Raw genomic sequence first — 65775 nt, forward strand, 5'->3', positions numbered from 1 at the left:
TGTGATTTATTGGACCGGTTAGAAAAAGTTTAATTGCTACAGGATTAAAAGAAAACTTTATTATGTTTATTTTGCTATTGTTCTAAAAATTTATCTGTTAGGTCATCCTGGTATTAACAAAGACCTTAATGCATAATGGTATGAAAACCTTCTGTATTTTATAATTGTCAACACAAAATACCAAAAAACGGAATTAGGTAATAAAACAATTATCTATTGCCTGAACAGTCAATAGACCCAATTTTTTTCCCTTGGTGCAGGGAACAGCTCAGTATGATATACGTTGGCCTCGGGCAAGAGATCGTACTGAGACTGAGCTGTTCCCTGCACCTCGGGAAAAATATTCGGGTCCATCGACCGCTCCAGCATAAAATAATTGTATCATATTCATTCCTAAAGCAAATCATGGTTTTCCAAAATGATCTGAAGAAAACTCTGGAACAATTATTTTCAAATCCATCATATTTAATCACTTGCCAGTAATTTTAAGTTATCTCACAAAGAAATCTGTTCCTAAATGAACTCCAATCAATTTGATTCATTACTGTATGGGAATTGCAAAAAACAAAATCCATAAACAAATCTTTGGAACCAAAACAATAACTACATCTGTAAAACATTTTACTGACTGAAGATGACAATGTTAAAAAGTGTTTTCTGCATGGCTGGGTAAAATTTCTTGCTATTGTTCTGTTGCTTTAATATTGCCACCTTTTGCCTCAGTTTTGAAAAAAAAAAATGATTAATTTAATATACAGAATGAGATAAAATTACACGTACGCGCAAATTCATCGTCAAATAGACTCAGCAAGCCGCTGTTTTAGTGTAAAATTGTTGAATCTTATGGGTTGATGAAAATACAAAATTTAATACATGAGAACTTGTAAATTTTTAATTACGCCTTACAAGTAAATTCAAAATTAACCTCATTACAATAAGGTCTGACGGAGTATGTAAATGTAACAGTATACTAGTACCTGCATAATTGGTTGGCCAAGACCCCCCCCCCCCCACCACACACACAAAACCCCGAAACAAAAACATAAACAAGCCTAATTTTATTTAAAGTTTTACAGGCATGTTAATGATATATCAATAAACATATAAAGTAAAATCCGATTAGTAAAAAAAACCATTCACATAGTCCAACATCTTCTATTTTGTTCTTTATTTTTGACATCGCGTGTAGAAACATCATATGGGCCTTAGAGAAGAACGAACATTTGAGCCTCCGAGCAATTGACTCCCTCCGAGGACCCATCATCTAGTTATGGTTTTCTGTTTCTAACTAATATGATTTGACACAAAAATAAATTTTTATTGAAATATATGCTTTGACCGAGGGATGACTTCCATACAGAGACTGGGGATAGCGAGATCAAGGATAAAGAAAGAAAATAGCCGAGACCAGTGAGGCCGTGGAGGAAAAATCCAGAGACCAGACAAACTGTCGTTGTCATTCATCAACAGAATTAGTCCCTTACTAAATGTCAGATTCTGTCGGATAGTGTATAACGCGCCACGCATCAGATCCCCGGTAGTCTATCTCTAACACAACTGCAAGCAGTAGTTGTCCACTCTCTATATAAAGATACATAATGAAAGAAGATTACCAATGCTTTAGGATGGAATATTCATGGGTTATATATTTCATAAAAAAGTTCTTTTGCACTTTTGGATAAAAGTGGAGAACATTATATCTTAATGTTTTAGCTTAGGTATCTTATCAAGGAGATAAGATGAAATGGGAACTACTTTTCTCTTTTAACATTTCTTATCAAAATACCATAGAATGATCACTATGTTTTAACCAGCGATCATACAGACCAGCGTCGTCGAGTCATTAGGATACCCTTTGTATCCACGAATGTGAACTAAGAACCCACCTCCCACGGCACGAAACAAAGAGTTCTGTCTACCAAGATAAATCTTTTTTTGAGTGCAAGTTAATTTTATTGCAGCTTTTTTCTCCGTTAGACATAGACAAGATTATCAACACTTGTCTGAGCAGGTGTTCAAAGTATCAACTTATAAGGAAACTGGACAGTGTCGATCTCACACGAAGATCAACAGATGACGGATGGTCAAAGCAATGCACGGATGTTAAAACAATTATGTCTAGATTCTGAAGCTAAATATTTGCCTTGTTTATGACGCCATCTTCCGGATAACCAGCCACGGGGAACCAGGTTACTTTATCAATGTGTGAAGATTGATACAGATCCGAAGCGACTTGGTAAAAAAGACGTTTTATCGGCGAGCTCGCGGGGTTTCTCGTTAAATGATCTTGTTTTATCTACTGAGAACAAATATTTCACACCTTTACCATAAAGCAGATCAAGAACTCTTTTTGTGTATTGCTGCCACACGGTAAGGTTGTGTTTTAAGATGTTGTAGTGATGTAAGAGCCGTGCTGACAGGTTAGCGAGAAGCTTGAAAGACCTGGAGGAGGAAACAGTTAACTTAATGTACATAGAACATCATTAAGTGCGGAATTGCATGAAGGAGCTTGTATTTCAGGGGTCCAAAGACAGATGGCGAATGAATCTCAGTAAGGATGAGGAAATTAAGATTAGGAATCAAAATGTTTACTGTAAATCAAAACTCTGATTTCTGTCAATAGGGGTGTAAACAACATCTTTGAAGATGTTACATGCAGAATAAATCTAATGTTTTTATCTACGGGAAAAATGTACTTAACATAAGGAAAACAAGAACATTCTTTGATTTACATATCGTTATAAATATTCAGAGAGATATATATATATATATATAGAGAGAGAGAGAGAGAGAGAGAGAGAGAGAGAGAGAGTGAGAGAGAGAGAGAGATGTGCGATTGTAAGTACATTTATACAATTCTGTAGATGCCTAATCACCAGCGAGGAATTAATATCCGCGTAAAATCGCGAGAAACACATCTCGCGAATTTTAAAATTTCGCTTTTGTTTTTCGGAAATATGTAAAATACATGAAACTTTGATTAAAATTCGGCATTCGCGATTTTATGTTCTCGCGATTTAGTGGAAAACGGATGAATCGCGGAATTAGGTACTCGCATAGAATAATTTACAGTACATTACAATAATGCAAGACAATAATTTAGTGTATGAAGAATACTATTCATGTCTCTTACACTTTCCCTTTCATTTTTAATGCTCATTACTAAATATATAAATTTTATTTTAATTTTAATATGTTTGTTAAACTGCTGTAAATATTATGTTGAATTTCTATCTGGACTGTAAGAATTAAAATGGCAAATGTTACTGCTACAAAAAGCACAACTGCAAAATTAAATCACCAAACAACGTTATACCAGAAGCTTCCTTGTACAAAAAAATACACAGAAAGCAATACTTGATTGGGATGTTTGCTCGAGAAAAATATATAATAAGAAAGATAAACATCTTCTCTGTTTACTTATCCATTATAAACAACATTATTGCATATTTTGAACACATACACTATACTTATGAATTAAATATTGATGAAACTTCTATCAGTTGTGTTTGCGTTTCATCGAATAACAAAGGGATGACGTTTTGGGAGTGTTCATTGCGTAATCAGCGCTATGACAGTAGGTACGATGCAAAATTTGCCAGACGCAGAAAAAGTTCTTCACAGATATTGCTATCATTTTAAGTAAGAGGCGACTTAATACTATTGGGGTAATTTTAAGTTCATATATGATACTTTTATAACATATCACAAAATATGTTGTGATCTTATACTTAAGGATTTTCTAAATGTTATTAAGCCCTTACGTGTCATATGACATTGTTACTTAGGTCATTAAAAATTATAAAAGACACACCTTATAGGTATATATGTACTTACAATCCGTGCACCACTTCGCATTTGCGTTGTATAAAAATTCACAATTGTTCCTAAAATATTGTTTTCATTTGTAATTATTAGATCAAAATATCTTGGATGTCAGTTACCACAAAGTGGTAAGGGAATTACTGAAGGACCCTCATTTATAATAAGTTTTTCCAAAATAACAATAATTCCAACCTAACTGAATTTTAGATTGTTGTTCGGTTCATAGTTGATGGGGTCCTCTAGTCTGTGCAGCAAGTAATGACGGTTTTTTTTTTAATTAAAAATGTAGGCTCTGATTTTGAAATGTGGGTTTATAAATTACTTCCTGCAATTTTAGTAAATTCTGTCGATAGGTCTGCGGCATGTTATTATGTCTAATTAGGTCTATATCTCGAGGAAAATTAAAAAGATCTAGTCTGAAATCCAGAAAAAACGAACCTTTTTGAACCGTAAAAAACAGAGCAATACATTTGATAATAACCCCTTGCTTAACCCGCTTTATCGGCCTCTTCCCTACGTAATGATGAATTCTTAGTCGTATTCTCACTAATTATTATACAGTTTCAAAAGAGCACGCCTTCCAGTACTTTCCGTTCTCTGATTTACAGTTTAAATATTCCATAAAAATCGAGAGCCAAAAACTGTGACATACCTGCTTTTTACTAAAAGATTATTAACACAAAAAGACATGGCAATTTACCTTGTCTGTAAAGGAAACCTAGTTTTCCAGGACAAATTGGACGTGGTTTACGAAGAATATACAAAGTTTACCGATTCTCTGTGATCCTTGGGAATATGAAATCCGTGAATCAATAGAGTCTCGTCTAATTTATGGTGACAAAGAGCTGTTCATACGACACACTAGGGGAGACAGCCGTTGTTTTATATATGTAATATATGGTCACAAATCAGGGAACGTACTACACTTATGTATCACCGGCTTCATATTCTCCATCCCCACAGGCAAATCATTCACATTGTCTGTGATTTTATGCTTCGTGACAATTCGTTTTTTTTTTATTGGTTATTAATAAAACAGAATAGCATGGTTCCAAGAAACGAGTATTTAAAAGGACATATGAGAGAGAGAGAGAGAGAGAGAGAGAGAGAGAGAGAGAGAGAGAGAGAGAGAGAGAGAGAAAATACGGTATTTTTGATAACCATCTCAATTACAAGTATTCCAATAACTTGCTTTAATCATTATTTATCTTTCCGAGTCTCCTTTGAGCAATTAATCACCAAATAGAATTCACAAAGAAATTTTGATTCCATGTATTTCATAAAAATTCTAGACAATGCAAAGATGTTTGGTTATTATGCATGTATGTGTATAAACGCATTAAAACCGTTCCGCTGCTAACATATGTTGCGCCCCGCCAATAAATGGCAAATGTTTCGATAAATTATGTCAAAATTCGCATAACTTATGTCAAAATGAAACATTGCTATATCAATTCGAAAAAAAAATGCATTTTATATTTTAATGGTTATTGGATAAGAATTAAAATTTTAAAAAATGATGAAGATAACAAGTTGACATGCAAAACCATTACATAAACATGCAATCTACTTTTGCATGGCATGTGTCATATTTGACAAGCAACTTGCGAAAAGAGCATGAATTATCTTGCATGTCAACATAAAAGAAGATGAAGGAATAAGGCGGGTTAAATGCATACTTTAGGATCGATAAGATACTGGAAAATAAAAGTATCAACACATATAATAGTTCTTTTAAATTATCGTTATAAACAATGCACAAATATCAGAACATTAATTGTAACCATCAAACAGGTGCAATACTAGTACTTGGAATATATTGAATTGAACTGGTGTATGCGCACCAAAACCTTTGAAAACTGTCATATTTTAGAACTCTTAGAATGCCTATATTTTATGGAGTGGGTATATGTGGTCCATATTTTTGTTACAGCCCCATTAGAATATTTAATCCAATGAAAAATAAGATTTCAATCAACAAAAACTATACTTAAAACTAAACTAAAAAGAATAACAATTTTGTGTCCGAACAATTGAACGTTTTAAGAAAATATTAGGAGTCCGTTAGCTCATGACCATTGCCATATAGCATTTAAATTAACCACTTTGTTGAGACCCAAATGACACAGTGGTTATGATACCAGACACTTAATAACCTTATAGAACTTGGCTAATTCGTTTGAGGGTTCAATACCAACGTACGTAGCCTTGTAATTTTTGAAAATTCATTTTTTTTTACTTTCAGATCGACTAGCGAAGAAAAGGATGAGGGCGAAAAATATCTGTGTGTTCTCAGATAGAATTGTGTTAAGCAGACAATAATCGTTGTGAGTACTTAGGGAATATAATCAAAGAATATATATGGGGGGATAAGATGGCACATGTACAAAATTGGTTTAAATGGACAGTTTAAATGTTCTTATTACGGCATTGCTTGTTTCAAACGTTCAATTGTTTGGATTCAAAATGATATTTCTAATTAATATATAGTTCGTCATCATTAATTAAAACCGGGTCGTTTCATGGAGCACAGACTTATTTTTACTTTCTGAAATAAAGGGTATAATTAAAGTTTTAAAGATGACACGATCTGAACATTTTACTACGCATTCGCCATTTTAATTAAATAAATTCGAAGGATTGAACCAATTTTAGAGATTCATTTCTATATCATGTTTTAAAAATATACATTGTTTGGAACAATTTTAAAAAGAATTATCAGATATTTTGTTTTATTTTAAGTATCTTATCCGTCCTAAATTAGGCATTCTACAAGCATTGATCCCTTCTAATCTTTGTTGCAAAGCTTGATTCCTAAAAATCAGTGTGGGTTTTCTAAAATTTATTATTTTTGCTTCCTTCTCTAAGGAAAACAAATCGAAATAAACGTCAGAAATACAAATTTGCAACAACAAAGATACAAAACACATCTCCCTATAGCCATTGATTTAGTGGAAGGTGTACAATTTCAACGTCGACATTAGAAACTAATTGTAACCGGAAAAGTGTAATCCATGATTAAAAAAGGTAACTTTCATTACACGCACAAGGTTCAGGCGGAGGTCATTGATTGGGATGCTTGATTTGCTGTTTGTGGTTTACAAAAATGTTTACTAAATTCGAAGTCTTGATGGAAGGATACGTTCTTTCCTTTAGAAATACATCATAACATAAGTAAACAAATTTTTAAGTTCTTTAAAATGGAAGGTTGAACAGTCATTTTAAACCTCAACCTATTTAAATAGAATCTTAAAAAAATCATATTAAAATGAAATTGTGGAAAACTTATTGAATCCAAACCAAACACTAATTTAAAAAAGTGCCAAGTGCCATGTTGAGATCTTTATTGAAAATGTGATAAATTTAGTCGTGATATTTTAAGATATGATTCTAACTGCCCAAAACTACACGGGTTGTCATCACAAGAAATCCACCAGCCTTCAGAAAATGAGGAGGTATGAGAGAAGAACGTAATTCGTGGTATGTTTGGAACGTTGACCATAATACCTGTACTCTCTAGCAATAACTGTTTGTTTTGATGATGAAAGCTAGTGTCTTTATGATATCCAGCGGCCACTAGAATAGTAAACAGGATCTGGAGAACGGACAGTTACCACAGCTTTTGTCGATATTTTACACCTGTCATAATGAATTTTTTTCCCGAGAAGTTCGTTTGACCCCACCTAGAGATTACAAAATTAATACAAGATGTGATGTTCTACAATATTTCCAATATAGTTGGCCGACATAAACAGTTTAGTGTAGGGCCGTTAATTTACTTTTATTTGCTGGTTTTTATACTATAAATTGCACTTTTCGTTTTGTTCAACAACAGCTGGTGATATCAAAGGATGGCACAAGACACCAGCAGTCGCCAGTATCACCGTCAGATTTCAGCCGTTGAGAAAAATTCCTTTACAGATATAGGCAATGATTTTGATTATAAATAAGGTACAGAGGTACATGTACTACGTACTAGCAGCTATCCAGAAAAAAAATAAGGATAAAAGACTGAAGACAATACTTATAACTCACGTTTTTAAGACATCACACAGCAAGTGTAGATTTTTCTTTCGTCAACCAATGCTTTAAACCAAATTATACAATAACAATGAATTTTAGGAATTCTATATTTAGCTTCAAAAACTACAAAGCCAGTCTTGACATATTTGTACCATTTACACTGGGTGGGGCACTTTTAAAATTGTAAAAAAAAAATCGTGCACTCTGATGTAAAATATGTTGGTTTTTCTGAGAAGAATATTATTCTTGTCTTCTACTATAGGGTATATAGTAGACAAACTGAGCATTTGATTTTGGCGTGGAGGGAGCCCTTGCCACAACCGACTGTTACTTTAATGACCAAAGGGTCAAGGGTTTTGGTGGGGCGCTTCTACTGTGCATGGTTACGATAAGCAATGAATACTCTACCGACACAATGAAATACACTTCCTTAGGGTCAAAGGTTTGGGGCAATATAAAGTAGAATGCAGAATTCTTTTGATTGTAAAGTACATGTTTAATACTCTTCTCCTCTACTTAATACCTATCAGATAAACTAAGTGTACACGTGGTCAATGTGTGATGGTTAGAGGTCATGAATTATACCTGAGGAAAAATGACCTAAAATAAAGCATATTAACATGAAATCAAATCATCAATGATGTCGTCGATTGTTTAGTATTACCTGATCATTCTATCTTATAGTTCACTTTTTATATGCTGGCATCAAAGTTACAGTTGTAGGAAAAGAACCACTGTCCAGGTAAGGCCTTGATGGCAAATGGTTTCGATTTGAACAGAAACTATAAAGAAACTCTTCGTTTTCAACACACACAATGCTTATTTAAATTTAACTAAACTTCATTATCTCGAACTAGATGGGACTGTTTTAAAACTTCGAGATATCCCAGTATTCGATCGAGGGCAAAATACGTAAAAAAAAAAAACAAGCATTCTGAGAGTATTGCATAAGCAATACACGTCCCCTACCGGTTTGTGGAAATTGTGAAAACAATGCACTGTTATGCAGAATATCGAACCCGAACATTAAAAATTTGGAATATAAAAAATTAATTTTCTCGAAAATATGTCAACCAGACGCTACAAAAGTGTAAACTTGATCTGTAATTTGACATTTTGAAGCTGTTCAGCAAATTTCATATTATTCCTCAAACGCATAAAGAAAAAAAGTGTGGAAAACTGAAGTGGGGCAGACAGACGGACGGACAGACGGACGGACTGACGGACGCAGAGGAAAGATATAGTCCCCTCCGGTGAAAACTGGTAGGGGACTAATAAGTGGTTGGGACTTCCAAATGACTTCGACATATCCATTGTACATGTATTCGAGATATCAAAGTTCAACTGTATTTTAAATGGTCCAGCCGTTATACTTTGAAATCGGTTGTTGAGATATGCAATTACAATCGAGATACATAACTCAGAATCCATGTTTTCTGAACGAGCTCATGCCATATTAATTTAATGTTTACAAGGGTTATATATCTTCAATTTAAATTAGATTATGAATGTCGAACACAACTGAGATTTTAACTTTTGTAACATCTCGTTCCGTACTTAATGTGCATTCTATTCATCAAACTTAGTTTATTCAAACTTAGTATAAACTAAGTTGTGTTTACAAATCAAAAATGTGTGAGCACTGTATCTCGTGTTTGCCTTGACAACTGAAATTCAAATTTTGGTTTCAACATTACATGCATCGTTACGGAATTAAAGCAGTGTAAGCTTTTAAAAACGAAAAAGAAACAGCTAACACCGCGACCATGTCCAAGAAGGTTAGATGACTTCTACCTTTTCATACACTTTTTTGTAACTCCGGACAAAAAGAAATACATGTATGATAGATTTGTTCACTTATTTATGTTGAATCAATCAATGATTTGACAGGAAACAATACTAGTAAGTTTTTTTTAATCGTTAATCGATATATATTAACTGTGTTTGGTACAGCGAAGGTACGGCAATACCGTATGCCTGGTAATTTTCGCGATGATCTATAATACTTGCTTTTTTTCGCAACCTCTTTCAAATCGCAAAATATTGAATACGCAGAAATTATTTCCTGCGAAAAAAACCCGGATATATAGTACCGTATATCCGGTAATTTTTGCAATGATCTAATTTTCCCTTTTTTGCACTGTCTTTTAAATCGCAAATTATTGAATACCCAGAAATTATATTCTGTATATCATTTTCTATAAGAAACTTTTTAAATCGCAAGAAAATGACTTAAGCAAAATAATAAATGCAACACATTTTCCCAATTTTCGCAAATGTGACACTCGAAAAAAACCCATGGATATACGGTATAAAGAAAATGGTCCGTCCAATCAAGTTTTTTTTACTACCCATGCAGTCTTTAAATCCTTTTGAAAATATTTTCCTGTTTCCTTTTTTCAAAAATATATAAACTTGTCTTCCTGTGACAATTTTCAATCGCAGCGTTTAAAAACGTCTTTAAAAGGCAAATGTCTCAACCCCCCCCCCCAAAAAAAAAAACCCACACACAAACCAACCCCCCCCCCCCCCCCCCAAAAAAAAAAAAAACAAAAACAAAAAAAAACAACAACAACAAAACAAAAAATCCCAATCATATTTAGAGTTTCGCCTTGGGGCCATTCTGTGATGTGTCTTAAAGATAATAGAAGATTCAATTCCAGGAATACTGACTGAAGTAGGTTAACTATATGTAGGTCTAAGGCCTCGATTGGAAGGTTTGCTTAGAAGGATTTCACATCATGAATTATTGATGGACGACGTCAAAATCTGATTGAGACAAAGGATTGCTATACTTAAAAAAGGTCACATTTTTGAAGTAAAAGATCCGACAATCGCTTATACATGTAGATATTTAGTATAGCATATGAAAATACATGTATCACAGTATTGTCATGTTGTAAATTTTAATTTTACGGGTGGCAGTAAATACAAAATTTACATGTCAAAAATATAAAACTCTTTGTAAGCTACATAGATTGAGTCAAGTTGTTGAGAAACGTTTTTACCTCTTTATAAAATCCTTAAAGAATATTTTGCATCTAATTTATGAATTGTTTTACAGTTTCAAATATCGGAGGAAAAATTGCAAGGTGCGCTTAAATCTTCCCGTCCAGTGTAAACAGGGCACAGTCGCTGTCGTTCTGTAATCGGCGGTTGCAGTGGCTGAACCTTTAAGGATTGGTCACATGTGCAGGTGATGAAGCTAGATAAAAAATTAATTCGGTATATAACCGTGCGAGGCAGGTTCCCCATATCGCTATAGCCACCTGTGAACACTTCAGTTTGATGCTAAGTATACATATACTCCAACAGTGTTATTGGTATTCAATTCATTGATAATTCGTTAACTTAGGAACTGGATGATGGCGTTTGGCATCCGTCTTCAATTTCCATCGGTAACACCATCTGTATATTATCAGTCGAACCAAAGCTATTTCTTTCATCCATAATGTAATGCAGGGAATGTGATTTTTGAACCTTTATTTCATAGGAATCTTTGATCTTATCAAAGATTAAGAAGGAGTTCTGTGAACAAATAATAAATACATGCATGCAAAATAAATTAATCTTATAAATGGTTCACTATTGGGGGTTGGGGCAATGAAAAAATGACAATAACAACTGATTTTGGTATTTAATATCTGATAACTGATATTTGATAACTGAAATATGGTTCAAAAAGACTGAAAAGTTCTATCAAACTAACAAGAATCATTTTCAAAGGTTCTTTTCAATACCTGATACTAGTGTTTCGAGGCAATTATAAGTGCAAGGAGACCGGATCCGGAAATATTATTAAAATACACCAAAGAACATTCTACAGAGAGAAACTTTGCTTATCTTAGTATATCAGACATTGAAGACATTTTTGCATAAACATTTCATAAAACGAACCTTTGATTTATCATGTCTGATTGAAATTAGCGTCACAATTCGGTCATATTTTTCTAACCTTTCAGAACATAAACGGAATTATTGACATGTTTTGGCAGACCCAGAACAAACAACAAGGACCCCTCTAGTACATTTGAATTGTTGTTGAAGTTTTTCAAGATTTAGACCGTAATCAAGTTTCTGATTCAGCATAATAAAGCTGATGAATATAATCTTTTAAACCTCGGCAGACATCTGTATCTACAGACTTTGAAAATAAGATCTAACGAATCCTATATTAGCCGTAGACGAGCCTCTTTGTGACCGAGGGGTGACGTTATAGCATGTTTTGTGTGGTGCAGGAGAATTACAAAAATTTACGGTAAGCTGATAATGCTAATAAATGAAGGCTTATTGGTGTTTGTAACTGGCCTTGTATTTATCAACCTTATTAAGTAATATGGATGGAGGCTTTCATTAGGCAGTGGGCATCATTATCTAGGTTATTTCAAGCAGCCTTGAAGCTCCTGTATCGGCATGGATTCTGAGATAATTGGCAGTTAATGACCGTTGTGTCAGGGAGGCATTTCCAATGTTCACTTATCTCGAGCTCTTTCCTGTATGAGTTTTGTCTTTTACAGCATATATTGAGCTTTATTCCTGGTCGATTGTGACTTATTCTCCTCTACTGACAATAGAAAGTGATAACAAAACATTAATAACATGGGATGTTATGACCATTTCACCGTTAGGAAGTAAAATGGCCATGCCATGTTAATGCTGCAAGAAGCATAAAGTCGCATATGAACTACTACAAATTTCTATGACTTGGGTCGTGTTCAACCCAGCTCCGAAACAAAACCAGGAAGCAAATAAGGTAAGACTTGTAAACATAACAGTGATCTGAATATGTGTCTTATTCCAAAACGCCCTTGTCTATGCTTAGTAGCTGAAGGAGTAGGGTTAAGGGCAAACTGGTTGTAATATTTTACATATAAGCCAATTTGATATATCTTATACATGTGTATCAAGAAGCAGTTGTTATCTTGATTAAATGGCGATGAAATACTTGTACACTGGGTCGCTGGATTTATGTACATGTATTAATCCCTAACGCTTTCAGATTTTTCATCATGAGTTTACTTCAAAAGCTGAAAGTTTCTAACAATTTATGCTTGATTGAAATATTCGAAAACCCGCACTCAACAGTTACTAAACATGGTGCATGTGGGAAATATACTAACCGAATTAACGAGTTAAGAGTGGTCTCATTAGGCCCTAATGTTTACACTGAATGGCTTATTCAAATTTTTCTATTCGATACAAATTAAGATCACATATCCCGGCCTTCCCCAAAGCAGGCTTTCTCGGGATCATTAGATGCATGATAGGGATCTAAAGTATCATTCGCGCAATAGTACCCTATAGTTGTAATACAGTTATATTGTTAAAATGCCCTACAGTCGGGTGTTTGTTTTAAGAAAATGACTCTGCATAATAAAATATATCTGCCTACGGTTCCATTAGGTTGATATCATTAAATAACTACATTTTTACTTTGCTTTTAAAATGCCAACCCACGAGATGTTCTTGTTGATCAAGAGTTTAAATAAAAAGCGTGGATACTAGATATACATGTATAATTAGATATTTACCATATTTTCACAAAAAATGAAAGAGGAGGATGTTTATTTATAACGACATAACTAAGAGTCCTTTGAGGGCTACGCTATCAAAGAAAACAGCTAACCATTAGGACCACCAAAGATTGAACTTGGTGAGGAACCAAGCATGTATCACTTAAACTATTGGGCAGCATTCGCATTCTAGTGCTCCATTTTGATATCGTATACATGACATGAATACAGAATTCTTGATCAATTAGTGACGGAGAAAGCACAAGCAGAAATTTTAATACCGATTAATGCAGGATATAATTCATAGGGATACATTCTTTAAAAAACACGAGAGAAAAAAAAACCTTGGGACCAAAATTTGCAACCATTTAATTATTTGGGGTTTTTTAAGTAACGAGATCTAATTTCAAAAATGTAAATACATATAAAAAAGCTCAGATGTTCACATAGAGAAATCAATTGCTTCCTTAAAAAGGCATTAACAGATATCTTACACGTTAGCAAAATCATATTGAGAGTCCAGAGTGAACGAGTAGAAATATTAGCTCACCTGTTCTTTAAACTCTATAAATGTCGTGTTATTTCGTCATCATGAATTTTTCGTCAGAAACCCACTGCCAATCTCGCATACGCCTACCGACCGTGAGCCAACTTACTGAACTTTTCTCGTTGTAGTGATTACATGTTTTTGTTATCCTCAATTCACCAATGATATAGTGAAACTATTTTGTTTTTGACGATCATGTTATGAAAACATGCCGTTGTTGATGGATGCCCGTCAACGCATTAACACAATTGGCGAGATTTCCTTCACGGAAGTGCAAAGGAGCCAATCGGAAAAGAGCATGAATTATTCACGATAAAAGAAATCCTGCGACTGGTCCCATTGTTAATTAGCATCTGCAAGAGTTGAACGTCGGTTTCCGACGATGTTACATATGTATATATCGGAAGGGTCCCACAATCAAAAGACAGATCTATTACTGGTATACATGTATCTAGTTCAACCTTGACAAGATGAAGCCTCTGATTTTAAGAACGCATAGGAACTAGGTATCTTTTGATATATAGACAATATTGCAGTGGAATCGGTGACCATAATTACTAATAAATCTTCCTTCAGCAAATCATAAGATATGAAATCTGATGAATAAAACAGTTCATCATTAAGAGGCAGATGTCGGTGTGCTTTCCTTCACTTCAGAAAATAAACTATTTATTGTTTCTGAAGTGAAAGTCGCCATAATAAACTGAAACGTAAAGAAATTGGACTACGCTGTGTAAAAAAAGATCTGATTAATAATATAATTGATATTAAATATATGTACTTTTAAAAGTGTGTTTTATCAGTGTATATCTAAAATGAGGATCAAGAAAGCCTTTAATACGTTGTACTCGCGTGGTGAACAGATTGTTTTATTGCAGGAAATCATGCGCGCGAAACCACGAACAACGTGTGGTAAATTCCGGTGGGTTATAATTGATGAGAAATATTAACTTTATTAACATCTGTAGCATATAGTGCAATACTTCCCCGATAGAAATATAAGTACATGAATATTTGATTGGTGATACCTCATTCATAACTCAAACAGATTTTTACTACTCCTCAAATGCTCTTTTCTCTTCATCGCACTGTGTACCTGATGGCCAACTACAACCAGAGATTAAGCTAATTCATAGAATTATGTCCTGAATTTTTTTTTTTTGGGGGGGGGGGGGGTACATGTAAGCATTCACTTATTTGCTTAAGCCATATCTAAAGTTGAATAGCATATATATTAACAACGAGGAAAAATGTTTTTAAAAACCCATAACAAAAGTAATGTGTATTTTGGCATCAAGAGCAGTGTCTTCCTGACTTGATGCAATTAGTCCCCGCCCTCGATACATAAAAGTGTCAGCTATTTTCTATCTTATTGCAACAGAGAGAGAGAGAGAGAGAGAGAGAGAGAGAGAGAGAGATACTTTCTTCGCACTTCATATTAGATGAGAATGAAATTGAATAACAAATCATTTACATGTATTTTCTATATTTTTAAAATAAAAAATCATACAAATAATCAACTAATGTAGAACTAGTACTTAGTCTGAGCTCTTGTTTCGGCATTCAGTAGTCTTCATTCTTACATTGAAAAAAAGAAAGCCCTAGGCTATATTACATAACATACTACCACTGCTACTTAAACAGAATCGCGTCACCTAACAGTTTCCTAGGAGAGCAATTAGTTAGATGGTAGAACTAATTTTATTATGAAACAGACACAAAAAGTATTATACAACGAGTTTTAATCGAAATTTTCAAGAAGCACATTTTTTTAAAAAAGCGATCTTAGATAAAGGGGATAATTACACACTTGGCGTGTGTTATATCTCGCCTGAACTTTGTATAGGATTATACTGCTTAAAAAGTACATACTAAAATGAACATACAATTGTATCTCGCAAAAATGAAGAGTTGCGTTAAACATATAAAACTTTGTTCTCCATGACCGAATTAATAAAGGGGTTCTTTTCCTTTTCTTTTCTCGGAAGTGTCACGTGTAATGTGATTAACAAAAGGCTACATTGTATATAATGCTATTTTGGTATGACACTCCGTCCAAAAAGTGTTATTTATATATATGTCATAGAGTGCAGAGCGGATACGATGCCCGTGTGATAGAACAGTATCTTCAAAGCAAATACAATTGAATTTTGGTGGTGCATGTAATAATTCTTCTCGACCTAGTCCATCTTTTTCTTTTTTCTTTATTTAAAGATAAGACAGTTTTTAAAAATAAAAATTGACTTTTTAAATAAAAACTGTAGCTTGTCAACGCAGGTTTATGTTAATTATATATCATGTCCCAATAACCTTAAGATTAGGTGTCACCCCAATCCCTCTTACAATTCACTGATTATATCAACTTTGCTGTTGAAGAATTATGAAGATCTAATCCCTCCACACTTGTTTCAAACTTGCGTTATACAAATCTTTTCTCTTCATCCACACAATTATTTGTATATACGTGGGACAGCACTGGATGATATTTGTATATACGTGGGACAGCACTGGATGATATTTGTATATACGTGGGACAGCACTGGATGATATTTGTATATACGTGGGACAGCACTGGATGATATTTGTATATACGTGGGACAGCACTGGATGATATTTATATATACGTGGGACAGCACTGGATGATATTTATATATACGTGGGACAGCACTGGATGATATTTATATATACGTGGGACAACACTGGATGATATTTGTATATACGTGGGACAGCACTGGATGATATTTATATATACGTGGGACAGCACTGGATGATATTTATATATACGTGGGACAGCACTGGATGATATTTGTATATACGTGGGACAACACTGGATGATATTTATATATACGTGGGACAACACTGGATGATATTTATATATACGTGGGACAACACTGGATGATATTTGTATATACGTGGGACAGCACTGGATGATATTTATATATACGTGGGACAGCACTGGATGATATTTGTATATACGTGGGACAACACTGGATGATATTTGTATATACGTGGGACAGCACTGGATGATATTTGTATATACGTGGGACAGCACTGGATGATATTTATATATACGTGGGACAGCACTGGATGATATTTGTATATACGTGGGACAACACTGGATCAAAAACTACTGGTGAGTGCCTATTTAATTTACTATCGACTGACTGAAATACTAGTTTGACGGCATAGGTCTTCTACAACCTTGGACTGGGTATTTCATCCGAATTTTTTCAGACCGGGAGCTACAGACTTGCAGCTAACTTGTCACTTATGGAAAAAAATTAAAATAAAAGCATGAGCATGCCCAGTTTGTGGCACCCAGTTATTATCATATTTTTCTAACAATCTGACAATATAAAAAAGAAACGACACATCTACCATCATGTTAAAAATTCTGTTACGTCACAATAATGAACAAAAAATATAGCACTAATAATTCTGTTAATTAACAACAAAAGTGGCCCTCTATAAAAAATGTAGCAACGAAACTAGTTCTGCGGCAGATGCAATTGATAACACACATGTAACATATTTAAAACTGGATTCGGTTTTTAGCGTCAGTTCCGTATTTTTGTCGGTGTTGGTAAAATGTATATATTTTCATATCTGCTGTTAGAGCATTTCCTGTATTTAACTGTTTACAATGTTAAATTGTAAACCTCTAAAATAACCGCACGAGTAACTGAATGAAGACGATCATATACATGTAGCCTAAGTATCAAAGGTCAATCAAGTGGATGATATTGTTTACTGCAGTGGATTTGTTAGAAAAGCTCAGTACGGCATGTCAAAATTAAAATATCGTTTTTCAGGTACTAAGTTGATTTACGACAATTTTAAGAACAATCTGCTACCTTACGAACATCGAAATCGAATCGCCAAAAGGAAATATATGTCTCAAATTGACATATACCTGCCCGTAGTGAATAACATAGATATACATAAACACATGCAGGGAATTTCACCACATTTGAGCTCCACCTCCGCCACGGTCGGGGCTTCACCTTACAACCTCTGGATCCCACTCTCGTAACACTGAGCGGCTACCGCGCCAACCACTCGGCCATTTAGCTCATTGTCTTGCCAAGATGGTCGAGTGGTAAGCGCAGACACAGTCAAAGATCACCACATGTACAGTAGGAGTAATAATGACGAAAAAAGGCTAAAACTACAATACAATAGGTTGTTAAAGTTGGTTTCTGGAAGAGCAGACTTTGAAATTTTTTTAGTTTTTCTACATTAAAAGTATTCATGAGCTCGTTAAATTTTATAATATTTGGGTTTTTATAATATCTCTTGGGCAAAAACATTTTTCTATAGTTTACAAAATGTGTACATTCTAAAATATAATGAAATCCATCCCCAATACTATTTGAGTCACACATTGTACATTTTCTTAATTTTTTTTTTTTGAATATTATGCCTGTTTGTATGGGGAATCGATGATTACATGTTCGTTTTGTAAACTTGATCCGTAGATCTGTACTGGCACTGTACCAGTTATCGGCTAAAATTTAACGTTTTTTCTTTTCGTATTTCCTTTTTTCTTGATATTTTTGGATAAAACTTGAAATATGTTAAATGGTTATTTCCTTGTTTATCCATCGGTTAGATTACATCATTGTTAAGAACTCAAAACATATTGTTTTTGTGCTTTTTAACACGCCCCGAATTTGCCATGTTTTACAATTTACTGTATCAGTTATCGTCTTTGCGATAATAACATAGTAAAATCCATGTACATGTTGATTTGATACTCTGCATAATGTACTTTGAATTATGGCCCTTTTTGAGCCAGACTAAAGGCAGTAAGGGTTATAATACATTAACAAAACTCATAAGATTATTCGTTTGTTATCATACGGTAATACACAAAATCGTTGACTTTTCAAAACACAATATTGTGCAATCAGGCGTTCAGCTGCGTATGAATCTCTTAGAGTTTAATAAATTCCTTTTGTTTGTACATGTAATATGTATTGATATTATGTCAAATCAAAGAAGGTATATTAACGTATCACAAAGATGCCACAACCTAGTTTTAACTTATTACGCCACATCCCCCACTGCTGAAAGTGCAAAGATGTAAATCAGCGGTAAACGATGATCGTTCAAGCTCATGGTTAAATCATATTTAAGAAAGATTTAAAGCAAACTTACTTTTCTCTATTCGAAACAGACGACTAAATAGAAAAATCTCGGATAGTCGCGTGCTATAAACCCGAACCCTCAGTTTAGCCGATAACTGGTCTTAGCCAATAACTGGTACAGTACCAGTAGGTAAAAATCAACAAGTACTTTTCTAAATTGAGATTTGTTTTTAAAATTCTATAATTAATGCATTTTGGTGAGTTATCTACTATACTTCTCCAATAGTTCCGGAGGACGTGAGTTCAAGCCCGGCCGTAGCGGAGGTGAAGTTTCAATAAAGTGAACTCCCCTGTGCAAAATAGGTCCTTAATTATAATACATGTAACCTAAATAATTTAAAGTAAATTTGTTTTGGTAGCTTTTTAAATCGAGACCCATGATATCTCTCTCTCTCTCTCTCTCTCTCTCTCTCTCTCTCTCTCTCTCTCTCTCTCTCTCTCTCTAACATGTAACGTGCATCTTTCCCTAAACGTTTTTTCGAAACTTTCACTCTTTTATATTTGTTGATTCTTACAGAAATGACTCAATTGCTGAGCTGTTGAAACAATGAACAGATACGACATTAAACAATGACGTATATACCTGCAGGCATGTTCACGAAGCTATCTTAGGATTATGGTGCGTCCTAAGTACATCTTAGGATACGTCTTAGTCTTAAGTCTGTTTCTCAAAGCTCTCCTAAATTTAGGAAACGTTATAACTTTGTCCTAACTTTAAGACATCACCTACCTTGTCCTAAGACCATCCTAAAGCTATAAAATCACGTTTTTAGGGATATTGGGATGTTGTGAAGCCTTTTCTTAAGAGCGGTAGAATAAAGCAATATTTTCCACAGTTCCAGCATTTTCGACAAACATCAAATTCCTAATCCGGGAGGGGAGCGGGGGGGGGGGGGGGGTAGTCAATTATTCTATCATGTATGTTCATTTTAACAAAATGATGTGGAGGGGGACCCCGAACTCTCACCACTTCCCCGTTGCTACATGCCTGCCTTGGAGCATTTGGGTCCATTTGGGTCCATTTGGGTAAATCGACGCACCCGAGATCTCGCTACTAGGTATCACAACACTATTTTTTCGAAGGTTCACGTCAAAACATGGCTGAGTGAAAATAATTCCCGATTTCCCCTTCGTTTTTAGGAGTTTTCCGCCAGCGACAGGGACTGTACTTTTTTATGAGATAAAAAACAACATGTAAAATGCCTGATTTTCCCACCTTTGTAAAAATACGAGGTCACTTGAATTTTTGATGCCAGTTGTTTAGGCAGGGGTGTGAAAGGGCTCGGACATGATTTTCAAGCACATGTGTAACTTTGATGTAAACAAACTCTCGTGCCTTTGTGGATGGCTGTGTGTTTTTTGCTACTAAATTGGTTAGGAACAATTGTTTTAAAAGTTGTAAAGAGGAATTTACCCAGAAGTTTGTTTTAAACTTGCTACCCGTATCTAAAGTTGCGTAATTTTGGTAAGAATATATAGTAAAAATTAATAGTGTTGTGCAACCACTAGGTAAACATGGCTGTCATAAGGCGAGTTTTTTAAAACGATGACATTCCAAGGCGAAGGATGGCCGTTGTGAACCATTGAAAGGAAAACAAAGTTAGCAGAGTTAGGGTAAACTATATGTTTAATTAATAAATCCAATTTTTTAGGCGGTTGAATGCTTTTAAAGTCGGATATAATTCCCGAAGCGAGCGACACAAAAACGGCGGCGTAAATCGGAGGTTTTTACAACGCTTGGAACTGTAGCTCTCTGATTTGTCTATCCGAATTTTTTCAACCAGAGAGCTATAGATCTGCAGCTACGAGTACATGTGTTTCCTCATGTAACGTTTCAAATTCTATGAAAATCGCGTGTTTAGGTATCACATATACTTGAATGACAAGATTCTTAAATGTTAATTATGAAATGACACTACACACGTGTTGTTTACATAATCATCTGCTTGTAAGCCAATTCTGTCCTGATACATATTTTCTTCTTTTTTTTTTTAAAAGAACAGTTATTTGAATTTTTGGGGGCTTGTAATATTTTTAATTTTAATATTTTTTTTTTTGCGGGGGGGGGGGGGGGGTCATTTAATGAAAAAGTAACTAAATTGTTAGTGGTAGCTGATATATTTAGGTAAATGCAAAATTATTAAAATGCATACATTAAAATTACTGGTTTTAGGCCTTTTGTGTTAACTACCGAGACGTAAAATTTTCTCTGGCTAAATGTTTAATTATTCATCCCTACATTAGTCTCTCAAATTCGATCTGAATGAATAATTGTGAAAAATAAGAATGGTTGTAGAAGGTTAGGATATCCTAACTTAAGATGTTCATAAGTAACCGTCGAGCTACATTTTAAGACGTGTCCTAAGTTGATCTTAGGATGTTCCTAACTTTTTTCCTAAGTCATATCTTAGGAACACACTTTGGTCAATTCTTAGGAAAGTTTCGTGAACATGCCTGCTGTAATTTACTTTAATAACATTAAATTTAGAAGGAAAAAAATTGCTTCTTCAGATACCTGTAGAGTGTGTAATTGTATTGCCCTATGGTCAAATCAGAGGATCACATAAAGAACGTATACTAATATAAATTCTTGTTCGTCCGACCCCAAGCGCTCGCATTATAATAAAACTGCACAAATACTGTCATTATTAATTTCCCGCATCAAGTAAATTCTGCGCTGTTTTCTGTTCTATTCCACTTTATATTTCATATTTTAAATAGTTATAGTTTATAAATCAGAAACAAGTAGAAAAAATATTACCGTCTGCACAAATTAATTTATTTTTCTACATTTGCTTCTATTGGCGTAAAATAAAAAAAAATCATATTATTTAATCGCTCGCCCGCTCGTACTTTATTCATTGGATATTCGACGAACAAGAAATTATTTTGATGTGGCCTTATTCATAGAATAACGGTTGAAAAGTGTTCATTTTACAAGTAAAAAGGACAATCATTTCAAAGGACGAAATCTGCTTCTTTAGTGCTGGGGATCACTGAGTTTGCAGAATTTTCCGAGAATACAGAAAACAAAATGTGGCATTTGATATGAATATATGTATATGTTTTGCTGTTAACCAATATCTTCTCTGACCAAAATGTGACGTATATTCATATAAAAAGAAGTTATCTCGAATCTTATAGAACCGCAGATTCAGATAACGAAACTATTAACTGGAGTAGCCATCAGACAGTTAATATTTATGTATAGAATACATCCATTATTTCAATGTCTTTGTAGGAAAATGCATCTCTGGACGTGACAAATGTATGTAATTCTTCTTCACAAACCAAACTCACACATTCCTCATAAAAAAGATAAAAAATGAAGCAGAAAAAAGAACAACAAAATGATGACGTTTAGTGCGGAATATGTGGACCTACTGTATAGGGACAATTATCGCCATGTTTTGTTGTTAGATTCCGGAGATTTGATGGTGATGAGGCAGTGTGTGTGATATCTTACAATCTGAATACATGTATACTCTCTCGTTCAAATGCACTTAAAGTTGTCAGTTAACACCTCGATTTGATTGCAATTTTTTAATAGTCAAAATATTTATCATTCAACGAACTGAAAATAGATAAAATTTACAGATTCACTTCATTTTTAAGTAGAAAAGAAAGCTGCAAAGCTCAGAAGATCTAAGGTAAACTTTCGGTTTTTCCCCCCTTATCTGTATCTAATTAAACTATCTTGAATGAATATGGTTTAAGTAAATGGCATGCAGGACTAGAAAAACAACTTTTTTACAATTTTAATGGAACGTTCTATCTCGTAGTCATCATCGCCATAGAGAATGCATGATATTTCATGATTCTAATTAATTTATACTGTCTCTTGTACAATTAATTCTAAGTGCATCGATTTGAGAAAGACGATTGAACGTTTTATAGTTTCTAACGCTGGAATCTTCTTAAATCTGTTAATAATTCCACACTTCCCGACTTTGAGCCACCGTGAATTTATTGCGTGTAAACACTTTAGTCTTGAAGTCTCTTCGAAATTCTATAATTAAAATGTAAAGCTATTACCGCTAACGATCATAATTTCGAATCAACTACTTTTTCTTTCAAATAAATCAATGTAAAATGTGCTTAATGATTCGGTATGTTAATGGTAACAATTAAGAAATCTATACCAAAACATCTAGTTCTAAACACACAGTTTGATACGCGATTCCATACACAGATCAGCGCTCTACAGCTAGAGTACGTCAATATGTTAGTTTAAAAATGACGTCATTGCAATAAAACAGATTTCATTACTAATTCCAAAATGTAATAAAGGTTTTTCTTCTCTACAAAACATAAATTCCCTTTTAGAAACATCGACTGTTAAACTTTATTTCCTTCGTCGACGTTTTTGTTCTGTTTTCGTCGAATAACATAGTATATACGCGTTTGTTTTGATGACCCTTACAAAACCCTCTGAGTGATGCAGAAATGTTAAACCCCAAGTGACAAAGTTTTAAAAGCTTGTTGCAATTTGATAGACGCTGCATATCCACTGCCAGCCTCCCAGCAATACGCCGAGTCGTGTGCGTCTAGTAGAAAATACGAAATGGATCTTCTTACTGTTAATCTTTTGGACTTTAATTTCTGTTGCTGCATTTTAATTTCGGTCGGTGAAATATTGTTTTTAAAAACACTCATATCGCAAAGGGTCTTTGAATGAAAACTCAACATGCTGAAATGAACAAGCTAACTGGTGAGCGAACCGATAGCAGGGTTCTGATAGGGATAATTAGGGCCAATTAAACAGCTGTCCTGGATTTTGATCGAATTATCAAAAGCGCCCTAATCTAACATCAACCGAATTATCTTTGATTAAAAATATTCACGCCATAAGTGTCTGTAGAACTATTTGCAGAATTCAGACCTCGGTGGTACACTTTATTTATCGCGATACACTACAAAGATAGCAGAAATGATATTACATAAGTGAACAAGAAAAATCTATACTTTGATATTTTTTTTGATTCCAAGTAAGAAAACAGAATCGGCCAATAACTTGACAGAAGTTCAATGCGCAAGTGCGGACAAGAGAGGAGAGAGTATCAGAGAAACTATGAGTTTGAGTATCCCTGGTGCTAGGAGCCACTATACAGTACTGCTTATATAAAGGAGTCTCCCAACTATACAAGCAATTGATTGCAATATCGACCCTAATGTAAAAATTTCCTCAGGACCTAAACGGGGTATTAAGACAGATCCCAATCCGAAACTCATCACGATCGGGTCCGGATTACTCTTCTCAAATACAGAAACAAAATAATTTCCAGAGGGAACTTGAGTGAAAAGGTATTACACTTCTGTACGTGATCAAACTGCAAAATCGCAACACCTCTTGGATATATGTATTGGTATAGAAAACTTTGATACGTTGTTCTCTTGTAAGTTGTACGACGGAATCAATATTTGCATTTGAAGAGTTTGTTTCTGGGAGTTACTTTGGACAGTTTTCTTTGCTTGGGGTGAGTAAACATTCCGCGTTTTATTTTTGACGAAAACACACACCACCTCTGAAGGTATTCGAGATGAAATATTTTATTTTTAAAGTTGAACCGTTTCTTTCCCTGAAACAGCGACTTAATTAACGTCAGACCAAATAAACAATGCCACAAATTGGCTGCAAAAGCAAATTAAGTTTAGCAAATTAGCTAAATAAGATTTTTGAAATTAACTGTACCATAGTGAAGTTCTGTGGTGATTTTTTTTATCTCTCCAGTGCCGGAAATTGTCAGTTGTGACAAAATTTGAAAACTATGGCTCGAGTTCAATAACTAATTACAAGGGACAGTGAATACCCCAGCGACAGCCCCATAAAAATCTTCCCTCGTGCTGCTACCCGCACAGACAGTCCTTTATCCCGTCTCTAGTGCTTACATAGGATTATGTTTTCTGTTTAAAATTGCGGCTCGTTTTAATTATATTAGCATCGATTAACGATTTTCACACCCAAGCTAACAGCAAGTGGCAGATACTCTTTGAACAAGGCAGAAAAAAGTGTTTATCGTGCTATCGCTTGTTGTGGGCTCAATAGACTGGTGGTCGAATCAGGATAGGATTCACACAAGCATGCAAACAGGCAAACAATGGCATCCAAATCAAAAGAGTGTTCAAAGGAAATATGTTTTCCCCTTTTTAAAATTCTGTTAAATAAAATGTTATTAATTTGATAGTTTACCTTCTTTTTGTCCCTCGTTTAACTTTATACATTTTTCTCAAAAAGTCACGGTCCTGACACTTTGGAAACGACATTTTACATATTTATATTCTGTCAATTTGATAAACCTTTGATAAACCTGTTAATGTAAGCTCTAGGGAACCAGACAAGGAAGTTTGGAGTTCAGTCTGTTACTATTCTAACCAATAATCGTAATGATGGTCGGTGATTGATCGTGCCGTGATCGTGAGGGGTCGGGCCACATTGATAATCCGGATAAATGTGTTTTGATACCAAGACGTATGAATGAAACCCGAATAAGTAAACAATAATCTTAATTCCCTTATGAATCAAAGTCTCTAAACGCATCAAACAAACTTGTCAAGTTCGGACAATAAAGGACATGTAGATTTATCTTCCTAAGTTCAAACTCGCAACCACTGGCCGATGTGAGTGATTGTTCCGCATTTACTAATGCTCCAAAGTAGATTTATGGCCAGAGACAAGACATTGGGTTTAGTCCAATATCTTCAAAAAATCAATGTGGATAGGCATTACGACGAGCTAGGTCCAATGTCATCAGTCTGTATCCCAAGAGAAATAAAACACCGGGGCACTACTGGAATCCCACGATAAGTGCTAGACCTGTTATTAGGCCGCCATAGATTGGTTGGGTCTTAGTCAATTGTTACATTATTATCGTCTGGGGATTTTTTTCGTTGTCTTTTATTAGCAGTGATCATTCAGTGTACAGCTAGTAAAGAGATGGGACTTTATGTTCCGTTACTTTTACTACGGCATTCCCCGGACGGTTTCGCTGAGAGACTAGCGTGCCCACTGGTTGTCAAAATCACAGTCCGCACCTTCGGTGACCATCGCCGATAAATTAAGGACTTCTACAGCAAAGCAGGGCTGGGAAATGAAGCACCATTTTGTTGGCACCAAAAGCAATTCATATCTTTCTTTACGAACTATGTCGGCTTTGCACGCTCAAGGACCGCGATCAAATAATACAATTATGAGATGAAAGATTAATAAAATACACTGATTGCATGTTGTTTACTGAACTTTACCAGTTGCATTACATAATATGCTACAAATTAAAAAGTGGTCCATTTCACGAAAAGGTTACATTATCATCCTTAAAATAATTAACAAATATTTTGACGTCTCTGTTTTCTCCATTAAATCTAAATTTAAATGTATCAACTTTTTAAAAATATCCTTGCGATGACACAGTAGCACATATTCAAGGTCATTTAGATATGCATGGATTTATTATGCAAATTTTTTTTGATCTGGGTTAAAACTTATTTGAATTTTGATTGAAGGTTTGAAGCAGAGTGCTGTGATGAAAAAGGCCGGTGGATGAGAAGAAGCCCCCAAATGGCACACGGCCCGATCGATGGAGTACTGCACGATCCATAAGTTTACTACTATGCGTATATTATCATATGCCAGATTTGAACAGGTTGAATAACTAAAACTACAGAATGTGGACACAGTGGTAAAAACCGTCCGAGTGCGAAATTTTAATTCTTGAAATGGGTTCTTCTAGCTTGCATACAAGTGGGAAAGGGACATTTATAGGCAAGGTTCCGCCTAGTGACATGGGCAAGGACCAGACGACTTCCAAATTATGGAAGGTAGTGACAGAAGCGAGCACAGGACTGAAGCGGGCAAATTTGAGAGCGCCATACACAGAAAGCGAGACCGGAAATGACAAAGAAGAGACAACTAACCAGTCCATGCCAGACTATTTGATCGAATTAATATGTTCGGGTTTAAATGAAACAAATTCGGAATACGTAAGCGTATGTGTGAATAACAGTGCCAATGTGTCGTCAACAATGTCCAATGTGAACGAGAGTTTCCCATACGACAACAGTACTTCCGGTCCGGACTTTGAGGGGGAGTACCGTTACTGGATCCTCGCTCTGATTCTGTTTCCTCTGTTGACTGTGTTCGGCAATGTGCTCGTGGTGATGAGTGTTTACCGAGAGCGAAGCTTGAGGACCGTCACCAACTACTTCATCTGCTCTCTGGCTGTCGCTGATATCATGGTTGCTGTGATGGTGATGCCGCTGGCCATATATCTAGAGGTGAGTTCAAACATCGGTCCTCAAGATTAATCTAATGTGCAGTGAAAACCAACTCACATTAGTTTTTCAAGAAAAAAAACCTTAGTCGTGTTAACTCATTTATTTTAAATTATTTTTATCAGCATAAGAGATTAACCAAGAAGCGATGTTATCGGCCTGTTCTACTCTTCTGCTATTTACTCACCCATTATGGTCTCAAACGACTAGATGTGTTAACGTTATAAGTGCAATATACATCGAAGCATCTGTTCATAAATTAATTGCACACTTCTGATATAGTAAAGATATGAATATTCACCCATTAAGAATAAATCACAAAGAGTCAAGAAAAATGGACATCAAAGGGACAAAAAAGAGGGCGTGTCAATATAATAGATACGGAATCGAACATCAAAACAAAAATGGAGTATTTAATCTTGATTTCGATAATGAACAACATTCAGTGAGATTTACGGCCGTTTAATTCGTTGTTCTGTACCCTTTGATAATGGACATTACACGAGAGAAATCTCTGACAAGAGCGGGCCATGATATAGCTCTGTAACGATGGTTTATCGTCAGCCCGATGTTCCAACTCCCACTTTAACTAGATCCGAGATTTTGCTAACCTTGTAATCAATTACTTATCCCAGAAGTTCTACTGTGAGGAGGAGAGAATGTTCTCAGAGTCTGATAAAAATCAAGCCATTATGTTCTGGAAGCATAATAAGGCTATTTATAGTCATCATTAAGACAGATGAAACAAACGATAGAACCAAAAGATTGTCATTAAGGCATAGTTGAAATAAAAAACTTGTTTAAATTTCACACAGGTGTTAAAATGTTGGAAATGGCAAGGTCCCGCGCTACATTAGAAAACTGAACAAGCTTTATCGACAGCAGCCTTTAGGTTCCCAGTGATGAAACTCTGAGGTTACAGGGTATCTCACGCATTGTGAGGACCCCTGAGGCGCAACTAGTCCTTTTTTACATCATCATAGACACATAAATCAAATTTCTCAGCAAAAGTATGGAGAGAATTGGCCCTATGTGAGACTTTTTGTTCTCTCCCCGTACGCTTACGACGTCAGAGATTTGATTTATAATAAATCATCTGTTTGCTTGTGTCACGAAAATCAAGACACCTGGGAAGAAGTTCATGAAAATAAAAACAAACCGTGATAATAATCTAACAATTCTACAGTGTGCTAAAAGCAGGCCGACTCTGGGCTTTGTAAACTCGGTAAATATGGACATTATGGTGTAATTCGAGTTTAGAAGGTTTCAGATGTATCTCATCCAAGAAAGTTCATTTGAGATTTTGACTTTAATTAATCACACACTCGTTCACAAATTGATACCCAGGTTGATTTAATCGAACGATTATCTCAAGTTAAATATGTTTTAACCTACTAAATATTTGTTATACTTGTTACCATTTAAAAAAAATAGTTCTAGCCTATATGAATATGCACGTAACTTGCGTGTAGAGAACTACATATTGGTGGTATGGTCCCCTTTAATGGAAACAGCTGGGCCTTACCACGACGTGTTGTACGAGTAAGTACAGCATGATTATCCCTACTGATTGACACTTTATGTGGTAGGCAGTGAGCACGAATGTCAATATATTGATGAAATCCATATAATTTTGGCTCCGAAATGATTTCTGAAAAGCCAATTCTGTTCATTTTGTTGGAATGCTTGTCTAAATGTTTCTACTATATTCTGGAATCTTGGCATTTCTGTTGTTGTTAAACCAGCATAAAACCCCCGTGGCAAAAAGCTGGGTCTCCTTTCTTTAACTCTCTAGAGACGTTGCAAGGGTTTGTTGAGTTTTATCAGAACTTAAATGGAATGTTCAATGTCGAAGAACCGAGGGCTTTAGAATTGTTAATTGAACTTATTTGGCCGTAACTGATTAATATATTGAACACTTAATTGAGTCTCTCCACTCATAATAAACCAAAGCCACCTCTAGTCTAACGTTCAAAGAAAAATGAGAGTTATTTGTGGCGGATCGCGAGGCTGACCAGCCAAGAATTCTAGTCTGGTGCTTATTCTCTCTCATCACTCATCGCACTGCATTCCAAGCAGACCCCGCGAGGAAACGAGGCAAAATATTTATTCTGGCAATGTTCGAGGGAAAAAACTTTTGATTTTAATACTTTTGAAGTTTTGTATCCCCTAAAAATATTGAATTTGTTTTTCAAGAGATTATTTCGTATGTTTTTAAGAAACTTTAATTTTTTAAATACCAAATTTCGGAAGAAAATAACTACAATCATTGTGGAATCCACAGAGCGCAGGTATTTTTAGACGGGCACGTTTGAATTTGTCAAGGTATTTTTATTTCCTTTTGAACATAAAACCTTCAATAATAATAAATAATGAAATGTTAAGTACATGTTTGAAGCTGTTTGCGTTTCTTTGATGTTAAGAACTTTTGTTTTTCCAATATGCACGATCACTTCGATTTCAACGCAGTACCTTATTAAATAAAATGTTGGAAAGTTAAACAAAGTATAGGAGATCAGCCATTGATTGCAAGCACGACAGTGAAATTTACCTCGTCCCGTAGCCTGGCGATCAATTTCACTCGGTTTCTGTGACACGTTGGGTGAATTGGCTTGCAATAGACATTAAGCTGTAAAATCGACCTCTTTTACAATCGAAAACAGTGTAACGAAATTCGACACCAACAGCCACACTTGACTTGTAAACAGATGTCTGTTGATCTCTCTCTCTCTCTCTCTCTCTCTCTCTCTCTCTCTCTCTCTCTCTCTCTCTCTCTCTCTCTCTCTCTCTCTCTCTCTCTCTCTCCAATTTCAATTCAATTCTTTTATAAGCTAAAATCAGATAATTGGTATATGATATACATATATGAGGTACAGATATGAACTACTCTGTAAATATATACAAATAAATAGATCACAATATAGGTCTATCATAAAAGAATTGTAAAAAGTACAGTAGGTTGAAAAGGTTTTAGGAATACATCCTAAAAGTTATACTATTTAATTTATGGGTGCATGTCTTTCGATTCTCTCTCTTCAATTGTGGCGGAATTCAGTGGCTTCTATGTAAATAGCCACGACAAGAGAGTGTAGGTCCCTTACACGTCGCCAGTAATACAAAGCCATTGGTATCATATCATTCTATGGTTAATTTCATCGATTTTCCTAAGCATTCTGATTGATTATCGGCAAGGGTTAGTTTAATATATGCATACAGCTTTTGAAAAAAAGAAAGAAATATTTTTGTTTTGTCATGAATTCTAATTGATCATCAAAGAAAGTTTTCATTTTGTACGATTAGTTTTCGTGTCAATAGTGAACTTTTGCTCATTCTTGTTCAATTTATATTCATGTATGACTTACTGGTTGCCGGCTGTGGAATTAACTTGTCAGTAATTGATGCGATGTTGTAATTTTTAAGTAACTTTCACTTGATTAACTGTAAGAATAAAATTTTCATTTAGCTTAATATGAACTTCATTGATAAAAATTATAAATATAAATACAATTGATGATTTACATCATGAACACATAAACGCTACACGAATAATATGTCATTTTCTATTGCCTCGTGAAGTGCAATTCTTAAAACAAAATTAATTTCCTGTGTAACTATGTGAGGAAGAAAATAATATTATTAATAAGTTTCACCTGAATAAAAAACCCTCAAAATAGTTATTTATCATGTAACGTATTCACTTTTTTGTATGTATTTTGAAACAGACTAGGTGTATTTTTATATTGTATATCAAAACGCGCACTGACTGGAATCTTGTTTAAGTTCGGTTGGTAACACCGGTGAATTGATTTGACATTAATCTAATCGCAGTCCTTTACCTGCCGCCTTAAAAGATTTCTTCTTGTCAACACGTGCTCAATGGTCGGGGCAACCACTGAGTGCAAGGGACTTGGAGTAATCCCCGCTGAAGCTACCCATAGCCGAATGACAAGTTGTGTACATATCATGTAATCCACCAAAACAAACAATTCAGATGCTGACAGATTTCTTCACGTGCAGCTTGTTATAGGTGTAAAGCACAGTTCATCTTTCACTGCCAACTTCAGTTTCCTTTAACATGTGTCACAGGAAATGATAATGATAACTGATCGAGATAGTCGTAGTTTGGGGGCAAGAAGTTTGTTTTCGTGTAAAGATTGTGTTACGATTAGATTAGTTGTGGTGGAATGATTGTCAGCTGTAGGCCCGGTAACTCAATCTATAGGGGAGCGACATATTAAACATCAAAATCATTATACTCATCTTTCATTTTATCGGGTTTTTTTCTTTCCATCTTTTTTAAATAAAAAAATCTGATAATTAGATATTCTATCTCTGAACTGATCAGAAACATTCTCTGACAATTAAATAATGTATGATAACTGTACAGTGATCAAGGAGAAACGAAATAATTTGTTTTAAATATATATTTCTTCTTATCGATGGTTTATCGGGTTCTTTTAATTCACACTTCCATGGGTAGTAATTATGACTTTTTTTTTAAGCTGGTGTGGGAGGATAGTTCAGCAGTTTGATGAATGTTTGATTACTGAACGAAACGTCGCCCACCAAAACAATCAGATAGTTATTAAAATAATTGCGGAACAAGAGTAGAAATCTCGGCGTCACAACATGTCTGATTGAAGTTTTCCTGCAAACAAATTATTTCTACAACTCATCAAAACAATATTTTCTCAGTAGATTTTTTTAACAGTGAGACTCTTTAATCAGGAGTAAAACGTCATTAATTTGAAAACTCTCTCTCTCTCTCTCTCTCTCTCTCTCTCTCTCTCTCTCTCTCTCTGTTTTGTCACTGTCCAATACAATGAAGCCACAGAACTTTGGCTCTACGGGAATTACATGTTGACAGACCGTAGATCTATAGTTCCATCTACAGGTTTTAAAGGAAGGGACCGAACCCCTCAGGATTTTTTAATATAAAATTTTTCACATAACGTAATCCTAAATTAAGTTAAGAACCCATAACCGTGCGCAATTTTTTGTTCATAGAAACAGCTTTTTGTGTGAATGGAACTGTAGCTCTACGGGTATATCAACCCGAATTTTTCGTACAGCTAAAGTTCTGCAGCTCAATACAAGGTTGTTTTGATTTGTGGCTTACGAAGCTAACGAGCATTGATGATCCAACCTGTTGTCTCTGTGTATGACTAGACATCCGGAACCGCGCTTATTCACAGACCCTCTGTTGGCTTTCCTCTTCAATGTACTGTGGTTTTACGATTTGATTTTGTTTAACATTAGTGTTAAGTCCATGTGAATGGGTTTATAGCATGTTTACTGATAAATTCAACTCACTGCAGATAAAGCTGAAACACGTTGAACACAGCAACACTGAAGCTGCTCAGATGTTGTCACTTCTGGTTCAAAAAATATTGCAATAGACAAATCCCCACTCCATTACCGCAACAAATTAGTTTGTAATTATTAAACTTAAGTATGAAGAAGGTTTTTCCCATTTCATCCAGGTTTTTTCCCCAAAGGTTTTTTTTAATAAATTTTCTATATTGACTTTATTTTTTAAAAAAGGTAGACGAAGAGAGAACTTGAGCATATGGTTAGCAATAAGCTCTAAGAGTCGACCGTTTATCTTCTTTCTATTTAGGAGTTTGCGGATACAACCGGGTCGTAATGACATTGTCACTTGTAAGCCCCTACTAGTCCGGGCCGGATATTACTAAATGCGCACAATTGTCAGCTCACTGTCAGGACGAAAATAAAGGACGACAAAGAGACTGTCAAAAACAGACATCGAATGTACATCGGAGTCGCTTTTAGATAATGAGCTGAAGACAAGCTATTAACTAGTGCTCTTCACTGGTATTGATAAGCCCACTGAAATACTGAAATAAGACAGACCCACTCCTTGGTTCTGTTTGACATACATCTTGGAGTGACAATGTCCTAAATAGTATATCCCCTCATTACTTTACGATGAATATTTTCATTCACTCTATCATACACCTATATGGGAACGACCCAGGTCCGACCATAATCGGCGACAGTTGATTTCAACCAGTTAATAGAAGGACCAAGAAAAGAGAGATGGGCATTTCCTCAGAAGTGGTAATTCAGGTGGAATTCCGAATCAATAATTGGTGTCATTGGTGCCCATTGGATCATGCAACAGGTTCGTCTGCAGATACAAAGCAAGCAATGTTTAACAATTCTGACCTAAATGGCTTAGGTACTTTGATTGTTTTATGGTGTTGTCAAATTGTATTTGTTGAAATTGCCGACTAACCTTTGCATAAAGATTTTTATCTAGAAGATGTTCCAACACTATATGCCCAAAAGGTTTTACATGATATCTTAAATGGATCTGGTATTGAAGCAACATAAACAAAAGTGCTTTCGGTTTATGGAGTTCTGATGGCTTAATCGAGATCGAACTGTTAGATTAATTTGTTAAAATTAATAGATATTCGCAATTATTAATGATAAAGCAGACCGCTAATGCAATGGCGGCAATCATAGGCTTTATATAACAGTAGGTCATCTAATGCGTAGTTCGCAGCCCTAGAATTTAATTAGTAGCCCTTTAGATTTTAATATGATTAATCTGGAAATCAATATATTGTCACCTGTAAGGTGTTGCATCAGCCCCTGGTCACTCTAAGTTCGGATGACCTCCATTCATTCGCCGTACAGCCGGAACCAACAGGACCCGTTCTCAAAGCACGGGAATGGAGGCTGTGTGTAGGTATCAGCGATTGTTCCTCTGAATATTTCATGAGGTGACCTTGATAATTCTCCTCATGTCGTAAGATGGTATCATTTGCTGATGTCTATTCATGAAGTTCGGCAAAATGTACAACTCGAAAAGAAAAAAGTGCTTTGTGAAAAAAAATATTGTTTAAAATTTTGCTGTTCTCGTTAATTCATCAACTGTGAAAAAATATATTTCAAAACTTTGCCGTTTTTGCCAATCCAACAATTTTATTAGAAATCGACATTAGATAAAAAAAAATGAATAATTGTCAAGTTTATTGGGACTGGAATGAAGATCTTCAATGTGATGTCCGGCTTTTTGCCCTCTGTGAAACTACATTTTGATTAATGTTAAACGATACATTGAATTCTGAATGCGGTATCTCTGGTTTGGTGTCCAGCGTTTAGTAATAAATTCCATTTGTTTGTTTACTGTACGCAGAAACCCTCTACCAAAACTGATTGAACAGACTTTGTACTAGCACGATTGCATTTGAGTTTCTTTTATGCCTTCAAATACCGACATAAAGGAACGTAAACGAACTCATATAGATGCCGATGGATAGCTGGATTCGGTTTTAATCTTGTTCATATCTCAGTCTAAAAGAAACATGAAATGTGAAGTTATCGCTGGATGATCCAATAATCCAATTTACCGCCCCGCCAGATTTAATTATAAAAGTTGCAACTTTGAATCAATTTACCATTCCATGAAATGAAAGTCGATCTCCTAACCTAAGACAGTCAAACTGCTACCAGAGATCGGGATGTCTGAGACACTCAAGGATACACACTGTTCAATTCGTTGCATACAGTACACCCTGCGTCGACGAGTCTCTGAGATTTCAGACATCACCGAGACCAGAAGTCTGAGGGTAAATAAAACAAAGAAAACGGATATAGAATCTGTTTTTACATATATAATTCGCACAATTAATCAAGTTCTTGCCATTTTTAAGCCGTAGTAGGAGGAAGCACCAACAAATCTACCGGTTCTACCAAAATTTCATTTGACTCTGTAGAAGGTTCACAGCTGCTCCCGGCTTGTTGTTATTCAAATAAACCCTTCTTTAGTTCGGGCGCGTTTGATTGAATTTTCTACCGGGTAAAGGCGAGGACTCCAAATTGTCATTTTCTCAATAAAGCAAGCTCTCATACCAGGACACGCTGTTTACTTTCTAATATCGTCCTGTTAACATGGCTTGGTTTCTTTACTGGGTTTTTTTTGTATCTCTGCCGTGGTTTTTTTATTTGTATTCATTTACGTGTATCACCAATGGTATACAGAGAATTTCAGAGATATATTCGGTATATGTTATGAACAAATTAACATTTCCATTAAATTAGCCTCGCAATATAATCATTACATCCCAGGGCAATAATGAAAGACAAACATAATTCTACATCGATGCACTAATCTAACCTTAATTTATCTCACAGCATCATATACACACATTCTTCATCACAGCCTCGTTATCACCGTGATGACACATGGTTTTTTTTTTCTTTTGAAAATTAGCTCAGAGCAGATACGTATTGAAAAAAAAAACTCTATCAAAATGTCACAACATTTTTTTCAAAGGAAAATAATTAACCTTTAATTAATCTAATGCAGGAAAATCAAATTGGTCACAAACTAAGCCATTGTGCATTTATAAACCAATACATGTAACTAAAAAAAATAAAAATTTAAACTTAAAGTTGTTCATTAAAAAAACATTCATCTAAGTATAATGTAAAAACTAAAAAACCTATAAACATTGCCCCTTGTGTAATATAGATTTTTCACTGCGATGAAATTTACCCAGAAGTCCAATATAGATACGTACAGCAAAGAAAGATATACAAATTTAGCTACTTTGCTAAGTGTAATACTCATTCAGTGGTTTTCTTGTATTTTGATAAGATGTTCGAACAAACAAAAATATAACTGGCAATTCATTGGAGAGATAAAATCTACAGAAAGAAATCAAAAACAAATTATGACAAAATTGCACAATAAGAAAATTTATTTTGGTAACTTTCTAATTAAAAACAAGTCTCGCATATTTATTCAAATTCTAGTAACTGATGAAAATGATGGCAAATAACATCTAAAATCCTCGACATGTTAGCAAGATCTTTCGGATGTTTGAATTGCATTATTGCATGCATTTTACGCATAGCTCTTTCATAACACCCAGCAGTCTTCTGTTGTTTCCTTTGATACACGTCAGTGCTTTATCTCCTGCCCCCTGAGCCTCGCTGTTCATTATCCACAAATTCTTTGAGACCCCAGGCACATTTAGAAGTGGATCAATTGAGTATGCACTTAGTCTATAATAATTCTCATTGCTCACGTGCAGATTGTGCAAGAAATTCAAAGTTCTGCGCACTGACAGGCGTAATTAAGACTTAATCAAGATTGATCATGTAAGAGACTGGTGCTAATCCAGTTACTGTAAAATGAAAATGAATGTCGATGCGTTTAAAACTGTTATTTTTTCTAATTTTCGTGAACAATTAACCCCGAAAAAAATTCTTGATAAGAGAACTAATTGTCTCCTCGCCTGCGTTTAGCTCATAACTTGTTCTCCAATGTTCTCATTTTTTCCTCAAAAAAGTAGCTATACGCCATAAAAAGTGATGAAAAATCACTGGAAATTATTTGATTGTTATTAATTGACTCCTTTCATTTTTTTTGGTCTTGTCACGAGATAGTTAAATTATGAATATTAGACAAAGTGAAGAAACAAAATGTAATGTCAATAAACAATTTAAGAAAGTTTTGGATAAATTTTGTCTTTGTATAAATATCAACGGATTTTGCTCTCTTATGCCATGTAAAAGATCTACAATTCTTTGAAAACTTAAAGATTCTTGAGAAACATACCCATGTAATTTATGAAAACATTGGATCATGGGAAACTTCTTTACTGAATTGTTGCATGCACTATTGCTCCATTGTGCACGCTCTAACTTTGTTTATAACAACTGGACGATTTACTGGGTGAAAGAACGTTACTGCTGTATTTGAAGTGGTCTTTATGGTGAAGATAATAATCGGATTAAGGAGCATTAACATCCACAAATCCAGCAAAGTAAGAAGTCGACAATATAAATGTCTCATCGTGTCTCGTCATTTTTAGTTGTTCACACTGTATGTGCTATTTTTTTTTTATCTGATATCTTGTATCTAAAACAACCTCGTTTCAAATTCTGGATCCCGGAAAAAATGTCCAATCAAATATGAAATGATGCAAAATTAACTTTGAAAAAATTCAACCATTTTTTTCAATAGGTATTAAATAGTTTTGCTTACTTAACGCGTCTGGGCCTCAATATTCTGAGTAGAAACTAATTAATAAAAGAAAAGTTGTACCTCGACATTTTCACTATTTCACTATTTGTTTACAAAAGTAAATATGCTTTCTTGCAGAGATAACCTATTAATGTCTTGCATTTTAAGGAATCCATGAATGCAAAATGTTTGTTAAGCGTTCAGCTTTTCACGAATGACTTGATTATTGATATTTGTAAATATTTATCCTTCTCTTTTTTTTCTGCTATTTCAATATGGTTTATAAGATACCACGTGACTCATTGAATTTTCATGAATTAAGACAACGAATTCTGATAACTGCTTTTTTATGAACAATTTATGTTGTCTCTGCTAAATAAAATCATGTTTCAGAACAAATTCTAATTCCGTATGAGAAATACAAAAAAAAACATGCTAAAACTCCTAATCATGCTATTTATTCTTCGCCTCACAGAGTCGAAAAACTTAAACTTAAAAAAAAAATACTTAGAATAATTTCGAATAATTATCCATTTAGTTATATTTGCAAGGTGCTTTAAAGAAGTGCACCATCGCTACAATTGCACCACCCTGAGTAGCTGCGCTCATACATCAATGGCTAATCTTTGCGGCATGATTTGACTGCTATGATTTCTGTGACGAGATCCACCCAATCGTCGACACAAAGGAGCATTGCCATGATTTATAGATAGATTGATTCATTTGTTCAGAGATTTGTAAGTATAATGCAATGATAAGGCTCAAAACAATATCCATGCATTATATAAAAACCTCCTGACGAATTGGTCTAGATCTTAATTCAATGGGCTTTTCATGCAAAGTTAAATGACATAACACGATGTCTTTTTTCAAATGTTGTATGCAACTTAATATCAATTTTTAGGAAAGTCTTGCGGCAAAATCAGATAAAGATGGCATTCTCGGGTCTTGCAGCAAATCAAAAAACATTATTACGCAAATTACACCATATTTTGTTAGACATAATAGATCAATAACGCAGCTCACAGCTATAGCACCGTCATATCAAGTGATGGTGGAGCAGACACTATCACAAAACCAATTACATGTTCTGTTCACAAGTGATGGATCCAATGCTTTTTGTACATAATAGAGCTGAGAAAACAGATTTTGGAAGAGTAATTGAGCCGAAACATATCTCTGCTTATCTCCTACAATTAATTTCAATTAATTCAATGACAGGCTTGGATAGGAATTCCCAAATCACGACATAAAAATAATCAACAACAAAAGACGCTCAGATCTTAACACTCTAACCATCCCATTCACATCGACTTTATTGCAAAATATGAACAAAAATATTGAGGGAAAAAATGTAAATGACCTAATTTTGAGAGGAGATCTAAATATACCATCTAATCAGAATTCTATTGCGTTTTGAATCCTACCCTGGGGTACAAATTAACTCTGGATCAGATGGGAAACATCTTACTGTTTTTTCGTGTGAGATCTACGATAGTGTATTCTGTAATCGATAAAAGAACCTGTATCACTTACTTATAAAACGATACCAGGCGTTTGATGTACCTCATCGGCCGCGCGATAATTCGCTAAAGGGACCAAACCTTCAATGGAAAATGAACAAAAAACCTCGACATGTCAAGAATTAACGATGCTGGTTTTGATGTGAAAATTGCTTTAATAATCAAAGCCGTTGTGTAAGACATGAACGATAATATAGAGTTGTTTTACCGAGCGGTCAATTTTACTTCGATGCTCTGGTCTGTTTGGTTATTTTGTAAGTAACAGACCATTATGGTAAAAGGGCTAGCTAGAACCAGCGATCTAACAATGAATTAACACAGTCCAAAATATCTTCTTATGACACTATATGTTTTTGGTGAATTCTTCTCCACAATTAAGATCTACTGTATTTTAAAGCAACATGCTGTCCGAGATTGCTTTTATGGTAAGCTTGTTTGAATCTTTACAATACAATAAATATATATATATCGTTACAGCTTTTCACAAAAGTGAATTCAGTGTTAAGCAATCAATTTTTTAAATGATGACAATAGGGGAATTTTACATCATATAGAGCCCCTAAACAGCGTTTTCCAAAAAATTATGAACATAAGTTTTTATTACACTTTCATGTTAAATACTGAAATCTGATTGGTTTAGACGCAGTTAATAATCCGTTCTATTACCCTCAGCGTTAGCAACACACTTGACAACGGATAACACAAGGAATTGTTTCATGCGCGTAAATTATGCGCGTACGGTTCGGCGTAAAATTCACGTCATTTCTATATAAGAGCAGTAAAGTTAAAGACATTCGGTATAATAGAATAAATATTACCTGTTTGGGAGGGTAACAATTAAAATCGAAACCCCTCGAAAACCATTGTCAACCTCCGCTTCGCGTCGGTTGAAAATGGTTTTCTCGGGGTGTCAATTTCAACTGTTACCCTACCAAACAGGCACTATTTATATAATATACCATAATTCTGATGGTTCAGATAGAAAATTATAGTTTATGTTATTAACAATCAAATGAAAAAAGGCATCTCAAATTGCTTAATTAAGGTCAGATGCGACCTATCTTCCATTTTTCTTATCTCCACAATGTGAATATTTCTACTTAATAAATTCATAATTATATTTTTATGTTAAAATATTTTTTATTTAGATATAAAGTGTTTAATTGAAAATATATATTATGGCTTTATTTATAAGTATTCCAATGTACTATGCATGCTATTTTAAGGAAAATTCGAAATATTCGAGTCCCGAAAAGAGCCTGGTAATGTACCCGAAATTTTTGGGAATGAACAAATTTAAATGTTAATAAATATGGAATAAAATATCAAGGAAAACTATATAGAATTGAGGAACGTCTCGTATGTCCTTGAAATATACATTGAAATGAACACAAAAGGATTGTTCAGAAATCGTGGCTCTGTGCAAGAAATACAGAACAACCATAGTAGGGCTTGCAGATAACCATCTACAATCCATCTCCGGTGTGAGGCAAAATGAAATACATCCATATCGACAGGCCATCGGGCATCCTTACCGACCATCTACAGCCCATCACAATGCAAATGACATTTCATACATAACACGAAGTAAAGCTAACATTAATCTAATCATTTTGCAAAAAATGTAATTTTGCAGTGTATTGTATCTCGGCCCGAGCCGAAGGTTGACCGCTCCAGCGCGGCGGGGATTATTGTATTACCCGCGAAACTGAACAATGCCAACCAACACGTTTCAGGGGCCTGGTGCGGTGCATTATGGACCTTTTTGAGAAGGATAATAGGATAAGCGTAATGACGTGTAGATCTCGTAGGTTCAGAAAATGTTGGAAGGAAAAACCATTTTGGTTGAAGCTGAAGATGCGGGTCTGTACTGGTTGCGTCGTAATTTGATTACGTGTATGTATCTTTTCTAAATTTGTTCTAAATGTTGGAAATGTCTTAAATGGCATGAGATCTGTGCCATTGATGTAATTATTGGCTGATGCTGGAAAAAATAAAAGTCGACTTTATGAGAAACTTTGAGATATCTAAATATATAATTATCTTTAGTTAAATAAACAATCTTAAGCCCTAAAACGATTTCTATAAGCCGTAACTGGACTCAGTCTCACTATACTTAGCTCAGATAGCAAGCTGACTATTAATTCACACCTTACAGCTGCGACATGCTAGAAAGAAAGAAAAAAGACATTAATTACAAAGGAGTAAATTCAAGATGGTGGTCTCTACCGCAATTTATCGGCTCGATTCGAAGTCGGAATTGTTTTCTGCATTTGGTTTCAGTAAACACCGACGATTAAATCGCGTCGGTTTTTGATAACATTCATTTGTTCATTACTGTACAGGTAAAATAACGGTAAACATCCGCCTGTGAATATGAATCTAAAGTACCGCGTTGGGTCCCGTCAGTAATTAGCCATGATAAGGCAATCTGACCGGCGGTAAAGCCAGCCAAGATGTGTAATAATCGGTGTTGACTTCCATAATCGGCGTCCTTTGACATTTATCTAGAGATGTACTGTATTAGGATAGACGGCCTTCATCTCAGCACCACCGGTCTGACCTCGGGCTAGTTCGGAGTAGAGATCTAGCTTCATCGCCTGCTATGGTAGCGAATTACTCAACATTTTGTTCATTATAGACATGTCTAGAATCTAATATACGCCTCGGGGAGATCCACTTATGTTACCTTACTCTGTATACTTTTGCTCTTTCCTCTCTAGAAGTGCGATAATATCCGACGGTATTATATAATTTTGAAAATATGATGGAGAAGGAACGCGATATTGGACAGGATACTGGGGAGTTGTTAATATTTGTGGTGCTCTGTTTCTGTTGATTTCGTGGGTACTCATCACCCACGAATTTACATTCTCAACAAATCTTGACATTTAATCTATATTTATCATGAATTAAAATGAAACCAAATCAGTTTTCCACGAACCTGTAAAAATCTGGCAATGAACGTAAACTGGCACTGATAAATTCAAATGGTCAAACATTATTTGATTGTCATTGATTTTGTCTTTTCGATGAATTTTGATGAAAAAGGAGGTCATAATTAATATATCATAAACAAGTACCACACTGGTAAGATAACAAGTATAAATGATAATGCAAAGCTGTGGCAACGTTATATGTTCTAAAATGACTATACAATTCATTAACATTTAAAACAAATTACACCAAGAGGCCACTATATTGAATCAAGTGACTTGATCAGCAGAAGTTGAGGGGGACGTGGGCGTAATTTTGGTGCATTTAACTAAGTTGGTATCAGGTTCCTCGTCATTAAATCTAATGACGACATGTTTTGCATAAAACGTTTTATTTAGCGTACGTTCTGCACTTCAGTGTTATGTCACTGGTAGCGGGATAGTTAATGGTTGGGAGATGTCCTTCAGGTTATTCCACGGTGACACAGATAATTCCTCATTGTGAAATGTTTCCCGTAATTACTACAACATTAATGCTGTTTTATAGGAAACAGATCCGCGTACACACAGAAGTCCTCGAATTGGCCTTTGTGTCTGCAGTATTTGATATACGGGACGTCTGTTGTTGCACTGATTGGATTTGCACACACAGAGGGAGGAAGAACAAGATCTTTATATTGAAAAAAAAAACAAATCTTCTGTAGGGAAGCGCCTTGGGGAATTGTCTCCAATATGAACTTCGTTGTCAAATGATAATAACTTTTTTTGCTGCATTTAGGGCACAAAAATGATACAGAAATTTGGCATTGATAACGCTGGAAATATGTTAATTATAGACCAATGCAATCCTATGGCGAAATAGCATCCTGGTTTTGCTGAATTCAAGGTACAACTGAACTATATTATCCTTGGCAAATGTTATCTTGTAGAAAGCGGATCGCAAGCTTGCTTGTTTTGTTTTTTACATAAAGAATATTTTTTTCTTTTTAGATATAAATCTTACTGTTTCATATGAGAATTGTTTTTCCCTCATTTTTAAAAGTACATTTGTATTAAAAGTTAATGAAGAATGATTATAATTAATAATTTAGATTTGTGTCCATGGTTGAAATTTCAGGAGGATTTAATGCACGTCCTTTATAAACAGTCACTTAATACATGTATGATGACGAGAGTTTAAATATCGGTGAAAGCTAGCGTCAATTATCAATGAACGTGCAAATATTACTGAATTTATCCTATAAAAATTAATATATTATTAAAAAATGACAAACTTTAACTTTGCCACCTGTGTGCAATTGCATCCTGAAACCAGATATCATAATAAGTACATAATTCATAGATTGTAGATTTAAATACACCCACTAAAAGGCTCACTAGGGTCTACTTTAAAGTACAAGATATAATAAATTTCATACGACTATATTCATTTGTTTATTACAAATTAAATTAATTGTTCACGTAACACCATATATTATTAAACAGGTGTCAGAAGCTGGTCATGTATATTTATTTTATTATACTTTCATGTTAAATACTGAAATCTGATTGGTAAAGACACAGTTGACAATCCGTTCTATTACCCTCAGCGTTAGCAACACACTTAGCAACGGGTAACACAACGAATTGTTTCATGCGCGTAAATTATGCGCGTACGGTTCGGCGTAGAATTTACGTCATTTCTATATAAAAGCAGTAAAAATTCTCTAATATTAAGACATTCAGTATAATAAAATAAATAGTGCCTGTTTGGGAGGATAACAGTTAAATTGATACCCCTCGAAAACCATTGTCACAATGGTTTCCTCGGGTGTCAATTTCAACTGTTACCCTCCCAAACAGGCACTATTTATATAATAACACCCCTGTAGTTTTTCCTAGCTGCCAGAACTTTGCCATTGTATGCGACTCTTCCTTAGAGAAGTGCCATCATATTTTACATCGATAACTAGTAAATCAATCTTTCTAATAGTTTAATTTACCGGTAAATAGCGAGACGTTTTAGTAGTTCGTTTGATATTAGATCTTTTTGGAATCGATACGTCAGACCTCAGATCTAGGCTACGCTGATACAGGTTTAAAACCAGCGGTTAGAGCTGCCGGTGAGAGAGAAGTGCTTTGATATCACATTAGTTTGATTGATTTCTCCCTTGATTTCTACTACTAAAAACAAATACATTCGGGAATAAAATCAAAATATCTCATTTAGGTAGATTGCCGGTTGTGTACATTTGCTCACTCTACATGATAGAACTAATGTTCATATACAAGTGAGCAGTGTTTCAGAGAAACAGAGGCCTTCTCACGTAGTCTCTGAGAATTTCACATATTGTCATAATTGAAATAAAGTCTTTTAAATATTGTGTTTGTAATAATTACATATTGGTTTGCTTTACTTCCCTTTCCGTATCTATATTAAAAAACTACCATAATGAGAGAAAATGATCTAGGGTGCATGGTGGATTAAAGGGGGGGGGGGGTGTAAATATTGTCCAGTGTTGTAGGAAGATGATCTTAAATGTGCCGGGCTGGTATTAATCAGAGGAATCCTTAACACCCATTGTTGTCCATCCCTTCCTCATCTCGGCCTGTAATCAGTAATCCGCTCACAATTTGACCATTTTGCAAAGTAGCATTCAAGTCGGAAAATTCATCTCCTGCCATACTTGAATAGAATTGCTCATTTCATGTCTAGGTTAGCTAACGAGGAAAATCAATCACAGCCTTGATTAGGGTGGTGACGTCTGATCGATCGGAGCGGGTGATTTACACAACCTTAACCCCCTGTATTACCGCCCTTGATCGCAAGCGTCTGTTGTGCGTTTGGTTTAATGAAAATGAAATATCAGATTACAAGCACCGTAATGTGTTACCCTTCTCAGGAGATGTTATTGATATTGTTGGTCCACAATAAGACAAACTATTGAGAGGAGCAAAACAGACCAAATTCCGTGTTCCCGTCTTAAACATTTACATTGAATTTCCTAACCCCAATGTCCCCGAATTACTACATGTATTTGAACGATGTGGGGACCACTGTTAAGAGGGCTGAATGGCAAGTTTAAGACTGTATTAATCTCCATAAGAAAAAGATCCTGCAGAAGGAAAATATTCATAAATTGAAATCTTAGACTAACATTTTTGTGAAATTTTTCTTTGTTGAATAATTTGAATTATGGCTAAAATCATTTTGTTTTAAGGTCGATCTGATGGTAATTTGTTGGGCCACTGAATGGACCGGATTAGTGTAAAATAAAAAATAAAAGTATAATATAAATTTGTATAATATGGTGGCATGGATCTGCCACCACCTGCCAGATAATTATGCTCACTTTTCAAATGATTTTTATTATACTTTCATGTTAAAAACTGAAATCTGATTGGTTTAGATGCAGTTGGCAATCCGTTCTATTACCCTCAGCGTTAGCAACACACTTGGCAACGGGTAATACAACGAATTCTTACATGCGCGTAAATTATGCGCGTACGGTTCGCCGTAGAATTCACTTCATTTCTATATAAAAGCAGTAAAATTTTCTTTAAAAATAAGACATTCAGTATAATAAAATAAATAGTGCCGCTTCGCGTCGGTTGACAACAGTTTTCTCGGGGTGTCAATTTCAACAGTTACACAAACAGGCACTATTTATATAATGTTGACTTGTCAGATATTTATGTCAACTTGTCAGATCTCTATGTTGAGTTGTCAGAAAATTATCATATTGACTAGAAACTCAATATTTTGTTGTCAAAGCGTGTTAGTGCCACTAATTATCATTAACTTGTCATCATAATATCTGACAAGTCGACGTAATCATCTGACAAGTCAATATAATTATCTGACAAGTCGACATAATGATCTTACAAGTAAACATAATTATTTGACAGAAAAAATAAAATGAACAAAATTATCATTCATATCATAAGTCGACTTGTCAGATAATGATGTTGACTTGTCAGGTAATTATGTCGACTTGTCAAATAATGATGTCGACTTGTCAGATGATTATGACAACTTGTCAAATCCTTATGTCGACTTGTCCGAAAATATTATGTCAACTTGATGGCACAAATTTGGCGTGGAAACGTTTAAGTGTTGATTTTTTTCAACATGTGAATAAGTGACAAGTCGACATAAAGATCTAACAAGTCAATATAATTATCTGACAAATCGACATCAAGATCTGACAATTCGACATAATGATCTGACAAGTGGTGGCAGATCTATGCCACCATAGTATAAGATAAAAGAATTATATTACTCGTATCAGTAATGCATGTAATAAGTCAAAATATTGGATAACGTCATTTTATTTTATTTTTTACAGGTGACGCAAATATGGTTGCTAAGTGACATTCTATGCGATGCATGGGTGGCTTCTGACGTCTTGTCGTGCACAGCGTCCATTTTGAATCTCACGGCAATCAGCGTAGATAGGTAAGAGAGAGAGAGAGAGAGAGAGAGAGAGAGAGAGAGAGAGAGAGAGAGAGAGAGAGAGAGAGAGCATTACATATACATGTACATGTTGTATCAGTAAATTATACGTTACCTTTAAATTGTCATAATTTTTTAATCAGATAGTTTCCTTTTTGCAAGTACCTTTGAAGGTAAACCTAAGTGTACTGTCACGAAATTATGAGAAACGAAAAAAAGTTCGTCACCACCCGCACCACCACAAAAACGAATATAAATCTATATGATTTTGAAAGTCAATTCACTTTTCATTGCCAATTTTGTATTTGTTTGATAATCTTTTTTCATTTTTTACTTCACTTTTTAAAAATTGATCTTAGAATTAATATATTTGGTGTTATACCGCTATTAGAAGTACGATGCTTTATATGTGAAATGAATTCTTCATTGCAGCGAAATCAAGATAATACCTTTTCAAAGAATCTTATTCTATTTGATGATTTTATATTTTAGAAAAATATATAATTATTATTACTGCATTATTTTTGTATTTAATTGTAACAAACTGTTCTAACAGAGAGGGACAATCATTTTTAGAAGAACTCCAGCTCTCTGTATTTCTGGCTAATTAGTCAGGACTCAAAAAAGATATTCTACATAACCTTGATGAAGGGAGTTTAAGTTCGTGACAAAGTAGAGAAATTTTATATAAAGGACGTTGACTTCATTGGAAAACGTTGTTTTTCTCTAATTTTGCTGATTATGAGTTTTATTGAACGAATGCATGCTTTTCAAGTTTTAAAAATCAACATCAATTCTAGACGTGTATTCCTACACTCTTTGAAACCCGACCTTTATAAATATATGAACGAATGAATAAATACTAGTAAATAAATCGGTAAATAAATAAAGAATATGCAATTCTATCTCCCCAACTGCAAACTGAATTGGCAATTTTTTAGTCGTGAAAATTCAGTATCTTATGAGAGAAGGTATGTATTCAGTATGTGTTCTTTTTTAGATTTATTGCTGTCACTCAGCCGATAAAGTATTCTAAACACAAGAACTCAAAGAGAGTCTTCGTGACCTTGGCCTTAACCTGGATAATTTCCCTGGCGATCGCCGCCCCTATCGCTCTTGGGGTCAACTACTCCGCTACAAGGAAAGAGGGAATGTGTGCTTTCTTTAACTCGGATTTCCTCATATACTCCTCCATGGGCTCCTTCTACATTCCTTCCATTATTATGATATGCCTATACTGGCGAATATACCGCGTGTTGCATTTACGAGCTCGACATGCCAATAAGTCCAAAAAAGCCAAAAAGTTGAAACTTAGAAACGAAGCGAATGTGATAGAAAACTCTGCAACTGTGAATGCAGGTCGGAACGAACCATCCGCCACGACAATGCTTAACGTTGCCATTGACAACGGAAAAATATCAACGTACAATACGAACAAATGTTCGGACCAGTTAACCATGCAAATAAATGAAGAACCGTCAGTCAACGTAAATTCCGATTCTAGTGACAGGTATAATGACGACGGAAGTGTTCAGAAGAGCCCCGGAAGTGAGGACGGAGAGGACGACGAAGTAGTTGGTGCGTTAATAGTCAATCCTGTGGCTGTTCGCCATGTTGAGATTCAGCTCGATGGGAACGGAAATGGAACATGCGTGGCTGAGACGCAAACGGACGATGAAACAAGATTTTGTGAAAATAACCAAAATAAATCAGTAACGCTTGTAAATGACAATGAATGCAAGCTAAATTCAAACGCTCGAAAATCAAATAACCAAAGACGGAAAGACAAACGAGGCGTGGCAAAGTTCAATTTCCACATGCGTAGTAGCCGAAAGCGGAAAGAGAAATCTTCCAATCGTAAAGAACGGAAAGCCACCAAAACCTTAGCCATAGTGTTAGGTACGTACATGAAAACAGAAAATGAGGAATGGCCCCCAAAATAGGTCCTATAAAGTCAATATATATATAATCATTGCTTTATTGAGTGCGTGTACGTACATCTACAAAAACATTTCCTATCAGAAAAAAATGAACTTTACTGATGGGCTGCATTAAGGTTTTCTTGCAGTGCTCCTGATTGCTTGTAATCACAGCAAGGGACTCTGAAAAAGGATATGTGTTTACTCTAGTATATGGCTCAGGGTGGTTTGAATTAATTATGGCCTGTGAATTCAATACAGGATGTTTTCTTGCACTTTACTGTCTTTATTTCAACTTTTATAGGTATACAGCTCCCTTAAGATAAGTTAACAAATCAGTGAGCACGCCTGCGACCCAAGACTGCCCCAAAGTTGCTTTGTGTACTTTTGTGCACTACGTTATACTATACTCAATTACGGTGTATTGCTCATTAGTGACATGCACAGCAATGCCCACAGCAATGCAATCAGGATGTTTAAACATTAACGAAAATGAATTTCCTTTCTAATCAAAGAAATAGCAAATTGAAAGAACATCAATTAATTTTTTTTATTTAAGTGTTTGATAAAAAGATGATAAAATTTCCGATGCAAAATTCGTCATTTAGACAAGCCGAGCTCTAAAGATATAAATGAAGAGGTCGCCTTTGAGAACGTCCGAGGATGAGAGACCTTTGAAGAAGAATAAGACACGTGATTTCGCTATCTGTATATAAACGTGTACTTGGATACAAATTAAATTATTCATATTAATCAAACCCCAGTTTATTAACATTTGATGTTATATATAGGATAGTTTGAAATAATAAAAAAAGCATGATAATAAATTTTAGCTAGACAGACTTACAGCATGTTGATGTGCCAGATTCGAAAATAATATTTTTAATGAGTAATTAAAAGACATGTGGTTATCATAAGAATTATAAGAAACACCACATTTTGCGAGGAAATGGTTAAAACTGAAAAAAAGGTTAAAAATATATTTATCCAAAAATTTAGTAGTTACAATATGTTAGAGTATAAAACTTTTGCATTGGTGTTGCTATACTTTGTCCTCAGATGTTTTGCGTCAGATATTGTTGAGCTCGATATTCATAACTACTTAATGGTCCAAACGACATTCATTACAATGTACAAATCCCTAGATTACCCATCCGATACGAGGTTTATGCATGTACTTTGTCAGGTGTATAAGGGTGACACTCAAAATTTGGGGATTTTGCATTACAAGCGACGTGAATAGTTATATCATAAATGGAAGTGGGGTGGGGTTGGGGATGAGGACTCCAACTGAATAAATTATGTTACAATTTTGCTATTATAAATTCCCCTAAGAAACTTGATTTTATGCTCTTATCGATTTTTATGGGTAAAAGAGGGGTCGTTTAATTGAATGAATTGTGAACTTTTCCCCTTAGATATCGATTCTGATTGATGTTCATTATCAATTAGTATGTTTACCTGTATCTCAAATCGACACATGGTGACGAAAATAAAAATAAATGGGACAACCCAAAGATTATAGTTAAACCATCTTTGACAAAGCATGATGATACACTAAATAATGTTGGTTATATGCCAACTTTGTCCTATCACTTAAGATGCCCAGTCAAACGGAAGCCTATATATATACCATAGAAATATTTATACATTACACTCCACCAAAAACTTAGTTACATTTGGGCGTTTAAATAGACCTGTCTTGGCATCCCTATTTCATTTGACCATGATGTATTATTGATGTATATCTCAATACTGATCTTCCTCGCCAAGAACTGGTCTATAATAGCTTTGCTATCGTCAATCATGTGTAGCTGTTGAGTCTGTGGTTTACTTCCGTCATACCTAGAGTTGTGACGTCGAAACATCAGACCTTTACTGGCTTCAGTACAAAAATAGTGATTTTCGGAAGATTAATTTTTTTTAATATATATCATAGTTTGGACCGACGTTGTAGGTAATTTTCTGTAAATAAGCTATTTTATTTTAACCGTATATTTCTGTCTTGTTTCTGTGGTGTAATTTCGTCATACCTAGAGTCGTGACGTCAAATCATTGGACCTTCAGTGCAATTATTTCAATTTTCTTATAAGAAATTCATTTAATTTTAACCTTTGCACAACTGATGCTCGGCGAATTATGGAAAACCACAGACTATGGAGGCATTAATAATATGTTCGTCATGAAAGAAAATCGTTTACATCTTAGAAAACTTTTCATAAGTGAATTTTGCGAACTTTGATGCTTTTATAATGAAAACTAATTCAATATAACTATATCCTTTTGAAAATAGAAAGTTTCACAAGAGGGCACGCTTTACGATCCCTCTCACACAATTATCTTGCCAATTTCTCATTTCGCTGAAGCATTCCGTCTTTAGACCTCACGCAATAACCCTGCTTAAGAATGCATTTTGTTGGATAATCAAATTTGTGGAATAATTATCATTCGAGGAATGAAAGGTTTCACGCAGCCTATTTGATCCAATTTTATATAATAACGACAACACTGGGAAAATCTTTCTCTGGCAGATGTGCTGTCACAATATTAACATTTTTTTTTAAATTTCGAAGAACATAATTTCAGGGTTATTTTAGGTCCAAAAAAATGCCAAGTTGTATATGCATGTTCTATAAGATATTTTTTCCTTATTCATACTGATGCAAAAAGGTTTAGAAGAAAAATACTGACTATAGGAAGCCATACGTGTGCTAAATTTAAATGTTTATATTTTAAAGAGTTATATTAAGATACTATAACAATAATCATTCTTTACGTAATGAATAAATTAATTATTGCGGGGTATAAGAGCCGAATAAGGAGGGGTGTTTTGACATTATAGAAATATATGTCAATACCATAGTTAAAGCCTTGAGAAGATTTACCATTTATTGCTTTGGCACTTCTTGCTGTTGATTTAATTCCGTCTTATGGCCAGCCTTGTCCAATTTCCGCCTTTTTCAAGAAAAAGGGAATTGTCGATTTAGCGCATTGAATGCTAGTGACTGGTCGGGGAAACACAAGACATCGAGCTAAAAGAATTGAAAGCGTCGCGTCCCGAACACTCTGGATCATTATTCAAAATTGCGAATTCATTATCTTCAGCGACTACATGTATTTTAAGAACTTGGAATAAAATAAACCAAAAACTAAGGAAAAGTGAATATTCCAGTCCCCGTGTTATATATATCACTTCGAAATACTTATCAATTTCCCATAATGCAGTGCATGTTGTTACACGTAATAGCCAAAATTTGTGTTGCGGGTATAGGGAATTTTGGCGAGCGCTCGCGAGCGCTTGCTCTGTTGAACTCGCCTCTGATTTGGTGCTGATTTGTCGCCTTGAAATAGACTCTGATCCGTCTAACACGCGCCAAGTGCAACCGCCAAAGTAGTCTGTTCTCCAACACATTTACATGTCGCTTGACGGTCCACGACGGAAACCTTTCGCAATATTGATAAATTAACTACCACACGAAGCTGATGATTAAGTATTTATGTCTGGAGATACGTTTCGATAAGGACATGGGGCTGTATATATACTGGACAGACTTCAATCATTCCTCATGCTATTTACTTTATGCACTTATTATTGATTTTCTATTATATTAATTAATAGGGTTAACTACTAAACGTGTTTCAATAATTATTATCATGTATGTCTGATATACGTGTTCAATGAACAGTGTATGAAACAATGAGGTAAAATATTTAGTTCTGCGTTCTTGCTTCATTATTATCTAAATTTCTTTCCTTTTGTAGGCGTCTTTCTAGTTTGCTGGGTGCCATTTTTTACCATCAATATCATCAACGCCATCTGTCTGCGGTACGACGGCAGGAACACTAACCCAATGTGTCACCTGGATGATATCCTGTTCAGTCTTTTTACATGGTTAGGCTACATAAACAGTTTTCTTAACCCGGTGATATATACAATATTTAACCCCGAGTTCCGGAAGGCGTTCAAGAAAATCCTAACAGAAAGATGTCCATAAAAACGATTCTTCGAGATTTCTAAGAACCGTCTGTTGTAGCCTGGGAGGACAACACGTGACCCACTGACGTCATTTGGTTGTTACGTGTGGGTCCCTTTCGTGCATCGATATCGCCTTGTATTCTGACGTAATACTGACGTAATACTCCTCATATGATACATGTCCATTCTGACTTTCTACATGGCATAAAACCCAATGCTGGACGACAAAAGTAGCGGTTTCACATCATTATATTCCCAGAATAGATATCACTTTTATTATCAGTCAAGCCCTGTTATTAGTTTTGTTGAACTAACGCCATACAATTAATTCTTAGATTTAATCATTTAGTAAATTAACAACATTAATTAGACAACTAAATTTGATTAGTTGTAAAATGGTGCATGCTTATCATTCATACCAATTCATGCCAGCATTTCCCCATCATTTATAGATGTGCAATGAATTGTTAATTATCATGAGTGATAGCTCGGCTTATTGTTATCATAAAAATTGTCAACGGTCACTTGAGACTTTAGTAAGAAGACTCAATAAAAGAATAAACTAATATTACCTTGTTTTTTGTGGTAGTGGTAGCAACATATAGCTGTTAAATTATTATTTGTCTAATTAGTTTTACATTTTCCTATATCTAAATTAGTTAAAAAGACGACTCGGTTGGTATGAGCAATTGTTATGATCCTTGAGATCTAGCATTCCACGTAAGTTTATTTGCTGGTAATATAAATGAAAAGGGGTTTTCGGAAAAGTTAACTCCTATCCCCAACTAATTCTAATGTTGGACAAGTTTTCTGTTTCTCCCGTACAATATGAATATATATGACTTATGTTTGTATAACTAATCTTTAATTGTAGCACTACAAAGTACACTTAAAAAAAAAATAATTGTACCTTCTAGTTTTTCCTATATATCTTAGAAAATTAGGTGATACGAGAATACACAATTGACACCTCTCTCCTTATTTTTTTTTTTTTTATTTCCTTTCCTTTTCCTATCTGTGCTAGTTCTTATATTAAGCAATGGCAGTCACTTAAGTTGTACAGCGAATGGTTCATTTCAGTGGATCAAAATAATGTCCAAAGGTTGATCAAGGAAAAAGAAGTTGACATTTTACCAACTGGGCATGGACCTTCTCTGTTTTAAAATCCTATACCTTATTTCATACACTTTACATATACTCAAAGAATTCTCAGCTAAAATGTGACGAGCAATGGAGTTTAATATTCCCAAAGCAGAATTAACAGAAAATGAAGTTACAAATAATTAATTCAAGAAATTTATTTTTGAACAGTGTCTTTATATTAACCGCCAATAAACACAAATAAAGAGAGAAACTGAAATAAATGTCAATCTTAGTATTTAGAAACTAATTACATCTATAATTTTTAAACATGCAACAATATTTTTCTATTGAAAACTAGCTAGCTATTTGTATTATATCTGTGCAATTAAAAATGGTATCATCAAAGTGAACAAAAAATGTTACACATTAAAGAAATCCCTGTTTTCAGAATGCGAACCGGACTATTTCCTGAATTTGGCAGAGGACAATATATTTCCCAGGGAATAATTTGTCGGGAGGAACCACAAATATTATATGGTTAAACTGATGTAGAGGCTGAGTTTACTGTACCACTACAGTGATATAAATGAAAATTATACTTGAATATGTAATTTTGTTGTGCTCTGACTATATAAAGAAATCATTTATCACGGATCGTTATTCATTGCGGAACATTTTCCAGTCTTTTTCTTCGCTCGAGGGTATGAGTGAATGAATAATCTTTTTTAAGCAGGAACTAGTCATATCAAAGTAAAACCACATCTAACAATAACAATTCATCAGACATTGGGAATAAGCTGCCTTTCCGTAATATGCCGTTTTCTTAAAACATTTATGTCAAATTAATCAGTTACCATTCAAAGGATTATACGTATGGAGTTTTCTTTTACTGATTACACTGGACACTATCTCTTACAATGCGTTTCTTCTCTGCAGTATGACTCTAAACCTCAGAGGGTACCCCTGGTTCATGTCAGGCAGTAAACACGCTCACCTCAATCCCGCTGGTTTACAGGCTTCTCTCCCTTGCCTCCTTGTTTATTTGTCGATAAAGTTTGTGTTTATTTCATCAAAAGTTGTTTGTCCACGCTGTGGGTCTGACACAGAGCTGCCCACTTTTAACCCAATTCTTCACTGAGAAACAAAATGGCCCTGATGCTGGTGATTAGTAAGCATATTTCTCACTTTCTAAAGACAATGGTCAGTCTGGTAACAATCATTCCACCTTGGATTTTAAAGTTCGTGTTTGTGACACTGAATAACGAAAAGTACAAAAACATCCCTTTTCCACCATTTGCGTATTACCCTGGTGATGTCCTTTTCAAAGACGTGTTTATTATTAAAATTAAACTATTTTGTAACTGTTAAAGCTCTGATATTTGCAACCACTGATATTAAAAAATAATCTTGACCCCCCCCCCCAAAAAAAAAAACAACAAAAAACCAAACAAACAAAAACCAAAAAAAAAAATATCCTCTAAGAGACAGAACAATAAACTTGTCAACTTGGTGAGCACTACGAAGAAGAAAAATAAAAAAAATCATAAATATTTTCTCGGTAAGTATTTGAATTAGAACTGTAAGTTAGCAGACGTGTGTTTGTACAAACTAACCATACCAGGAGTAATATATTATTTATTTATTCATTTTACATTGAAAAAAGACAGTGTTCTATTAAGTGTACCGAATAGTTTAAGCAAGATGAATATATAGATTAAATCTTTTTACACAGAACCTAACTTAATTTTTAGCTTATTATTTTAAAAGAATAAAACAGTTATTATAACTTTTGTTTTCATTTATTGAATATATCACATGTAAGAGTCTCTTTTTTTACTAAGTGAGCGCCGTCTGCAGATGTAAGAGGGTTTTTTAAGAACCAGTTTAACAAGACCTTGGACTTTAAGTAGGATGTAACGATCTATTTCTTGCGTCAAAACAAGTTAAAATGACGCTGATTTCAAGCGAAATATACACCGATTGCGTAGTCTTCGCTCAAAAGCCAGACAAATCCTGTTGATTTCAAAGAGCCATCATTGCTGTGTGGCCTGCAATGAAATAGACAGGCCTACGTCACATTGCCGTTTGACTTAACAACCCAAAGTCCAAGCTTTTTGTTAAAATGGTTCTAAAGAGCCGCTTATTAATCATATAAGATTTTTTGCAGATGTATGGGCAAAACAATATCAAAAAGCTACTTTTTAGCATTAAAGCTGATAGCATTCAATTTAATAAGCATAAAAGCTTTAAGTGTATGCCTACAAACATTTTTTTTCTCCGAGACAGACTATAGATGTAACGAATTCTCTAGTCGATGAAGATATCTTGTCAACACATCTTACATAAAATTGTAATTAAAAAAATCCATTTAATTGTATATTAGTATTCATTTTTTGCGTTTTAAAATGAAAAAAAACCAATTTCTGTAAAAGTTTTGAATAAACTGTAAACATATCAATATATTTTAATTGGATACTAGCTATTATTTCCGTACATCAAAAACTATTTACCAAGTACAGGTTATTAGTAACAAGCTTAAAAACACAAAGAAAATAGTGCTTGTCTATTCATATTTTGTAGAGGCTTTCATTGAACACAAAAGTCTTCATACCTATAAACATGTAAAGACATAGATGTAACGGTAAAAATATCAAGCGTTACTGATCAATTTAAATTCGTGGGGACAAATATTTACTCTTTGCTAAAAATTATCAGGTTTGCAAAGCCCTAATTTCGTGGATAGAATACTATCAGAAAATGATTCATTAGTCAACTTTAAACTATTGTAAGGTGCAAGAACTTTTTGATTTATTCAATAAATTATGTTCAAAACTGATAGAAACATTGCTAATTCAACGGGGAAGGCAACCATGGAATCTGTCGTTTCTCACGCCCAACGGAATACATTGATTACAATGCAACTATGTGCGTAAAAAGTAAATCAAGCAAACAGTGAATTCCCGTAATTTATGTGTCACTACAATAACAAAATTCACAAACACAAAGATATGGGTCTTATTAAGATACTTAACCAACTTTATTGGAAAATTGATACGTATAAGGAGGCGAATAAATGAAAGGAAAAGCAGAACTATTTTTTTAATCATTGATTTTACAAAGATGACGTATTTTGAAGTTATGTTGATTTTCAACTTAACTTTAAACATGTCTAATGAAATCTTTCGAGATCAATTTGCTTTGAGAAGAATATGATATTTAGAATTACAAGCCAAGAAAGAAGAAGAAGAAGAAGAAGAGAGAGAGAGAGAGAGAGAGAGAGAGAGAGAGAGAGAGAGAGAGAGAGAGAGAGAGTTAGTTTATCAAATCATGTCAAAGAATCGGTGAACTGGTTAGCTTGGAAATCATATCTGTTATGGCAAATAAAATCTCAGTCCGTTTTCTTTCGGAGTAAAATTTACAAATACGAGAAGACAGCCTCATCAAAGACGAAATAGTAATGTACTGGAGCCGGAATTAGCCAACATCAACTGAAAGACTCGCTTAAAAACTAATTTTCCTACCACATTAGTTTTACATGCTTGTCTTGAATTGCCAGCTGATGCCGAGACTTTACGATGACATATCATTCTCTCCCGATGAAGAGAGATGGTTTACAAACTGATTACATCGATATTATGTGATGTGGTTTGTTAGCTTTCATTTTTTCTCTGATAAACCATTGATCCGAGTGACCTGCCTAATTACCGTTTTTTGGGGACGTAAAATTAGATTCCGTTTAGGTTTTCATTTCTTTGCTATTTTGTTTTTCTCTGCGGGGAATGATGACCACATAAAGCGCACACCCAGAATAACTGTATTGATGACATGTTATTAGCCTCATAAAACCGACAATTATTGTTATTAATCCTGACAATCATTGCTTTCTTTTTTTATTATCAACTTTCTCTTTCAACTTGATCGCTGAATTCCACTGACTGGGCTTACTTTTATTCTTCAAATCACTTTAAAACTTCATATGTAAAAACTACAATATTTCTCTTTACTCTACTAAACTTAATTATCATATTCTGCAGTGCTTTATATTTCGAATGGTTGGCATTCAGAAGTTGGAGTTCTATTCGTTTTTCACTATTAATATATCACTGTTTGTTTCAAATAAAAAAGGAAGTTAATGTGGATTTTAATTTTACGTTTATTTGCATTATTAGCAGTAATTTGAATAGTGAATAGACCACAGAATACTATTCGAATGGTGAATAGTTAAACGCGAATAGAACTCAAACTTCTAAATGGCCGTATGGTGATGGTATAAGTGCCATGTTGTAAATTTTGTATTTACTGCCACCCGGTAAATTCAAAATTTAGTTGTCATGTTGTAAATTTTGTATTTACTGCCACCCGGTAAATTCAAAATTTACAACATGACATTAGGCACAACTCGAGAAATTATATGTATCTTTAAATTATCTTCAAATTATGAAGAATTATATTTTTTATATATAAAGTAAAAGTTAGTCTGTAGTCATTGCAAAATGAAAATTTAGATGATGAAAGATTACTTTCAATTTAAATTTTACAGAAATTTTAATTAAAAATTGTTCGCTGATATAAAAATAAGGTTCACATATAAACTTGAATTAATTCATGACACAGGCACATGACGTTACATTTTTGTCATATTAAAGATAAATACCCTATATCTTATAATACACAGGGGTGTATTATTAGGGATATGGTATTTATTTTTATTATGAAAAAATTTACAACGTCAGGTGCATGTGATTCATGAATACTTTATATACCTTTATATCATTGTTATCTCCACAAAATTTTCACATAATTTCGTCATACTTTATGTGATAGTAGAGTAATATGTCTATGTGTATTTATTCGTTTTGTATTTTCTATTTTTCGTTTTGTTCAATAGAATCTTAAAATTATATCAGCCAAAGTTTAACTGCGCAAGTAAATTGAGTTCTTCCTATCTGTAATTTCATTGGTTCATAATATTAACCAATTATTTTGAAGCTAGGTGTATAAATAAGTTACCTATAATTCTAATTAAGTTAGAGCAGTATACAGGTTCAAGAAAATACCATCCGGTTGATATCTGTGGCATCTTATGGTATGTAAATTTCATATTAACTTATGTTTTACTTATCAGTGTAAATGTTTAGTCTCTGGTTTTATTTTAATTGCATTGTCAATACTAAAGTGTATTTTTGTAATTAAAGTTATAATACTTGGATTGTGTCTGTAAAGTTCAAAGGTTAGCTTTCTTTACAGTACGCACTGTAATTGATTTTTTATGAAACGTATAATGTATTTGTGGTAACTTATAGCTAATGTATTTTCTTTCATTTTGTCAGTTTTCTCATATTATGTATTATTTTGTAGGTCAATGCCTCTATATATTCAAAATAAAAAGTCATCAGATACACAGTACACCATCTTCGTTTTGCTTGACTGCTCGGTTACATTTATGAAGAGCAAACAATTTAGAATTGATGATAATACCATAAATGCCTTAATTCAATCAGAGCTTACTAAGGCGAAATGGGGATTTATAGGCTGGGTGGTCCACAAATTACCGATCAGATATGATTTAGTTACCTACGTATAAATTATTATTTAGTAAAGAAAAATTCCATTGTAGATTTTTAATTTGAGAATTTTTCTAAAAAATTTATATAGAGATCTTCTTCCAAAAGAGATCGATTCAGTCCAAAAATGACCACGACAGTCCAGCCTTCTTAATATCATACCTGTATTTAAAACTGGAAATAATATTTTTTTAAAAAGCAACAAAAATATTTCGGGTAATAGGGTAAAATGTAAAAAAAAAAAAACAAAAACAAAAAAAAACTTAAACACATACAGGTCTGAGTACTAGTAACCAATTTGAAATTCTAGAAGAAGAAAACATTTTCGTTATTTTTAAATCTGCTCTTAGAAGACTTTCTTTACTTGTTAAAAAAATGTATTAATATCCCACACAACATCGATCCCGTTTTCTATATTGTAAATCATTGTGTTCCTGTAAAATATAAGACGCTTCAAACTTCCAACAATTTTACTCTTCAAATTTGTTTCGCTAGCAAAATCTTGATCAGAATTCAATATGCTGATCCAGATTTTGGAATTCGGTGAAGGCAGACATTTTATTGAAATACTTAAGTTCCGTGCAGAAAGTGTATGCAATGGACTGAAATGGTGGGCTATTTCCTTTATGTTTAAGATGCATAAAATTCTCTGACGCCATTGCCCAAATTAGCATATGCACTAAAGGAACTTTTGATATTATACATTGTAACTGTGCTTGAATAAATGTACAACGATTCTTATACTTAAGTATCATACAATATAAAAATAAACCAGTATACATATTATTTCTTCTGTTCTGTATCCAAACTCTTTCGTAAATTAAGAACATCCTGTTGTTTTGGAAAATAAAGTTAATTGATCAATGTATAAAATTGAACAAACAACGCAACATGTTATACAAATATTTGAACACACCGGTTTCATCTTCGTGATTTTTGCAAAAAATGTTATGATCTATAAATAATTTACATAATTTGATTACTACTAAAGAAAACTTATACAAACAAGTTCAGTGCCATGTAAAAGAAGAGAGTGTGCAGAGGAACTTTGGTCGATGGTTCATTATACACATGCAGGAACCCATTGTATGATTCATTACCAATTAACGAGACTGTGTATGTGTTTGCCATAACCCAAACCATCAAGCATCCATCATTTTGTCCAATCTGTTGTGAATATTAATTGCATGTTATAAGTACACGACATACCATATACATACACGTACATGTAACTAATGACTAGTGACAGCAGATGTCACATGAAACATGGCACTGTTATTAATGATATTTAAATCTATCCTCTATATACATAAATTTAAAAATCTTTAAATTTTCGAACAAGCAATTTCATCATTCATAAGACATACAGACACCAAGCACAAAGCATACTGACAAAACAAGAATTAAAAGAAGAATATTGTTTGACATTTTCTGTGAAAACACATTATAGATACGTTTCCGCGGTTTGAATGTTTTCTAGAGGTACAATGTATGTATGATGTGATTCAGAAGCTCTATCATATAACAAGTTGAACCTTATATCATTAATGCAACGTAGCTTTCAACATAACGAGAAAGGTAGAACTCTTTTTTGAATACAAGGTGAGCCCTTGGATATAAAAAGTATAATTACAGTAAGTGAACTTTAAATAACAATACATGGGATGCAATGGTGATATTAATATAATGTAATTATAGTGAAGTATGCACAAAGGAAGTGTAATATCACTACGGTAGTATTTCAAGGTTTCTGGAAGGTTGTGTCTTACTAATTAACAATTTCTAATTGTTAATGAGTCCTTGATTAATTAAATTAATAAACGACAGTTGTAAAAACTATTTACAAAGAATTTATCCTAATATACATGTACCACTATAGGAAAAAATATGTAACTTTAAGGCACAGCGAATAGGTATACGCACTATTTGGGCCATGCTATATCAGCAGGCAGTAGGATAAAACTTTTAAAATTTAAACGACGATGAATCATTTTCTTGATCTGAATATCTAGCAAACCTTCAATGCAACCCTGCTCCAATTTTTACTACCACAAAACTGCAACCTTGTCAAATATCAGACCAACTCTCGCTTGCAGGCTTTTTCTTGAATTACTGAAGCCTATGTGTCTTTCTGCATAACTTTGTATTTATTGAGCAATTGATATTTTAGTAAGATGATGCAAGGCAGCCTTTGCTGTTGAAGTTATACGACTTAAGGATTACTATTCCTGTACTTTTACCACTGTAAGGTACCCTGGAAGTGGAATTACCACCTGAGCCGATGCAATGTTACGAAAGCAAAAAATGTAAGCAATTATCATGTAACAAATCTATTTAAAGGGCTAAATGATCGTTACCATCGTTATACTATCTAAATATCCTGAAAAAGAAAAGTTCTCTTGAAAGTTTTTGTAAAATATTTTAATGAATCAAAATTTGACAACTAAAAAATTGGGGTTTCCCCTGCCTGTACTCAATTGCAGTTTATGGCAAGAAAAATTATCTCCATTATTTAGAAGGCCTGATGGGTAATTTGTTAACCTAACAGCCTACTGAAAATAATAAAAGGATATCGCTAGTGACAGGTTTATCAATGTTTTTTCATTTGTTATTTATGGGATCGAACATAATACCAAAAAGAATATAATGCAAAATAGAAAGTAAAGGAAAAGAAATAAACATTTTAAAAACTCCAAATTAAATGTTTTCATTAATAAACATCGCTCATGTAAAATGTCTTGTATAAATCTCAATTTCAAAAGACACGGAAATATTGTATTTTTTAAAGATGTCGCACTTTGTTAAATCAATTTTGTTAATGCTTGCGTAAACATGATTATATTCACATTTTTCTTGTATTAATTCACAACATGTTGACATTAAACTTTTGTAATAAGTTGCTTCTTCCGAATTAATGGAAAATGAACCGGTAGGTTGCTTAAAGAGTAAGAAATAAACACCCCCTAAAAAAACAAAACATAAATTAAAAAGACACAAACGCTGCAAAATAAAACAATTAAAAGTAAGAATCACCAGAAGAAAGAAATGTCAATTGCAAAAACAAAACCATTAGAATGTTTCGGGTTTCTCAAAACATATACTAAAAATAAGAAAAAAAAAACAATCTTAATTTCAAACATTTCCAGCGAAGAAAAATTAGTTTTCAGCTGACAATGATGAACAACAGCGCTAGCATGATACATTTGTTATTTTTGTTAATCCGTAATATGGCTTTTTCGTATCGATGTGCCAGTGTTTGAGGAGTTAATGATGAATTATAACGTATCAACAGTTTACAATTGGTTTGGTTAATCAAGAAATCTCATTAGAAACGTCCCCTAGTCACGCAATGCCCCAATCAACGCGGCATACATCATCCAGATCGCGGTTTGGGTTGTTTCCATTCCCAACATCGAACCCGACTTTCCCCCAGACCTTATCTATCATTATATCTCCCATGCAATAACAAGAAACAGAAAAAGTAACAGAAGACACACACAAAAAATCAACTCATTTGTGACGGAGAGCTTAAAATAAACTGTGATATCGTGTAGGATGTTGTAATGTTTTATGAAGTGACTTCCCACTCGGGCAGAGGCCAACTATTTAATTGTCTGTACAAACATTTTACCATTAATGTGGAATGCTACACCAACATTGTATTTTTTGGTTTTGCAAGTGAGGCACTTAAGCTAGAGTTATAAATGCTGTGAATAAATGCATGACATATTTAAAATATCTTTTCAAACATGTTTGGAAATTTCATATCTTCAAAAACTACTAGTACTTATAAAAACCAAAAAATTGAGGTTCACATTATTAATAATTTAAGCAAGCTTAAGGGATAACATTTTATGCTGTGTTCGTCTTTGCATATGTCTGTCTCTACGTGTCTGTCTAATACCCAAGTGTAAAATTTTCACATTTCCGACTTCTCCTGTAAAACCGCTATGCATGTTTCGACCTAACTACACAAGCATAATTCTTTGATGAACGGAACACTAGTGTAACACTCTTGAAATGAATAACAACATTTTTTTTTTAAAGATGGGGTTATTTAACCTTCACTTATGAGATACCCATTTATTAGTAACGATCTCAATACACATGAGTTGCCTCTCTCAGTGCCAGTTACCCCGATAATCCGCAATGCCCTCCACAATCCACATAGATTGCCTCACAAGTCCACGACATCCAACTTCCATTAGAGGACAAGCTTTACTTCTCGACCAATCACAGCCCTGAATTCATTGACTCCAAATTCCATTGAAATAATGACCTATTTAGAATTGCTGTTTGGTGGGGCAGCACTTCTATAGAATTTGGAGTCAATAATTAGGTGCCTGTAATGAAGATAATTCAACAGAAAAAAATCATAACAATGATATCATACTAAAAAAGCATGTAATTTATCTAGAATACTAAACTAAAATGCAGTTTACAGAAAGTAAATTTTAAAAGTGATAATTTAATCCTTTTCCCATTTTTCTCAATAACTAGAGTTTCAATTTCATTTGGTACGATCAAAGTGAGCACTTTGCTCTGGTCACAAACTTTGGGGTCCTTTGGTTTTTCTTTTTCGTGTTCACTTTGAACACACTTGTCTTCCACATTAATGTTTTCTTTATCAATGTTTTCTTTCATCATTGGCGCATTCAGTGCATTTGAAACTTTCATTTCCAGCTCTTTCAATGGACGTTTATACAGTTCTACTGCAGAACTCCGGTAGCCACTTCTTGATCTCACTGTTTGGTCATCAAATCCTGAATTAAATAATGATGTACAACATCCTACCTTTCCAGAGTGGTTGGTTATTTTCCTTCCCGTGGTGTCGATCCCAGCATCAAGAAACAGCTTTTTCATCATCATGCCCAGTTTCTTTTTCCCTATCACTTGAGAACTAAATTTTGGAACATTTCCTTCCATAGGTCGTCTGTAGAAAGGGCCTGCATTTGGAATTAAACTCAAATATTTTTCGTAGATTTTGACAACACAGTGCTTGTTATCTTGCTGTTCATAGTGTTTGATATTTTTGGTCTCCATTTTTTTGTGCTTAAGGCCTCCTTGAACATTTTTGCAAGATCTATCGTGGAATTCCAAGAATGACAATCCGGTCTTGTGATCATGATTAATTGAAAATTGAGATGAATCCAGGTTCCTGTGTTCGTCCTTCGCTCTAAATGCAAACAGTTTGCAGTTGTAAAAAAAATACACAATTGGAAAGTCCCTGAGCAGTATTCATGTTCAAAACTTCTGATTTCTTGAATAAGGACAGGATCTGCACGGTTAATTTTGGTACCAATTCCCATGTTAGTCAGTTCTTTCATTCTAGAGTCCAAGCTTTTTCTGAACAAATCAAATGTTGGATCATCTTTTTTAAGAAGTTTATAGCAGGCCTATTACATTTCTCTCTCAAATAACGTTGTATTCCGGCGGCAATGTTTGTCAAAGTGTTTGGTGAATAGTCTGTCCCATCTTTTCTTCTAATTTCATTGATGAATCTTGGCATCCAGAACTGCAAGTTTTCAATACTTGCCATCGAAATTTCTGCTGGCACTGGAAAGAAAGATGGATTTTCCGCATATGTGTCCGGGATTGTGTTCCGGTGCATGGACCAATCTTTCCACAACTTTACTGCCCATTTGTTATTTTCTCTGGTTTTCTATGGCACAGATTCCACAAACTTTACTGTGTAAATCTTCTCCAGATACTGGAGCACCATACCGGTCTTCTTTTCTTTGAAAAAAAACAACTTCGGAGTTGGTATTAATTAAATCAAGATCAAAATCTTCATCAAGAATGGAAAAATTTGCAAGACCTATCAGATCTGAAGAACTACTGTTGTCTTGTTCAGACATTCTAAATAGAATGACATCAAAGCTGCAATTCTGCATAATTCAAAGATGCTGAAAAAATGACATCAAAACTGATTAAGTCTGATTTATTGTTTTTGTCTCGAGTAAAGCTTGACCTCTAAGTGCGTTAGAATGTTAGTTAGGGTTTTCCTCTCGCTATCGCTCGACGTCTATATCCCGTAGAAAACCCTAACTAACATTCTAACCCTTACCTGGGAGACATCATACTCTCCAGAACCCCCCCCCCCCCTCGACATTTTGGTTTTATCTTCCGCTCACAGTTTTGGTCGTCCCTCATGTCCCATGTTGCCAAATTGATTGGTGTGGGCAACACGTTATAAATAGACCAGTTGAAATCACTGTCACCTCCGGGGCAATGTTACCCAGAATTTATTCCAAGACAACTTCTTCTTTCCGGCTCCTTCCCGGTTGAGCCAGCTTCCCTGCTTCTTCATACCGACTGCCTTCACTATTCTTGTGTCTTCCATCATAAGAACCTCTTTCTGCATAAGATGGGACACTTCTGTTGCTGTGCCCATCTTGTCAATGGTATTATTCCTATTCCTTGCCTGCCTATTGCCACACGTCCCAAAATACTGTGTTTAAACAAACTCCAACAAATCTATTTAAGATAAATTATCTATAATGTCCGATAAAAGGTTATGAAAGGATATAAGCTATGAAAAGCAATAGATCAGCGCTTGTATACCTGTATTCCATGATGTGCGTATATGTAACTATTGAATATTCATTAGATTTTATCCAGGTATTTAAAATATAATTGTATAAGAATAACGATTTTAATTTTCATTAACAATTTTTTAATAAAAAAATTAAAAACTTGACCAGGCCATTTTTGATATGTATTTATAGGTCATTATATTATGCTTCAGCGGAGACCAAAGATTAAGCTCTAAATTATTATTTTTTTTTTTAAATTATGCTCATAAAAAATAGAGAAACTTATCAAACATTTAGAAATGTACGCTTGGCATTGTCAAGAAATATTAAGGATTTGTGATCGCTCTTAAACTTCAGTTTTTGGGATTATGTTCCAAATTAAATGTCTCAACTTGACACATTAAGTATCTAAATATCTAAATATAAAAAGTATGTTTTTATATTATGATACTCATTGTGTCAAGTTGTACT

At 34.4% G+C, this 65775-nt stretch overlaps 1 protein-coding gene across 3 annotated transcripts; it reads left to right on the top strand.

The window, feature by feature from the left end:
• The first annotated feature begins 12464 nt into the window (after positions 1-12464).
• On the top strand, positions 12465-52687 carry LOC105325027 (D(2) dopamine receptor A). Of its 3 annotated transcripts, none has more exons than XM_066077330.1 (5): positions 12465-12601; positions 26559-27329; positions 46120-46229; positions 47227-48125; positions 51908-52687. In XM_066077330.1, the coding sequence occupies exons 2-5, from the start codon at positions 26772-26774 to the stop codon at positions 52138-52140; spliced, it is 1800 nt and encodes a 599-aa protein (XP_065933402.1). In that variant the 5' UTR covers positions 12465-12601; positions 26559-26771; the 3' UTR covers positions 52141-52687. The 3 variants fall into 3 exon arrangements, with proteins under 3 accessions (XP_065933402.1, XP_034304151.2, XP_065933401.1); XM_034448260.2 differs by lacking the exon at positions 12465-12601 and adding an exon at positions 23944-24535; XM_066077329.1 differs by lacking the exon at positions 12465-12601 and adding an exon at positions 23944-24362.
• The last annotated feature ends 13088 nt before the right edge of the window (positions 52688-65775 follow it).

This window comes from Magallana gigas, chromosome 2 (genome assembly GCF_963853765.1).
Source record: "Magallana gigas chromosome 2, xbMagGiga1.1, whole genome shotgun sequence".
NCBI lineage: Eukaryota > Metazoa > Mollusca > Bivalvia > Ostreida > Ostreidae > Magallana > Magallana gigas.

What these genes read in the sequence shown, in the direction of transcription:
- LOC105325027 (XM_066077330.1), top strand. Translation starts at nt 26,772, where the DNA reads ATGGGTTCTTCTAGCTTGCATACAAGTGGGAAAGGGACATTTATAGGC. An exon ending in ACGGCAATCAGCGTAGATAG is followed by an intron (nt 46,230 to 47,226) that starts GTAAGAGAGAGA and finishes GTTCTTTTTTAG; the next exon opens with ATTTATTGCTGTCACTCAGC. An exon ending in AACCTTAGCCATAGTGTTAG is followed by an intron (nt 48,126 to 51,907) that starts GTACGTACATGA and finishes TTCCTTTTGTAG; the next exon opens with GCGTCTTTCTAGTTTGCTGG.